The 72,089-nt window shown below is 45.1% G+C and overlaps 4 protein-coding genes across 4 annotated transcripts in view; 1 reads left to right on the top strand and 3 right to left on the bottom strand.

Moving 5' to 3' along the window:
• The window catches only part of LOC8069515, a 4,161-nt gene extending 3,995 nt beyond the window's left edge, over positions 1 to 166 (top strand). Inside the window, exon 4 of the mRNA XM_002440570.2 lies at positions 1 to 166. This exon is cut by the window's left edge and continues 924 nt beyond it. The gene's annotated coding sequence lies outside the window, so the exon portion shown is untranslated.
• LOC8075998 (villin-1) lies at positions 13,572 to 19,194 on the bottom strand. The gene is made up of 21 exons (XM_021448035.1): positions 19,140 to 19,194; positions 18,646 to 18,790; positions 18,101 to 18,200; positions 17,926 to 17,994; positions 17,576 to 17,812; positions 17,311 to 17,488; positions 17,091 to 17,226; positions 16,833 to 16,995; positions 16,597 to 16,747; positions 16,419 to 16,504; positions 16,198 to 16,353; positions 15,955 to 16,023; positions 15,798 to 15,866; positions 15,518 to 15,655; positions 15,266 to 15,394; positions 15,002 to 15,149; positions 14,900 to 14,910; positions 14,660 to 14,800; positions 14,436 to 14,567; positions 14,252 to 14,314; positions 13,572 to 14,102 (listed from the first exon to the last, which is right to left on the bottom strand). The coding sequence occupies exons 1-21, from the start codon at positions 19,192 to 19,194 to the stop codon at positions 13,800 to 13,802; spliced, it is 2,679 nt and encodes an 892-aa protein (XP_021303710.1). The 3' UTR covers positions 13,572 to 13,799.
• On the bottom strand, positions 49,077 to 63,059 carry LOC8069514 (E3 ubiquitin-protein ligase SINA-like 11). Its single transcript, XM_002439257.2, has 6 exons — positions 62,807 to 63,059; positions 51,806 to 51,938; positions 51,639 to 51,704; positions 51,193 to 51,463; positions 50,341 to 51,081; positions 49,077 to 49,316 (listed from the first exon to the last, which is right to left on the bottom strand). The coding sequence occupies exons 1-6, from the start codon at positions 63,057 to 63,059 to the stop codon at positions 49,245 to 49,247; spliced, it is 1,536 nt and encodes a 511-aa protein (XP_002439302.2). The 3' UTR covers positions 49,077 to 49,244.
• Positions 68,318 to 68,931, bottom strand: LOC110430257 (putative E3 ubiquitin-protein ligase SINA-like 6). Its single transcript, XM_021447594.1, has 2 exons — positions 68,848 to 68,931; positions 68,318 to 68,764 (listed from the first exon to the last, which is right to left on the bottom strand). Exons 1-2 carry the CDS (start codon positions 68,929 to 68,931, stop codon positions 68,318 to 68,320), a joined length of 531 nt encoding a protein of 176 aa, XP_021303269.1.

Here is a 72,089-nt window from a genome sequence, read left to right as displayed (position 1 = left end):
GCTTTTGGATGTTGTGGCTGCGTGTGTCGATCTCTGTGTATGGATGGACTGTGCAGCGCGAGAGGAAATCAAGCATATGTACCGTGTGTCTGTGTGTTCATTTCCACGTACGTGTATCATTGCAATAATTGGATGAAATAAACAGCAATAAGCTTCTTCACTAGTATATAGTTGAATATATATGCATGCATCCACTCTCGTCTACATGGACATGAAGATGAACATGGACATGGCAGCATGCAGGCCACGTTGCTGAACAGTTGGAGTGCTTGGAAGAATGTATCGAAATTGTGAAGCATGTCCATGTGCACCCTTGTACTTCTCTGTTGTTTGTGACTGCTTCCCTCAGCTCACGTACTGTTCTGTTCAGCAGATCTTCACTGGACTAAATTTAACTATAGCTAAGCCATGGTAGCAGGTAGCTCACACCATCTCACATGCGTGGACAATTTATTTATATTGTTATTATAACTAGCAAAAATGCCAGTGCGTTGCTACGGGAGAAAAAAAAGCTATCAAATTTATCTCTCTCTCTCTCTCTCTCTCTCTCTATATATATATATATATATATATATATATATATAAAATTCAGGCTCTTTTTTGGTCCATCCATTTTTTTTGTCTGTCTCCCTCTAACTACCGAACAATGAAGAGTTTTTTTTATCTGGACTTATATATATAACTCATGCTCATACGAGTTAGAATAACTTGCGTCTAAACTACAGTAAACCGTTTTATTTGGAATGGGCCATGTAAACAGCATTTTATAAACCTGAAGCATTGTGAACCCATGCACTCTCCTCACTCGACAGGTAGGCTGCTCCCTACTTCCCTCATACTGAAAGTACGTCGCAGCAGATCCAGTACACCAAACAGAGAGAATTGAACATAAACATCATCAAACATTTAAAAAAAACTTGCAGGCCATTGACAAGACTAAAATGTTGAATACCACTCGTAGCGACAAACCATGTCATAACATAATTATTATCCTACCAGAGAAAAAACAAGAGCAACAGAGCTGGTGGAAGATGGGAAACAAACATCACTGTCTCTATATGCCCCTACTTTCTTTCTCTAGTGCTACAAGCCATACATGGATTTTTAGACTGAAATATAACTAAAAATATTTAAAACTGCACAGTATAGAATTTCACGAGGTATCGTTCGACCCAAAGCACGTGCAGCCCTTGATGTTTATTAGAAGCCAGCAGCCAGACCAGTTCATGGAGTTCTCAACATGTGTACATTCTCCCAAAAAAAAGCTAGCTTGATTATTTTTCTCTGTCCAATAACCTGCATTCTCTTCCCCACCATGTAGTTTCGAAAACCAACACTATAATCCTAGCCAGCTGCACAGTTCTCACATAGGAAAGCAAATTCAACACGGCAAGCTAGCTTGTAATCAGGCCTTGTTTAGTTCACCTCGAAATCCAAAATTTTTTTAAGATTTCCTGTCACTTCGAATCTTGCGGCATATGCATGAAACATTAAATATAGACGAAAATAAAAACTAATCACACAGTTTGACTGTAAATCGCGAGACGAATCTTTTGACCCTAGTTAGTCTATGATTGGACAATATTTACCACAAACAAACGAAAGTGCTACAGTAGCGAAATCCAAAATTTTTTCACATCCGAACAAGGCCTCAGTTCAAATCTCAAAAGCAAAGCAAAATCTCAAGGCCACTAACCTCGGGGCTGGGACCGGCGGCGTGTCGGAGCCACAGAGCAGAGCAGGGGAGCCGGGGGAATCCGTAAGAGCCACGGGCGTCTTCCTCCTCTCCGGCCTCCGGGATAGGGCGCGCCTCCCGAGCGTGGGCTCAGGTTCCGCTCCAAGAAAGTCAGCCGGAACTTGGCCCTCCTCACTGACGCGGCTCGGTGTCAACTCCTCTCCTGCCTGGATGTCCGAGTGAGACCTAGACCCTTCCATGTTGCGAGGTTGCTGTTTTGCGTACGTTAACTTCTAGAAAGGGCGGATAGAGTTACAGGGCATACAGGCCTTGTTTAGTTTCCAAAATTTTTCAAGATTCCCCGTCACATCGAATCTTACGGCATATGCATGGAGCATTAAATATACATGAAAATAAAAACTATTTGCACAGTTCATCTGTAAACCGCGAGATGAATCTTTTGAGTCTAGTTACTCTATGATTGGACAATGTTTGTCAAATAAAAACGAAAGTGCTACAGTGCCGTTTTTCAGAAGTTTTTGCGAACTGAACAAGGCCTAAAATTTTCATGTTTACATATTAGGTAAAGATATGCACATGCCTCCTCTCCATATTTTATATATGGGCAGACCAGAATGCCCATGCATCTCATGGCCTGCTTTTGTATTGAGCCCAAGAGCCCAGCGTGCCAAAGCCTTGCCTAAGTATGGCCCAGATAGAGCCACCGTCTACTAAAATACGGAGGGGTTGTTGAAAAATCAATTTCTGCAGCATCGCAACAGGCTAGGAGCTCTGATGGTCTTGAAAAATCAATTTCTGCAGCATCATATCGCAACAGGCTAGGAGCTCTGATTGTCTTGAAATCTTTATTAGCTTTTGGCTGCTACTGTCTACCGCGCACTCATTTCATTGTGAACAAGTGCTCTTGGGTTGCGTCCGTTAAAGTTTACTGCCCGTCACATCGAATGTTTAGACACATACATGAAATACTAAATATAAATTATTTACGAAACTAAAAACATAGCTAGAGAGTAATTTATGAGACGAATATTTTGAGTTCTATGATTGGACAGTAATTATCAAATAAAACATAAAATGCTACAATATATGTTAAACTTTAACAACCCTAACCAAACACCCCTTTAGGCAAGCCAAGTAGCTGAATAGTTTAAGAGCTTGGGAAGTAGTATATTTCAATAATGTCAAGCATATCTATGTATGTGGACTCTAGATGTGGACTCTAGATTGTAGTCTTGTACTCTTTGAAACTGTGCTCACAATTCAGCTGATCAGTGAATTAGCCAGGGTAAGGGGCCGTTTGGTAGCGCTCCCAGACCGGCTCCGGTAGCTGTTTTACGGCTCCAACTACCAAACGGGTCCAATAATATGACATCAGCTCCATGAAAAAAGTCCCGTAGATTACGGTAAGAGAGAACGAAGATGGAAGATGGAGCTGAAAAATCGAGCTTCCCTTGGCTCCCTGTCAGATGCGTGGGCCCTGGGCAAGTTTGCCCTCAGCGTGAAAGCGCGAGCACGGGGCGCGGGTGTGGCTGTCCATGGAGCTACGAAGAGCGGAGAGGAGATGCGACGGCATGAGGAAGTGGATGCAGGTTGCGGATGGGAGCGACAATCGAGAAGAGATTGTTAAGGATATTTTATCCGGGGTGATCTCATCTCCTCGGATCCTCTTACGGGAGATCTATGCTAACTACGACGTCCCCCACGACCGCCTACGGGATATCACCCACGACTACGCACGTACCCGTGGAGACCGGTTCCACCTCCGTGATATCACCCACGACTCATCGTGGGCTCGAGTTTACTTGGGGCGAGAGTTTCCTCTCCCCCCGACTTGTATAAATACCCGTGATCAATGAATAAAGAAACACCCCGAGTTCATTCTATTCCTCTCTGTTCTCGTACTTTGGCATTCCACTTGTAACACGTTATCAGCACATCGCTCTCCCCTACCCCAGAGGGAAATAGCTCGGTTGGATAGAACATCGTCGAGGGATCGACCTTCGCCCAGGGCATCACCCCAAGGTAGAATCATGCCTTTCCCTCGCCGTAATCCTGCCTCAATGGCTTCTCTCATCCTACAAGTCGTCTGGATGGCGATGAACCATGCCCGGACATTGGGCACACACTTCGGCAACAACCGCCTTCAGGCGGAACTACTGGAGGACATCCGGGAACTCCTTGGAGAGGCTCGCGGCTATCGCTTTCGGGGCGAACGCCGTGATCTCGACAGGAACCCCGAGCGTTTTCCTGTACGACGTCGTTTCGGGGGACACCGACGTGCAAACGTAGCCCCTCCGTCACGGCGTTCGGTGGTGTCGTCCACGGCTTCGCCCGCGGCGCCATCCGCGGCTCCGCCCGCGGCACCACCGTCGAGGGCACCAACTCCACCGGCGCCTCCAGCGCCGGTCCTCGCCTTGCCGGCTCCACCCCGGCCTCGGTGCCCACTCCACGGCGACGGCCCGTGCCCACCACCGCCACCATCTATGGTGGCCAGCCAATGGCTGTCACTGGGCATAGAGCCGCAGTCGCCGATTCGGTACCCGACGCCGACACCGTCTTCCGAGTGTGCTGCGCACAGTCCGCCTCCGCGCCGTCCGTCTCCACCGACCATAGCGGCGCGGATGTCGGCGCCAACTCGTCTGTCGGCGTACTTCGTCGACCCGGCGCTCGCTGCTCCACCGCCGCCGCCACCAACTCCGCCCCCGCGTCTCCGCCGCACGTGGATCAACGTCCCCCACGGGCCTTCGGCTCGGGGACGCGCTCACCTGGCTTGAGCTCTTCCACGGGGGAGGGGGAGGAGGAGGTCGAGCTGTCGCTGCTCGGCATGGTCGCCCTCGTGTGGCCTTGCCGCGGTCCTCCTACGAGCGGCACCACGGCAAGGAGGCGTCGGCCGTCTCGCGACCCTGCTCGGCCCCGTAGCGTGGCACGACGACCGGTCCCGAGCGGCGGCTCCGCGCGACGCCTGCCTGCTCGGCCTCGGCACGGCGGCTTGGCGGCGCGGCCCTCGCTCGCCCGCGCGCGTGGCACGGCCCCCTGCCCGCGCCGCTGCGCGGCTTCACCGCCCCGAGCGAAGGCTCCGCGCGACGCCCGCCTTGGCTTACCGCAGCTCCAGGGCGCGGGCGCGGCACGACGGCGCGCCCACGCTCGGCCTCGCGCAGTCGGCCCCACACCTGCGCCACGACCACGGCCAGCCACTCCACTGCAGTCGGCCCCACACGGGCGCGCGGACCGACGCGGCCCCACGGGCCCCACGTGCTGGGGCGCCCCCCCTGCTCTCGGCGGCGGCTTGGGGCAGAGCCCCTGGTGGCTGGCGGCGGCGGCTTGGGAAGCTGGGGCAAACCCTAACCCCTGGCTTATATATGGCCCACTCCCCCCTCCTCCAATTGGGCCAAATTGGTGGCCCAGGCCCAGGTTAGGGCCTGCGAGCTTTCAGCCTGGGCCAGTTATTATTGGCTTTTCATTTTTAAGCATTAGCTAATTTTATTTATTTATTTACATAGCATTTTTCATTCCCTAAAATTACATCAGCTTTTTAGTCTAATTTTCTTGTAAATTTAGACACTGATGTATACATTGCATTGTAAATATTTTTACATTCCGCAATTATATTATGAATGAAAAATTCGTTACATGTCGAACGTGTTTTGTCTTTACAATTCCCTATCACATGTACATATGTAAATATTTTTATGGTCAATTTTTCTCCCTATTTGGAATACTATTTTTCACTAGATGTCACCTTACTTTATTATTATTTTGGCGACCACAAGGTAGTACTCATACTACTGCGGGATTTATTCCTCAAAGTGCTCTTCCAAATTTAATAATAAACATACAAGGACTACATCCCAAAGTGAAAAATATAAAATGGTCTACACCTCCATGGTGACTACCTATGTTCCACAAAATGAGAAATCAAAATTCCATAAAACATATGCAAGTTTACCTTGCTACACATAAACAAGTCTACCTTGTTATTTACATATGCAATTTTACATTGCTTTACATACGTAATTTTACATTGCTTTACATACGCAATTTTACGTTGTCTTACATACGCAATTTTACATTGCTTTACATATGCAATTTTACATTGTTTTTATATACGCAATTTACATTGTTATATAAATATGCAATTACATTCTTGTTAATTTTACAACCCTAAAATTAATTAAATTTATGCAAACAAACATGTAGGCAATGGCCACCAAAGAGTCCGATGCCCAAGTTTCTTCTAAGAAGGAATTTGCCGAGCTAGCTCTTGATGGACACAACTTCCCTACATGGGCGATGGATCTCAAAGTGAGTCTATCGTTATGCGGAATGTATAGGGCAATTGACACTCCCAAACAGGGAGATGCTCCATTGTCTGAACCATCTAAGTACCATGCCTTATACATAATAAGGAACCACATCCATTCAGATCTCAAAGCTGAATATCTGATGGAAGAGGACCCACGGGCTCTCTGGCTTGCTTTTGCAACAGCGGTATGAGCAACAAAAGGCAGTTATTCTCCCGGAGGCCACTCATGAGTGGAACCACCTCCGCATTCAAGATTTCAAATCTGTGAATGAATATAACCATGCCATGCACAAACTCAGTTCCAAACTGAGGTTTTGTGAAAAGGAGCCATCTGATGCGGAGAAAATTGAAAAGACCTTGTCTACCATGCTTCCCGCTCAAATGATCCTCCAACAGCAATACTGTGAGAGGGGATTCATAGTCTATTCTGATCTCATTAAAACATTACTTCAGGCTGAGAGGCACAATGAGCTCCTCATATGGAACTCCAATCAAGGCCCTGTCGGTGCCAAGCCCTTGCCCGAAGTACATGCAAATGCTCAGAAACAGACACCAAAGGATGCCAACAAAAATGGCAATCCTAGATCCTCCAAAGGCAAAAACAAGCGCAAGGGACCCCGTAAGCCTCGAGGTGCTAAGGGCAAAGGCAACAACTCTAAGTCAAAATACAAGTACTCAACTTGTACAAAGTGTGGTTGCTACAACCACCCGACTAAGAAATGTCGCACCCCTAAGCAACTTGTGGAACTGTACTTGCATTCCGTGGGACGAGGACGCTCCAACCAAGGACGCTCCAACCAAGGTGGACAACCGTCTGAAGCACACTTCAACGATCTGGCAGCCCCAGGATGTTCCAACCCCGCCCCAGCGGGACCGAGCAACACAATGGCGCCTCTTCCACCTGATGGCATGGCAAATGACTCCACCAACAACATGATCATCGAATACAATTCTGATGATCTGTTCGGCGACTACAACTAGATTGATAGTCATTTGAGATTTTAATTTCATCATTCGCCTTCGGGATTGTAATAATTGACAATTTGTTTTTGCTGCACTCTGTTTGATGTTCATTGACTTATGCACAATTCAACATCAATAAATGTTTATATTTCATATATATTCATGTTGAGAATTTCATTCTCTTTTATATTCTCTATTTTTCATAGATTGTACGGGAGTCAATCCGATGGATGAGGAATGTGCCTAGTGGACAGTGGCACCACTAACTCTATACTCAGGGAAATAAAATATTTCCAAACTCTCACAAAGAGCAAAGGAAATGTTTTAACAATCGCTGGACGCGATGCCGTAATAGCAGGCTCTGGAAGAGCCATTATTACGCTCCCTATGGGTACAACAATTACAATCGAGGATGCACTTTTGTATCCTGATTCAACTCGTACCTTATTGAGTTATAGAGATATCCGCAAAAATGGGTATCATATCGAAACCCATCACCAAAATAATGAGGAGTTCCTCCTCATTACAAAGGATAACGGATATGGCAGAGATACTCTCGAAAGAATTCCCTCAACTTCGTCTGGATTGTACTATTCATACATAAAACCCGTACAACATGTTGCGTACAAAGTAATTTTTCAGAATGTCAATGCATTCCAAACTTGGCATGATCGCCTTGGTCACCCTGGCATAGGGATGTTGAGAAAAATTACTAGCAATTCTGTTGGTCACTCGCTAACCAATGCAAAATTTCTCCAATCCTCAGATTATACTTGCACTGCATGTGCAACAGGGAAATTAATTTTGAGGCCCTCTTTCCTCAAAATCAAAGTTGAACCACTCAACTTCCTTGAACGCATTCAAGGGGACATATGTGGCCCGATAAATCCTTTATCGGGACCGTTCAGGTACTTCATGGTTCTAATAGACGCATCCACACGATGGTCTCATATGTCTCTGCTATCGACACGAAACCATGCTTTTGCCAAAATAATTGCGCAAGTTATCAAACTCAAAGCGCAACATCCTGAACATCTAATAAAATCCATTAGGATGGATAACGCTGCTGAATTTTCCTCTCGAGCCTTCAATGACTATTGTATGGCCTTAGGAATACAAGTACAACATTCTGTCCCATATGTCCACACACAAAATGGGTTAGCCGAGTCTCTCATCAAGAGAATCAAGCTCATTGCTAGACCGCTATTGCAGAATTGCAATCTACCAACCTCATGTTGGGGTCATGCAGTCTTACACGCTGCTGAACTGATTCAATTGCGACCAACTGCATACCATGCAACGTCCCCGTTGCAACTAGTACATGGAAATCCCCCAAGCATTTCCCATCTGTGAAAGTTCGGTTGCGCTACATACGTACCGATCTCACCACCGAAGTGTACAACAATGGGCCCCATAGAAAATTGGGGATCTATGTGGGATACAAATCTCCGTCGATCATAAAGTATCTAGAGCCCACCACAGGGGACCTCTTTACGGCCCGGTACGCTGATTGTATCTTCAATGAAGATCATTTTCCGGCATTAGGGGGAGACTTACCACATCACAAACAATGCCAGGAAATCAATTGGGATGCTCCAGACATACCAAACTCAGATCCACGTACTTCAGAATCTGAACTTCAAGTTCAGAAAATCATAAATTTGCAACACATTGCAAACAACGTGCCAGACACATTTACTGATTATAAGGGTGTTACAAAATCCTATAATCCAGCGAGAAATGTACCGGAAAGAGTAGAGGTACCAAACAAAACTACTCAACTCCCTAGTAAGAGGGGGGAGAAGTACGGCTATCTCCACGGATACAGCTTCTAGCAAGCAAAGGAAACGGAAGACAAAATCTTCTGATCTAGTAAATGCAGCTCAACCTCATGTTGAGAAACACCCAGTGGAGGTTCAACCTTCACATCCCACATCAACAGTGCACTCAATTACTGATGCTGGGACATCGGAATACCCTGATGCGACCATCTTGGGAAATGATAATGCATCGGAAAGGGTCCATGAAATTTCCATCAACTATGCAGAAACTGGGGAGTCATTTGATAGAAAGACTACAATTGTCGACTCATATTTCTCCGCAATGATTGCCGAAATCCTTGAAAATGATCCAGATCCTAAGACCATGGCAGAGTGCAAAACGCGCTCGGACTGGAACCAATGGAAGGATGCAATCCAAGCAGAAATATCCTCGCTCACAAAAAGACAGGTATTCTCACAAGTAATACCTACACCTCCACAAGTATTCCCTGTGGGATTCAAGTAGGTTTTCGTCCGAAAGCGGAACGAGAACAATGAGGTGGTGAGACACAAAGCGAGGCTTGTAGCACAAGGGTTCACGCAGAGACCCGGCATTGACTTCAATGAAACATACTCTCCAGTCATGGGTGGAATAACATTCCGATACTTAATCTCTCTGGCTGTACAAAATCGTCTATCTATGCAGTTGATGGACGTAGTGACTGCATATCTCCATGGGTCACTCGATTCGGACATATACATGAAGGTTCCTGACGGAATCCCAATACCGAATCAAAACGCAAATCGCAACATGTATTGTGTAAAGCTACAGAAATCACTCTATGGCTTAAAGCAGTCGGGAAGAATGTGGTATAACCGACTCAGCGAGTACCTTCTGCAGAAGGGCTACTCCAACAGTGATGATTGCCCATGTGTCTTCATCAAGAAATCCCAAACGGGATTCTGCATCATATCGGTGTATGTTGATGATTTAAATATCATCGGCCACAAACAAGATATTGATGAGGCATGCAAACATCTTAAGACGGAGTTCGAGTTGAAGGATTTGGGTAAAACCAAATTCTGCTTAGTCCTACAGCTTGAGCATCTTTCAACTGGAATCTTTGTGCATCAATCTGCATATGTCCAAAAAGTATTGGAGAGATTCAATATGGACAAAGCATATCCTTCCAAAACCCCTATGGTTGTTCGGTCTTTGGGACTAAACACTGATCCATTCAGACCACAAGATGAGGGGGAGGAAATCCTAGGACCTCATGTCCCATACCTTAGTGCCGTTGGAGCACTGATGTACCTTGCCAATAGCACCAGGCCTGACATCGCTTTCGCAGTGAATTTGCTAGCAAGGCACAGTGCCGCTCCTACCAAGAGACATTGGACAGGAGTAAAACAGATCCTCAGATATGTTAATGGCACAAGGGATCTCGGATTATTCTTCCAAAGAGGAACAAATTCTGAGATGATAGGATACACCGATGCTGGATATCAATCAGACCCCCATAATGGCAGATCACAAACCGGTTTCATATTCTTACAAAACGGAACCGCCATATCATGGACATCATCCAAGCAAACCTTGACAACAACGTCCACGAATCATTCTGAAATAGTCGCACTATATGAGGCCTCACGTGAATGCGTTTGGCTTCGCAGAATGATCAACCACATACAGCAGTCGTGTGGTCTTAAAGCTATCATAGCTCCAACCATTATCTATGAAGATAATGCTGCTTGTGTTACACAGATGGAGACAGGCTATATCAAGAGCAATATCAACAAACACATCTCTCCAAAGTTGTTCTATCCTCATGAATTACAACAAAAAGAAGAGATTGATATCTTGAAAACCAAATCATGCGACAATCTCACTAATCTATTCACTAAGTCCCTACCAGCTTCCTCATTTGAAAAATGTGTCAAAGGAATTGGTATGCGACGACTTAGAGATTTGCAAAGTTCAGGAGGAGAAATCTCCTAGACATTGGCCTGTCTACACCATCATATTATACTCTTTTCTCTCTATGAGTTTTTCCTCACAAGGTTTCTCATAAGGAGTTTTTAATGAGATAATATTAACACAAGAGTGTCGTATTCCTTGTTTTCCCCACAGGGGTTTTTAAAGGGGTATCAAAGACACATATTGTCCTCTAAACTACAACATGAGTTTTTCTCCTGCAAAGGTTTTCTCATATTAGTTTACAATGAGGCAATCATTAAGTGCTATAACTTTCTCCTTCTTTTCCCAAGCGGTTTTAAGGAGTTTTACTATAGCACATATACACACGTATTTTTCCTCGTTTTTATCCTACAGGAATTTTTGGAGGAGCAATATGATTCATTGATCTCAACAAGTGATTCGATCAAGGGGGAGTGTTACGGATATTTTATCTGGGGTGATCTCATCTCCTCGGATCCTCTTACGGGAGATCTATCCTAACTACGACGTCCCCCACGACCGCCTACGGGATATCACCCACGACTACGCACGTACCCGTGGAGACCGGTTCCACCTCCGTGATATCACCCACGACTCATCGTGGGCTCGAGTTTACTTGGGGCGAGAGTTTCCTCTCCCCCCCGACTTGTATAAATACCCGTGATCAATGAATAAAGAAACACCCCGAGTTCATTCTATTCCTCTCTGTTCTCGTACTTTGGCATTCCACTTGTAACAGAGATATCTGTGTGCGGTGAGATGGTGCGGTGGTGTAGAGAGAGAAAAAATAAATAAAGAAAAATAGAAGGAGAGAAAAAAAGAAAAAAGTGTATTTTAGACCTTTCATATCTTTTCATTAGAATAAGGAGCTGTTTTATCAAACGGTCTAAAAACAGCTTTAGCTCTTCAAGTGAATCTGCTCTGCAGGTGAAACTATATATACAACCGAAGCTGTTGTTTTCGCTCGAGTCGGAGCTCTACCAAACAGGATCTTACACCACTTCGCATACATCGACACATTTTTTATCTTTGTTCTAGAAGAAATGAGACCGATCACACCTAAGCCATGGACAGGAGCACTACCATGTACCTTTTTATATAATTGTTTGCATATGCTTAACCTAGCATATGCCAAAGTGCCTTTTAATTGGAACCCAAGTTGGGACAACACTACTACAGTCAGACACAACAGGGGCGACTAAATAAGCTCTGTAATGGTGGCTGGCATAGCCGCCCTTATGCAAACGCTCTTATAGTGGATTCCACTGTAAGGCGGTTCAACATCAGCCGCCCTTATAGTGGTCCACTATAAGGGCGACTGGTGTTCTCAGCTGCTCTTACTAGTGACCGCTGTAAGGGCGGCTGGTGTTTCCAGCCGTTCTTACTATGAGCCGCTCTTATATTGAAGAAATATGCTATTTTTTCTTCTCCAGCGCAATCCCCCAATACTTCTCCTTGTGGCCACTAATATTTCCTTCATCTTCACTCAAAGAAAGGGGAGATACAACTCTCCCAGTACCATGGGGACCATCCGAACTACCATTTTTCATTCATATTTTCTTTTACAGTCCTATGTGACTCACCTTTTATACCGGTATTAGGGGAGATATATTAGGGTATTGCTGCAGCATCTCCCCCAATAAATCTAGAAAGTGATATTGGGCTACCCAATACTATCTTATTGGAAGAGTTATATTGGGAGACTGATAGAGATGCTCTTCAGTGATCTAAAAATACCAGTTTTTCCGTATTTCTCTCTGCTATCTTCCCTACGAAGCTATTTTATACCATTTAATAAAAATAACTTTAGCTTCACTGGTGAAGCTATTTTGTGGAACAAAAGAAAAATGGGTCATTAGTGATCTCTTTTTTTCTTAAAACGGGTCAGCACGGAGAAGTGAAGGAGCCAATCATGATTTGGTAGTAGCATATCAATCATTTTTAATCCACCAGGAAAAATCATGTAGTATTTTTTTCATTACAAGCACTTATACAGTACATATTAGCAAGTTCAAAGCTTACCAAAACACTGCACAAAAAGACACACACAAAAAAAAAGGAGACAACACCCTACTAGAGAAGAGATGACAAACAGGGCCCCGGCCCAGTTAGTCAGATGGTCGGCCCAGTGGAGAAAATGAATTTGGCCCGGTTTAGGAGAGAACAACAGAGGAGATATAAAATGAGTTGGGCTCACCCAGAATAGATTTGAGTTCCATACATGTTTGATTTTGTTAAAAGAAAATGCTCGATCGAAACCTACCGAAATTGAAATTAGAATTTTGCACTGTAAAACACTAAAAGTGTTATTATTAGTTGAGCATGACTACGACATACGAAATTGTATAACCGATACCAGACATTTGTTTCGGAAAAAATATTTTCTATAACTAAACGGTTAGCTATTAACTACATGTTGGAAACTTTTAGAAATATGAGAAATCTAGTCCCAAAAAACATGCAATTTTGTAATTGTTATGTTAAATTGGATTAAGTTTAACTAAATTTATATTTATATAAAAATAATATTTATCGTACTAAATATGTACTAGTATTAGATTTGTCATGAAACATATTTTTATAATATACTCCCTCCATCCCAAATTGTAAGTCGTTTGACTTTTTTTACCGCTAGTTTGACCACTCGACTTATTTAAAAAAATTATGCAAATATATTCAAATTTAAGTCATTCTTGAAGAACTTTTATTAATAAACCAATACACAGCAAAAAATTAATATTTTGTACAAAACTGTGAATAAGACGAGTGGTCAAACTTAATATTAGAAAAATCGATGGATTGAGTACTTATTTGGCGTTGTTATTACTAATATTCTTATCTATACATTTGTTCAAAGTTCAGATTGAGAATGAATCTAGAATTGTAGGAGGGTTTTTTTTTTTTTGGAACGACGGTAGTACTTATTAGATTCAGTCGTGCACGACAGGAGAATTCTGTATTTTGGGGTATCACAGCCTGACAGGTAAATTCCTTAAACAAAATACGTACGCACACCGGTGATTAGTACAACTCTACTGTCTCTACATTACATGGTTTCAATCGAGCACGGTTACACATGCATACACGTCGTCTTCCGTCATTCCGTGCAGCTCTCCTCTCTCACCGTCGTCGAGCTGTCGTCCCCGTGGAGACGACGTGCACGGCCTCCGATGCGTGCACCGAGGCAGGGAAGAGCCGCCGTGCCACCGCGGTGGGCGTGGACGACGTCGAGCGGCTTTTGGGAGATGGCGATGACATTGGCGGTGCGGCAGCTGGTGAGCGCTCCCTGCCAAACCTCCCGGCAGACGCGGAGCCAAAGGCCCTCCTCGCCGTCGGCTGCTGGTGTTGGTGCTCCGGCGTGGTCGGCTCCGACGATACCCCGGGCCTCCTCGATGGCGGCCTGCGCATGCTTCTGTCCGGTGTCTGCGTCACAGGCAACCGAAAACAGAGTCTCAAACTCTCAATACCATGACAATAATGTAGGGATTTTATACATGTAGGAATTTTGTCGACCAACGGTTGAATGAAGTGGCAGCATTCAGAAAAAGTAAAAAAAAAAAAAAAAAAAAAACCTCTAGTTTTGGAGAGACTCCTTTCAGGACGGCCAGCTTCCTCTCAAATGAGTTGCCAACCATCTGCATGTACAACAGAAACCAGACTTGTCAACCGGTGACTTTGTTTATATGCATTGATGAATTGGACAGATGCAGTTTATGAGATCTTGAATTATCCACCATATCTGTGCTTAGAACTTACAGATGATTGCTTGGAATTGTCCCAGTTGTTGAAGAAATTGGTGAAAAATACAGGCTCGTCCCCTTCTGTGACTGTATACACCGTCGTTTCAATCGATCTTCCACTGTGAAAAATGCCATCCTGAAGGAACATCTGCATGTATGTAGAAAGAAACAGAAAAGTTGGGTTTCAAAGGGCATTGTCCCTGAATCAATAACAAATCATAGTTCTGAATCACTAGTGACCTTGCCAATATTCAGGGCTTGCTCCTTGGATGTAATGTCTGAGTGTAGCCCAACCCAAACGTAGATTTCTTCATCGCAGTCCAGAATCAATGTCGCTTCAGTTGCCAGGTCATCCTGACAGAAGCTGAATACCTCCTTGACCTTAAAGAGATGAACCGAAACAGGTTTTATTTGGCATTTGATTCAGATCCTGCAAGTTACTAGTTAGTTTGTCACTGGAAGGAGTAAGGTAGCACTCACCTTGAGCAAACCTGCAAAGAGATCATCCTTTGGGCTTAGAGACACATTCTATGCAACGATATAACAATATTATCTAAAGTTCAGTGTAAAATGTCTGCATACCTTGTTCAAATCTACAAGCATACAGATGTGGATCTGCTGGCCAACCCTTCACGCGCTTTTCTTTCGAGTACTCTGATCGTCCTCCCAAAGCTATCCAGAAGTGATCCGGCTCAGAGCCTTCTCTGACTAGCAAGGACTGTTTCATTGGCTGCAAAAACAGTGCTACAATAGTTCAGAATAGAATATATATGCTACATAAGACTCAATATTCATCACCGATTCACTGAGAAGAAAAGAAGGATTTGCATGCCGTATTCTCCTTACACACAACTTGTTCATCATCAAGTCAAGAATATTATGATCGTTTGGTGAAGAGAGGCTTCCTAACCAGGTAAGGAACAAACCATTGTCTTCCAAAATATAACAGTGCGAGGAATTAAGTGAACTTGCAGCCTGCATTTTAGTTAAGTAATCCATGCACAAGAAAAGATTTTAGAGCAGCATCAAAGTAATGTATGTATGATTCATACTACTGAAGCAGACTGTGCGTATGGTCCTTATTTTTACCAAACTCACCAGATCAACTTGAATGGCTTGCACACAATCATGTTTAAGGCCTTGAACACGGAACAGGGCGACTCCTTCCTTCTGATGATATCCATTTCTAGGATTTTTCTGTAGAACAGAACTCTTATATGCAGCACTCCTGCCCCCCTGGAAAGAAAAAACAAATTCAAGTAGTAATATCCAAGTTTTGCACTGACTCAAAGCATTAATTTCCATGTTATTCATTTGCTTCGCTCCTATTTTTATAATTAATATTCAAGGAAAACACTTATGAACGTGCATTGCGTACCTTGAATATGATTAGTGACTTGAACACCGAGAAAAACAATTCTGGTTCTCTGCCCTCGAAAACTTTTGCCTGAGATATATTTTGCAAATGAAGTGATAACAGAGCAAGTGTAGAGATGTGTGCATTATTTTAGGGGTGAAAGGCTGAATTAACCGACCACAACTGGATGCCCTTTGACTGAATCAGCCATGCTAGACATTAACGATGTTGCCAACATGCTATCGTCCTGCAGATAAATGAACAGGCTAAGTTAAGTAACATGCAAAACAGTGAAATTGCACATGTATGTGTAAACAGAGACAAGCAATAGATCTGGATCTTAATAGTTGTGGACCATGTTTGTAACAGCATCTTCTCTGAATATCAATAGGTTCCATGCACAGAATTACAAATAACGTACCTTTACACTATTCTTACCAGACCAAGCAAAGAAAAGATGGTAATCTTTTCCATCTTCAACATAGCTGTACCGTATGATATAACAGTCTCCAGTGTACAACTGCTCCTGGTCCTCAGTGCTAAGGAGGTTTGTACAGCCATGGTCCACCAACCACACCTGCAATGAATTCATTCGTTTTTAACATGCTACATACATATCAACACCTAGGTAGGTAACATTACCTTCAGACTGCCATTACAACTGATGAGCTGCTGAGGTTTATCCTCTGGAATTTCTGTGACATCATAACCCTGATGCTTGAAAATAGCTGTACCATGATTTAGCATCAGACTCTATCAAGACTTTTACAATGTTCTAGATAAAAACAATTGATGGACAAAATCACCATGGTCCTCACACCTGCCACTTTCTCTCGGCCAGCCTCATATAACTTTAGTTCAACATTCCTGGGCCAATGCTGAAAGTGCAGCTTAAAGTCAACAGTTTCATGACCTTCTGTCATTATAAATGTGCGAACATTGAATGACCTGCCCTGGGAGTGCATATAATCCTAGAGAAATGAAAAGATATATTATTTTCAAACTCTTGTAGTAATAAAAGAAAGAAAGGAATATAATGAGGTTCCAACTGCTTACTTCTAAGACAGTAACAGATGACTTCCTCTCCGAAACTAGTGTTGTCATCCCCATCCATAAGAATATTTCAGTGCTACAGTCCAGCATGTAACTTCTGTCTGAGTTCAGCATTTCTCTATCCAACAAATGTGCCTCCAATGGAACAAGGTTTCTCTTATTGATCCTGCAGGCAGGAAAGCATACCAAACAGCATACCAAACATCTCACGACATGCAACTTCAGGCCAGTTCAGTTTGAACTAAGCAGGGGATCAGTTACCAAAAAAGTTTCTTGGATGGTGCAGTCAGTGGCTCTTCCTTGACTGTGTCAGGTAAATCACGAGGAATAGGTGCATAGCCTCCAAACAGGTTCCAGAACTCACCAGCATCAGAATCACCAACAAGCTTTCCATCCTCTACAACCAGTGACAATGTAAATAAAATTGGAGATAGCATCTTTCAAGCCATTATTTTGAAAGATCAACTGTCTATAGCTGTACCTATTGCCGCGATCTCACATCTGCCCAAGTGTCGGTTCTCCTTCAGATGCTTAACAACATCCAACGCTTTCGCCCTTGTTTGCAAACTAGAATTACAGCCACTGAAAAGGAAGATCTTCGACGGCGTGTCCACTATAAAAACCGATTTGTGATCCAGAGAGGACCGCGTAAATGGAATCTGAGACAGGATTAGAAACACAGCAGGTTTGTCTTGCATCAGCTTTTCAGCAAACTAATGAAAATCTTGAGATAGTAGCCCTCTTACTTGTGTGACGCGAGCAATGTGCTCTCCTTGGCATCTAAACATCGTGGTCGCGTTGGATCTATCACCAGATCCTTTCAGGTGTGAAAAGAAGCAGCCTTGTACTGGGATGACACACGGTTTGAAGTATGACAAGAACTTGTCAGATTCTTCACCCTGTGTTTCCCTGTACTGGACCGTGCTGGAGCCCAGTGCCGCGTCCAACTCAACAGCCTTGTCTGAGGCCATGAGGCAATCGTCCTAGGTGAGTCCATAACCACAACGCAGTGCAGAGGACACAAAAAAGTCATCCATAAGCAAAATGAGGCACAGCAAACCAAAAGCTTTGACTTTGGTGCATCAAGAGCACACACCTCTTTGGCCTCCTCCCCAACCCAGTAATGCACATTGTGTCGACGAGCCCCGGATTTCAGCTCGGTTGTCTGAGAAAATGCACAACATGTCAACTCAAGCTGCGAAAATTGGCAACGAGCTACACGATTTCACACCGGGAGAGGCCCGATTTGGCGCAGAGATAGGAGTACATACATTCAGTATGATGTAGGTGCTGCCGGTGTAGAACTTGCCGTGCTGGGGTTTTGCAACCGGGACCAGACTGCTCCCAACAATGCACCAAATGTCCAGCCCTCTGGAATTTTACAGAGCAGGGGTGAAATAGAGAAAAGTAAATTGGCCAGATTAAATGGTACATTCAGGTTTCAGTTTGAGCATCATGGAAGCCATTTCCCTCCTAGCATCCCAGATTCACTTTCAGAATCATAAGGATCCATATTTTTCATATCATAACAAAAAGAGTGAGATCATGCTTGGAGTAGTCTTGTTATTTTTCATAGCAAGCAACTTTGCAGGTAAATAATTGGTTCCTAAGCAAAAAAGTCTGCATCCCTTATACTATATAAAGGAAAAAAGGGAATAAATAAAGGCAGCAGGAGTAGGATGCGCGAGGCATATTCAAATGCAGGCCCGAATCTAGATTCTTGTCCTAGCTAGCAGAGAACAATACTCCAACCGAACAGGACAGTAAAAGAACAAAACGGAAAGGACAAGAGAGGATGAGAGGGGAGGGGACGCACGGCTTGTCGCCGACGCCGAGGAACGCATCGTCGACGCCCTTCATGGTCGCGGTCGCCGCTGAGTCGGCCGGGCCGGCGGCCGCCGCCGCCGGAACGCTCGCAGATGCAGGGAAGCAGAAGCAAGCAGGCAATGGAAGTGGGAGTTCTCACTCGCTGCTGAAGCTAGTGCTGCTCAGCTGTCAGCTCAGCTCGGCGAGCTTTTGTTTGTTTATTGCTGATTAAAAAAAAAATGGCGAGCTAACCGAGAAAGAGAAAGGCGAGCAAGCGGCTGGTAAATGCTGGTGGCAGTGGCAGAGCAGCACAACACTTCACTGCGCACAGAGGAGAGAGGAGGACGACGAGAAAGGCAACAGCGAGACAGAACGGGGGGGGGCTCCACCACCCAACGAGCTCACCTCGCCCTTGCTTTGCATTCAAGTCTGCGGCGGGCAACTTTTAATACCGTGTGCCCTTTGACTCGTGTCCACGACGAGCCAACCGATGTGGCGCCGTACCCTTCTGTGTCTGTACGACACCCGCCGACGACGTCCTATTGAGGGAAGGTCTCATGTTGCCATCGCCAATTCGCCATGCACCTACCAAATGTTTGGTTACAAGCGGTGTCAAAAGTTTACGGAGATTTTTTTATATTTTACTGTAATATATATATATATGTATATAATATATTCTATGTAGTTACGAATAAGTTTATCTCGATAAATAATCTTATTCATTTTCTTGAGTAATGAGTTTATAGTGGAACACTCTTCAATATTGGTATTTGCTACATGCTGATAGATATTATCCAATATTGCCTTTGCTACGAGACACCATGTAATACTTATAACAATCGGCTGCTAGACACTTAGCGACGGAGGAGGGAGGACTTGGTAGGGAAAGGTATAGCAGCACCATACCTCGATTTCCTACGCATACCCTATCCTAAATTACCATCCAAATCCCCTCTCTTGAGTCGTTATCCAGTCACCATTATCGTTAACCCTCCATAGATGATAAATGCTGAGCTTTTCTTTTAAAAAAAATAAAACTTCCATTGCAACTAAATAGGTTACATATAAATTACAGAGATGGGATCATATTACCCCAATTGAATCTTTCTATCACGTTCTTGATATTACATGTTGGTGAATGAGCAAGTCCCTGACAAGAGAAAAGGCGCATAAAGTCGGATCCTTGCACATCTTGCCCTTTTTGCCAAAGCATCAACTATTTTATTTTTTTGTCTACCAATCTTGATAAGCTTTTTGCTTGCTTGACGTTCTGGACTTTAGCAATAAAAGGTCGTAGCGACCAATGTCCCGGATGGGTACGTGGCGATCCAGTAAGCACGACAGAAGCCACCGCTTGATTGTCAGTTAACAAAGCTGCATTTCGAAAGTCGAGTGCAGTAGCTAGCTTGGCACTAAAAAGGAGGGCGTGAGCTTCAGCCTCCAAGGGTTCCAAGACATGCGCAATCGCTGCCTAAAAAAAGAAGCATGGGAAATTGAAGGACCGGAAATGGCGACCAGAGGAGGGTGAATGGGAGCCTCAAATTTCTTTCGAAATATTTAGCCACTATCCCAAAATCACCGCCAAACACAAGAATGTTTCAAAACTGAAATACTCAAGCCAACTAGTGACAAGAGTATCTAGAAAAATTCTTTGGAACGACAAGAAGCTAACGCAACAGACAGAACACGAATCGGAGTACAAACGATCAAACTACTAGCGAAACAGGAAATCATGGTTGGAAAAATTGGACAAAAAATTTTCCAAAAAAAATTCGCTCAGCTGCACAAGCATGTTACTTCGGCACAGCTACACATGACCAACCCTCCTAGCACCAATCACAGAGAAGAAAATAAATTCACCACCGTGAATAGCAAACAAGTAGAAGAAGTAAATTAAATCTTCAAATCAAGGATTAACCAAGGATTGCCTGAAGCTTTTTAGGAAAGCAAATAAAAGCTTTTGACCAAATGCAAACTAACAAAAATAAAATCACAGGCTGCTGCAATTTGCACAGAAGCTAGCAGCGATCTGCTCTGTTGACCAAAAAGCTCCTGCTACTACTGGATTGTATGCTCTTGCACCTGAATCAGAAACAAATAAGTACGGATGAAAACTGAATGAGCAATCTTGGAAACGGTGGACTGCAACTAGGAGATCTGACTCAAGAATCGTCTAGAGAACAAACACAGAGACAGGGACATCTGCTGCTGTAGCTCTGCGCCACTTGCAATTTGCTCGATAGGAGAAGCTGCCAAGCTGCTGGGCACGAGCGAACTGGAACAGGGAAGCGGATGGCGGGCGTCCACAAAGACCTGCTGCAAGTGCTGCTCAATGGAGCGTGCACGGCGCCTAAGCGCACGGTGCTGATAGCACTGCTGCTAGGATTTATTCGCTCATGTCCCCCATGCTGCCACAGAACCAACAGGAGCCCGACAAACGCAAGATCAGAACAGAAAAGAACCCAAAAAAAAACGAACGAGAAACCGATCAAATCATCATGGATCGTTCCCAGATTTTGCACAGACCAAATTCAACAGGCCACCAAACTATTCCCGGAAAAGCAATGTCTGAGATCGATCTAAACTCCAGAAAAAGTAGATCACAGCTAGGCACGAAAATAGGAGAAAATGAAGAACATAGCCACTGCTCAAATCTTCACGTCCAGAGGACAACAAGAGGTTAGGGCCTCCATTCCCAACTCGAAAAATCTCAGATCATACACGAAATCACAGTTTGTGGACCTCTCTACTAAAGAACTAAAGAGGAAGAAAACCTACTGATGAAGAACAGGAGGGAGAGAGCGGTGGAAAAGAGATGAGGGAGATGAGGGACTCCCATGTTTATTTATCAGGCATATTACACAACCCTCAAATGCCCCTAGATATTTTTGAGCGAACTAGCTAGCCCCAGAGGCATTCTAGTCCAACTCGACATGACCTAAATCCGACGGCCACCGCGCCTTCTCACCGGTAGCCTCGCTCCGAAGCGATCTCACCGATGCCGCCACGTGCCATCCGTCCGCCTCGGGACCTCCGTCCGGGTTTTGAGGCCCAAACCCGCGAAACCCACCGCGAGTAGCGTAGCCCGTACGCGTCCCCCGCCGTGTACACTTGCGCTTATTGATGTCCCAAGTGTCAACCACCGCAGCTGGCCACCTAGTCGTCTGGTCCGTCAGTCCAAGCCTCACGTCCGCCCTTCACCGCAACCGGTCCGTCAGCACGGCACGCCCTACTTGACCTTCACTCGACCGCTGCCACCGCATCCAGACTCCACACCTGCACATCACGAAGCCAAGAGATACCGTTTCGACACATAACCCTGTGCCAGGATATCAGTAGAACCACCGAACCAACAACCCACCAAAATATTGGCATGTTGACAATCGCTCATCACACAACAAGGGTGCTCCACAATGGTTATGTAAAAACCATGTGTGCGCAATCTCCCCCTTGATGAGTGCAACAACACCAACACAAAGCCAGAGAAAACCAACTCAAGTGTAAGCTCGAAACGGGTCACTCACATTGAGTAAAGCAAAGCCAACAACTTGGTCCCCAAATACATGGGCAACAGCTCGACACAACCAAGTAAAACACAGCTAGCCCTCAAGAAGAGGCAAACAGGTCCAACACCGCTAGCAAAGCTTGAAAAGCCAGAAAACAACTAGACCCTCCAAAAGAGGCAAAGGCTCAACACATCTAGCAAAAGCAACTCAAATGCAACTCCCCCTGAGCAAATGCAATCTCTCTCAAATGAATGTATGTCTCTCTTTTCGTGTGTAACTTTCTCCCCCTTGTTGACACATGCACTTATCAAGATTTGTCCAAGGAGTGCAACTCCCCCTCAAAACATGCTATGAATGCAAAGAATGCACATATATAAAAGCTTCAGGGGTATAGCAATCAGATTGAAAAGATGCTCTAGGTGGTGTTGTCATGTGTGTATAGCAATAAGTACAAGTGCTAGCAAATGCTCAAACTGATCAAGTGAAACGAAATATGACATTTAAGCATTTTTTATCAATTTTAAGCAATTGTAAGAAGAAGTTCACCACTGAAAGTAGCACATAGCAGGTATAAGCAGGAAATCAACCTAGTGCTAACAAGTGTATACAAGGTGAACTATCCCAAGCAGCGTTCATACATCATGTCAAAGACTAACTTTAGACTTGTGTTTTCATCAAATTTCATTTTATCGGAGTTTGCAGCATATCACAAGGTTTAGTCAAAAAAACATGTGTGGGTGCGAGAGGTTATCTGTACCATCAAACCAACTTATCGACCATGCCAAGCCTATGTCATAGACAATCGCAAGCTTAAGACAATGATCTCGGCATCCACTACAAGGCTCAAGTTCATCCATAAGTGCAATTGGAAGCAGTCTCGATACCTTGACGTAGGACAATACAGACCCATCTCGATCTTTTGTTTTCACTTAGCTTGATTTTCAATTTTTTAGCACAAGAATTTACAAGTTGTCCAAGCAAGTGTATAACTCAAAGCATGAGACATAGCAACCTAGCATATAAATGATAGCTCAAGTGATCTCAACACATCCTACACATGCTAGTTGCCAAAGACAATGGTGAACAATTTTCACGTTTCAACAGGTTTATGTCAAGTTCATAAGTTGTAAAACAGCTTAGCTCATAACATGCATCAAGTGATCAAAAAAGAGCCTAAGCGACAAGCACCATCATGTACATACAAGACATATCACAAAGAGCATAATCTCAATCTAACAACTATAATCATGAAGCTCAAAATGCTCTAATATACATGATGAGATGAAATGCAATGCAATATGGTACAAAAAAAATAAAATAAAAGCTAAACTAAAAGAAAACGAAACTAGAGTACAAAAACCAAAGTTCCCCTCAACTAAAAAGGGAAACAAACTCCAAGCTCCCCTCGCAAGCGAGCAAATTGGGCTTGGCCAAGGGGTTTGGTAAAGATGTCTGCAAGCTGATTTTGGGTATCAACATGGTGTAGGTCAATATCTCCTTTCTCATAGTGGTCACGCAGGAAGTGAAAGCGGACATCTATATGCTTGGTTTTTGAGTGGAGGACTGGGTTTTTAGCAACGCTTATGGCACTGGTGCTATCACAAAGCAGAGGCACTCGCCTAAACTCTAACCAAAAGTCTCTCAAAGTAGCTATCATCCAAAGCAACTGGGAGCAGCAAGCAGCAGCAGCAACATACTCGGCTTCTGTGGTGGATTGGGCAACTGAGGATTGCTTGCGAGAGGACCAAGACACAAGAGAAGTCCCAAGAAACTGGCAAGTCCCCGACGTGGACTTGCGCTCAACACGGCAGCCGGCATAATCCGCATCAGAATAGCCGCAAAGAGAAAGAGAGGAGGAAGCTGAAAATCAAAGACCAAACTCAGGTGTGAAACGAAGGTACCTCATGATCCACTTGACGGCTTGACGATGAGATGTGCGCGGCGAAGACTGAAAGCGCGCACACAAGCAGACCACGAACTGGATGTCCGGTCTTGTCGCCGTCAGGTACAGAAGCGACCCAATCATGCTTCGGTACTCCTTTTGGTCCACAGCTTCTCCTTCTTCATCTGCATCTAGGGCCATCGTGGTTGACATGGGCGTCGAGAGAGGCTTGGCCTCGCCCATATCGAATTTCTTGAGTACGTCCTTGGTGTACTTGCCTTGGTGCACAAACGTCCCTTCTCTAGTTTGCTTGATTTGCAAACCAAGAAAGAACGTCAACTCGCCCATCATGCTCATCTCAAATTCCCTGCTCATAGTTTCTGCAAACTTGCCAACAAGTGCATGAGAAGAGCCACCGAAAATGATATCATCCACGTATATCTGAACCAAAAGAGTGTCAGTGCCTTGCTTGAGGAGAAACAAAGTTTTATCAACCGAACCCATTTTAAAACCCTTTGCAAGCAAGAAGGTTTTCAAACGCTCATACGAGGCTCTCGGGGCTTGTTTTAGACCATACAAGGCTTTGTGGAGTTTAAAAACATGGTTAGGAAACTTAGGATTTTCAAAGCCAGGGGGTTGTCTCACATAGACCTCTTCCTCTATATACCCATTCAAGAAAGCACTCTTCACATCCATCTGATACAGCTTGAACCCTTTTGAAGCTGCAAAGGCTAAAAGGATCCTAATGGCTTCTAGACGGGCAATAGGAGCAAAGGTTTCCTCATAGTCTATCCCCTCTTTCTGACAGAAACCCTGAGCTACCAACCTAGCCTTGTTCCTCACTACCACCCCATCTTCACTCTGTTTGTTTTTGAAAACCCACTTGGAACCTATGGGATGGCAATCTGGTGGAAGTGGTACTAAAACCCAAACCTTGTTTCTCTCAAAATTTTCTAGCTCCTCATGCATAGCATTAACCCAATCGGAATTAGATAGTGCGTGTCCAACATCTCGAGGCTCAAAAGAAGCAACAAAAGCAGAATGAGCGAAGTGTGAGATGTGATATGACCTGGACCGCGTGACTCGCTGGTCAATTTCACCAATCATGGTCTGAGGTGGATGGCGACGCTGAATGTGTCGAGGTGCTTCCCTTGAAGAAGTCGCCTCCCCCTCAGCTGCAGCTGGGGCCTCCTCAGGGACAGCCGGTGTAGGCTGAGGAGGCTGCTCAATCGGACCCCAAGTAGTGGAAGAAGAAGGATCGGGGCCGTCAGCCGAAGTAGTCGTCGAAGACGCGAGAGGGGCAGCCAGTGGTGTCGGCTCGGGATCACCCCAATTGATATCTTCTGCATCATCATCAACAAAGATACTTTCACCAATCTCCTGATCACCTGCACATTCAAAGACAGGAGAAGAACAAGGCATAGTCTCATCGAATGTGACCTCACAGGTCTCCACGACTCGGTTAGTTTCAAGGTTAAGTACACGATATGCATGAGATTGAGAAGCATAACCAAGAAAAATATCGTCGGAGGACCTAGACTCAAATTTGTCTAAATTACCTTGCTTCAAGATGAAACACTTGCAACCAAACACCCTGAAGTGACTTACCTTGGGTAGTCTACCAAATCGCAACTCATAAGAAGTCTTTTTCAAGAAGGCTCGAAGAAAAATGCGATTGGAGACATGACAGGTGGTGTTGATCGCCTCGGCCCAATATCTCCTAGGAGTCCTATGCTCATCGAGCATCGTCCTGGCCATCTCAACAAGGGTCCGATTTTTGCGCTCAACAACACCATTTTGCTGGGGAACATAAGGAGAGGAAAACTGGTGCTCGAGACCCAAAGAAGCACAGAAGGTATCAAACTGAGTGTTTTTGAACTCTGTGCCATTGTCACTGCGTATAGCTCTCATGGCATTCTTAGGCAACTCAGTCTGTAACCGAAGAATCAAGTCTCGAACATGAGAAAAAGCCTCATCCTTACCCTCCATGAAAAACACCCAAGAGTAGCGATAAAAGTCATCCACAATCACTAGAACATACCACTTCCCTCCCTCTGACCGAACCCGAGCCTGACCAACTGTGTCCATATGAAGTAGCTCACCGGGTCCCTTGGTCATGACCTGAGTCACAGGAGGGTGAGAAGCGGCAACCATCTTCCCATGACGACAAGGGTGACAAACCAAATCCTTCTCAAATTTCAATTTGGGCAATCCTCGGATTAAGTCAAGTGAGCTCAACCTAGCTAGTAAGTCAAAGCTCAAATGACCAAGTCTCCTATGCCACTTCCAAAGATCAGAAGAGGATCCAACCACAAGACAACGAGAAGAGCCAAAAGAGTGAGAAAAATTAGCTCGAAAACACGACCAAAAGGGACAATCTGGCAAACAAGATTTCCCTGAGAATCAAGAACTCGAGACAAGCCGGTCTTAAAACGCACCTCAAAACCATCCTGAAGGAGTTGCGAAACCGAAAGCAAATTGAAATGCAAATTCAAAACCAAAGCAACATCCTTCAAGACAAAACTCTCATTGACCCGAATGGTCCCACGAGAAAGCACTTTACCTTTGCTATTATCCTCGAATGTGATGTACTCCTTACATTGCACGGGGTCGAGGCTGGAGAACCATTTTGAACTTCCGGTCATGTGGCGCGAACAACCGGAATCAACAAGCCACGTGTTCTCCAGGCCTCCGATCTGCATCAATAGAAAGACATGGGGTGAGCAAATGGCGCAACACTGGGGTTAGTAAACTGTGAAGGATACCAGTGTTGGGTCATTTGCCCTGGAAAAGTGTTAGGAAAAACACCAAGCATGCCATGTCCCATTTGAGGAAAGCGATCACCACGAAAGGGAAAACGTGGTCCGCTAGAGCTGTGGGACTGAGAAGCAAAGCCACCCCCACGAGGTTCAAAGTCATATTGATCATGACCTGAACCATGTCGGGCACGACCACCACGTGGTCTCGCAAGCTGAGGCCTAGCACCTTGAGGCATTGCACCTCTAGGCCTAGCACTGCGCCTCTGAACAGGTGGCACATGTACGCCATGGGGTGGGCGGTACATGTTTCGGTTGTTCAACTCGTACTCTCGCCGCTCATCTCTCTTCCTCCTAAAGCAAAACTCAACAAGGTGACCATCCCTATGGCAATACTCACAGTGATACCTTACCTCTCTCTTGGGTGGTTGTTGGTTCACTCTCTTGTGGGTATGGTTAACTCTTGGTGGCTTTTTGGCTTTAGGAAGGGGATCCTCAGAGATGTTTGGTAGAGTGTCAAGTGGGTTCCTGAGATGGTTAGGTTTTGGAATCCACACTTGTTTTTGAGGTGTGGATTTTGGAGGTTCTTCAAACACTCCATCTTTGACAGTGGGTTTGGAAGGCTCAGGTGGAGTGAATTTGATCAACTAGGGAGTAGTGGATGGTTTCTCATTTGGGCTCAAACCACTAAACTCACCAACCTTGCCATAAAGATTTTCACCCTTCCCACCTATAGCAAAGCCTACACCCGATGTGCAAGTTCCTCGCCTGAACTGGCTCATCATCATGCCCAACTGTGGCTCACTGCTAGACACCCAGCTCAAGATGGACCGAAGGTATGTGTTGTCTTCCTCGGATCTCATCTTATCCTGCCTGCAAGACTCAAGCTCTAGCACCAAACTCTCACAACGTGCACACTTAGCAATAGTGCTATCTAAACTGGCCTTCTCAAGAATAGAGATCTTGGCATTCTTCTCTGCCAGCTCAGATTGCAAGCCCGAGCAGGACTTGCACGCACCCAACAAGACAGGCCTAGCCTTCAGCTCACCATACTCATCAAACAAAGTAGCATACTTAGATTGCAATTCAGAGAAGTTAGACATATGAACAACACACTCATCGGACTCTACTTCATCTGACACAACCACAGCACACTCCTTAGCAACCTCAAGCACCTTAAGCGCCAACACTAGCTTGTCCTTAAACTCTTTCCTCTCACGGGCAGCACGCTTAAGCAATTTATCTTGACTAATCAAGGTGATATTCATGCTATCAAGCTCAGCGACAAGGTCATCGACAGAAGGAGGTACCTCGGAGGTGTCGTCGTCGAAGGAGACCTCGTCCTTGCTGGCCTTCACCTCTTCATCAATCGCCATGGTGCAGAAGCCTCCGTGAGTGGAGTCGGCGATGAAGCAAAGACCAGTCAGCTTCTCCTCCATCTTCCTCTCGGACTCATCGTCACTCGAGGGAGAAGAGGAGCGGTCATCGCCGGAGTCATTGTCGAGGTCGCTGAGGGAAGCAAGGAAGGCACGCTCTTGCGCCTTGGCTTTCTTGCGGTACATCTTCTTGAGCGCGTCCTTGTCGAAGCCCTTCTTTGACTTGTACTTCTTGGAGGTGTAGTCGCGCTTGTCCTTGCGCTTGCCGGAGTCGTACTTGTCGGAGGAGTGCTTGTTCTTCTTGGGGCAGTGGGCGACGAAGTGGTCGAGATCTCCACAGTTGTAGCAGCCCACCTTTTGATCACCGCCCCGGCGGTGGTTCAAGCGGTTGTTGTGGAACCGCGAGAACCGGCTGATGATCAACGCCAGCTCGTCATCCCCAAGGGTCTCCAACTGCTCCTCTGAAACAGACACCAAAGAAGACAAGGCAAACGACATCTGTGAAGGGTTAGCTGAAGAACTTGAACTGTTACCTAAGACTAAAGCCATAGTCGGTGCAGAGGGATTCTTGAGCTTGGCTTGAGTCTGGTAGTCGATCTCGGTGGACTTGAGCTTGCTGAACAGCTCGTCCACAGTGATGGTGTCGTAGTTCGAAGACTCGATGATGGCGGACACCTTCACATCCCATACCTTCCGATCTAGGGCATATAGAAGCTTGAGAGCCCTCTCATGATCGTCATAAGGTAGCTGTGCCTTGTTTGCTCGCATCTTGTTAATGATCGTCTGAAAACGAGAAAACATGGCATCGATGGACTCGCCATCAAGCTGAGTGAAGTTCTCGTACTCTCTTTTGTACGTCTCATAGAGTCTGGTTTTGACATGGGCTGTACCCTCGTGATAGCTCTGAAGCCTCACCCAGATCTCTCGAGCAGAAGCACAATCAGAGACACGCTCGAACTCAGGAAGCGAAAGACTCGAGAAAAGAACACGCTCGAACTCAGAAAGCGAAAGACTCGAGAAAAGAACAGATCTTGCTCTGCTATTTGCGTTGTGCCGATCTTTTTGATCTTGCGTGGTTCGAGCATGGGGTTCAAGCACAACGAAAGTAGCATCCTCGCAAATTTCCCAAACAAGCCAATCAATACCCTGGAGATGGCCAGACATGCGTATTTTTCAATAGGGATAGTTTGTTCCATCGAAGAACGGTGGTTTACCGCAACCACGCTCCATGTCGCCTTCGTGGATCACGGACCGATTAAGGTGGAATGATCCTTAACCGGCTCTGATACCAATTGAAGGACCGAAAACGGCGACCAGAGAGGGGGTGAATGAGAGCCTCAAATTTCTTTCGAAATATTTAGCCACTGTCCCAAAATCACCGCCAAACACAAGGATGTTTCAAAACTGAAATACTCAAGCCAACTAGTGACAAGAGTATCTAGAAAAATTCTTTGGAACGACAAGAAGCTAACGCAACAGACAGAACACGAATCGGAGTACAAACGATCAAACTACTAGCGAAACAGGAAATCATGGTTGGAAAAATTGGACAAAAAATTTTCCAAAAAAAAATTCGCTCAGCTGCACAAGCATGTTACTTCGGCACAGCTACACCTGACCAACCCTCCTAGCACCAATCACAGAGAAGAAAATAAATTCACCACCGTGAATAGCAAACAAGTAGAAGAAGTAAATTAAATCTTCAAATCAAGGATTAACCAAGGATTGCCTGAAGCTTTTTAGGAAAGCAAATAAAAGCTTTTGACCAAATGCAAACTAACAAAAATAAAATCACAGGCTGCTGCAATTTGCACAGAAGCTAGCAGCGATCTGCTCTGTTGACCAAAAAGCTCCTGCTACTACTGGATAGTATGCTCTTGCACCTGAATCAGAAACAAACAAGTACGGAGGAAAACTGAATGAGCAATCTTGGAAACGGTGGACTGCAACTAGGAGATCTGACTCAAGAATCGTCTAGAGAACAAACACAGAGACAGGGACATCTGCTGCTGTAGCTCTGCGCCACTTGCAATTTGCTCGATAGGAGAAGCTGCCAAGCTGCTGGGCACGAGCGAACTGGAACAGGGAAACGGATGGCAGGCGTCCACAAAGACCTGCTGCAAGTGCTGCTCAATGGAGCGTGCACGGTGCCTGAGCGCACGGTGCTGATAGCACTGCTGCTAGAATTTATTCGCTGATGTCCCCCATGCTGCCACAGAACCAACAGGAGCCCGACAAACGCAAGATCAGAACAGAAAAGAACCCAAAAAAAACGAACGAGAAACCGATCAAATCATCATGGATCGTTCCTAGATTTTGCACAGACCAAATTCAAGAGGCCACCAAACTATTTCCGGAAAAGCAATGTCTGAGATCGATCTAAACTCCAGAAAAAGTAGATCACAGCTAGGCACGAAAATAGGGGAAAATGAAGAACATAGCCACTGCTCAAATCTTCACGTCCAGAGGACAACAAGAGTTTAGGGCCTCCATTCCCAACTCAAAAAATCTCAGATCATACATGAAATCACATGAAGAACAGGATAACAGGAGGGAGAGAGCGGTGGAAAAGAGATGAGGAAGATGAGGGACTCCCCTGTTTATTTATCAGGCATATTACACAACCCTCAAATGCCCCTAGATATTTTTGAGCGAACTAGCTAGCCCCAGGGGCATTCTAGTCCAACTCGACATGACCTAAATCCGACGGCCACCGCGCCTTCTCACCGGTAGCCTCGCTCCGAAGCGATCTCACCGATGCCGCCACGTGCCATCCGTCCGCATCGGGACCTCCGCCCGGGTTTTGAGGCCCAAACCCGCGAAACCCACCGCGAGTAGCGTAGCCCGTACGCGTCCCCCGCCGTGTACACTTGCGCTTATTGATGTCCCAAGTGTCAGCCACCGCAGCTGGCCACCCGGTCGTCTGGTCCGTCAGTCCAAGCCTCACGTCCGCCCTTCACCGCAACCGGTCCGTCAGCACGGCACGCCCTACTTGACCTTCACCCGACCGCTGCCACCGCATCCAGACTCCACACCTGCACATCACGAAGCCAAGAGACACCGTTTCGACACATAACCCTGTGCCAGGATATCAGTAGAACCACCGAACCAACAACCCACCAAAATATTGGCATGTTGACAATCGCTCATCACACAACAAGGGTGCTGCACAATGGTTATGTAAAAACCATGTGTTCGCAGAAATACTTCTGACAGGTTAAGTGCGGATGAGAGCTCCAATTCTAGTTTGATTGCCTGCAACTAGATTTTGAGAGTCGATAGAAGCGTCACAAAAAACTTTAGGGCTGTCATGAACCTACAAGGTAGGAAACTGAGAAGCCTGTGCGCAACACTAGAAGTTGTAGTAGGATGCGGAACAAGCTGAGACATAGTATCATCTTGAAATGCAATATTGTAGGCCCCATCAATGGCCTTTGCCTCATGCCGCATTCTTTCAATTCACTAGTTTAAGTTATTAAACCTATGGACATGATGAGCTTTTGATAGATACCACATGATGAAGAATATTATACTTGTAGTAGCTTGAGATGGTCCTTGCTGCAATATGGTAGCAACCTAAGAGTGAAGTCCATGGCTAACCTCCTAGGTTAGGCCAATAGGTGAAGTGAACCATACCACCCGAGTGAAGCTGCAATCAAAGAAAAGATGTTTGTCATTTTCAGGCCTCCCATAATGGGAGCAGTTCTCGTCAATCATTGAAATAATCCTGTGGATCTTGCAAGCTGTCCCAAGGGCGAGTCTGAGAAGCCTCCACGCGAACGTATTGACACGAGGCTGAATTGTTTTATCTTCCAAATGTGTTTAAGAATCTGCAACACCTACATAGGAATGTTAGATGGTGGCCTTCTTGTTGCCTCTTCGATCGCTAGCTTTTTGTAGGCGCTCTTTATCGAGCATATGCCATTAGAAATTGGCTTTCAACACAAAAATATTAGGCTCATCACCCATCACGAGAGGAATATGTCAAAGAACCTGCAAAGTATGTTGACCAAAGAGTGCTATAATCTTATTTTTGTCTCATTTTTTAGAGTTAAGATCAGAAACCTTATCTAGGATTTGGTAATCAGATTGTTCTAGGTTTAAGCGATCATGCATCTCGTTCCAATCACCATGGTTGATACCAAATAGAGGTATTGCCATTAAAATTTGAATTGTGATATTTTGCACAAGGTGGTGTCTAATGCTTTGGATAGAATACCATAAAGTAGATGTCGGAAAATAGAAAGGAACAGTCCAAAAGAGCCATACGGAAAATATTTTTTGACCAAATATATAGAAAATATTTTTCTTTAATAATTTTGGCCATAGTTGAATTAGGATCATGGACTAGCCTCCATGTTGTATTGATGAGCATACCTTTGTTGACTAATTCCAATTTTCTGATTCCCAAACCACCTTCATTTTTTGGCTTGCAAATTGTCTCCCATGATCTGTAGTGGATGGGCTTGCTTTGTTGCTCTTTCTATACCCCTTGCCACCAAAAGGTCCTCATAATTGCTGTGAGCTTGGCTAAGAAATTCTTAGAGAACAAGATATTAGCTATATAATAAATAGTGAGAGTGAGCCTAGATTTAATTTTTTTATCATAGACTTTATTTTTCTCTATGGCTAATCAATGATGTCCTAGGTGTATAGCATTGTGGTTAAAATCAGCAACAGGAAAAATAGATTTAATATGAGCTCTAACAATGTGACTCACTGAAAGGTCCTAATGGCTAGAGGGGAGGGGGTGAATAGCCTATAAAAATTCTAGAACAACACTTAAACAAACTTGTTAGACAAATAAATGGTGAAGCGAGTGTTGCGCTAGCCTACTAAAAGAGCAAGTCTCCTACCAACAATTCTAGTCAATTAAGACCACTAAGCACTCAAGAGCTAAGTCTCTACTCTCTACACTAGTTTAGCTAGCCTAGAACAAAGAGCAACTAGAAAAGCTAAACTATGCAACTAGTTACAACTACCAAGCTAGGTACACAGAGTAATGCAAGAGAGAGGTAGAGTGCTATACCACAGCGTAGACAAATGATCCAATCAATCACAATATGAGTGAATACCATAAAATACCAATCACCTCGGAATCAATGATTGACACAATGATTTTTCACTGAGGTTCACTTGCTTGCCGGCAAGTTAGTCCACGTTGTAGCGATACACTCACTTGGAGGTTCACGAGCTAATTGGCATCACACGCCAAACTCTTACTAGGGTGCCGGACAACCAACACAAGATGAGGATCACACAAACCACGAGCAATTCATTAGAGTACCTTTTGGCTCTCCATCGGGGAAAGGTCAAGAACCCCTCACAATCACCACGATCAGTGCCAGAGACAACCACCAACCTCCACTCGATGATCCTCGCTGCACCAAGCCATCTAGGAGTCAGGAACTCCAAGTGTAACAAGCGAATCCCACAGCGAAACACAATCACCAAGTGCCTCTAGATGCAAACACACAAGCAATGCACTTGGATGCTCTCCGAATCTCACAAAGATGAGGAATCAATGATGCAAGTTAGTGGAAGTGTGTTGGCTAGGCTTACAAGGTTGCTACGTCAATGAAAATAGTTAAGACAGTGAGCCTAAGTCGGCCAACACCTATTTATAGACACCCCTAAACAAAAAGAGCCATTGACTCTCTCATTGCACAGGAATCAGGGGCATCAGACGCTCCGACGGTTAGCCATCGAATGCTGACACCCAACGTCCGATGCATATATGATAGCCACCGGTCCCTCTTTTGAATATCACGCGTCGATCTCTAATGGTCATAAAGTTAGTCGGCACCTTAGTTTAAAGGGGGCGTCAGGCGCTCTAACAAAAACCATCAAACGCCAACGCCGCACGTCGGACGCAACTCAAAGAGGTACCAAAACCGGTTTCTCGCCAACAGACGCGTCCAACGGGGTGCCATTTGGACGCAACTAGCATCCGATGCATACACTGCTTGTTTTCCTCACTCGTGACCCTACTGACATCACCATGCAACGGATGCTCAATAGTGTTCTAGCCACATCTGATGCTCAGATGCGTCGGAAACACCCAACATGCGTTGGACGTATAGCCCAGTGTCCAATGTGACATTGAGCAGTGTCCAATGCTCGTGACTTTGCCACCTCTTCAAATCCACCTCCAGCGCAATAGAAAATAGGTATTTCATTTCCACAAAACCACTGAATCCTGTCGAGCTTGCATATTTCCACTGTGCTAGACGTGGATTTGAAGGAATATGATTGGTAGAGAATGAAAAAGAGAGTGTAGTGATTGGATAAAAGAATTTATGTAGAAACTATCCATTAGGAGCATGGTTTCTATATATAGTGTCTATCAAATTAATAGGCATAGAATATATATATAGTTTTTAGCATTGGGATTGTCTTTATAACAATGACAGTGGAAACGTTGAGCTTTTAACGATAGTGGGAGGAAGAGGAATGTTGCGAGTGAAAAGTAAATGCGAGGAACAATGAGAGAGTAAAATGAACTTGATTTGTTTCTTTATTCCATTAATCTGTATTAATATAGGGTCAAGAAAGAGGAAACTCTTCCCCTAAGAAAGAATGAGCCCACGTACAGGTTCATGGGGGAACTCCTCGTAGTGGAGTCTATCTTCACGAGGAAGTATTCTCCGTTACGGCTGAGATAGGGATCCGAGGAAGAATCTAAGGGGAAGATGAGATCACCCTGGATCAAATGTCTTGTTGAGACCAATGAGTTGTATTGCTCCTCCAAAAATTCCTATAGGATAAAAAGAGAAAAATACGTGTGTGTATGTGCTATAGTAAAACTCCTTAAAACCGCTTGGGAAAAGAAGGAGAAAGTTATAACACTTAATGATTGCCTCATTGCAAACTAATATAAGAAAACCTTTTCAGGAGAAAACTCATGTTGTAGTCTAGAGGACAATATGTGTGTTTGATGCTCCTTTAATAACCCCTATGGAGAAAACAAGAAATATGACACTCTTGTGTTAATATTACCTCATTAAAAACTCCATATGAGAAACCTTGTGAGGAAAAACTCATGAAGAGAAAAGAGTATAATATGATGATGTAGACAAGCCAATGTCTAGTTGATTTCTCCCCCTGAACCTTGCAAATCCCTAAGTTGTCGCATACCAATTCCTTTGACGCATTTTTCAAATGATGAAGCTAGTAAGGACTCAATGAATAAATCAACGAGGTTGTCACGTGAGGTTTTCAAGATATCAATCTCTCCATTTTATTATAGTTCATGAGGATAGAACAACTTTGGAGAGATGTGTTTGTTGATATTACTCTTGATGTAGCCTGTCTCCATCTGTGTAACACAAGTCGCATCATCTTCGTAGATAATGGTTGGAGCTATGATAGCTTCAAGACCACAAGATTGTTGTATGTGGTTGATCATTCTATGAAGCTAAATGCATTCATGTGAGGCCTCATATAGTGCGACCATTTCAGAATGATTCATGGACATTGTTGCCTAAATCTGTTTGGATGATATCCAAGATATGGCGGTTCCATTGTGTAAGAACACGAAACCTGTTTGTGATCTGCCATTGTGGGGATCAGATTGATATCTAGCATCACTGTATCCTATCATATCAAAACATGCACATCTTTGGAAGAGTAGTCTAAGATCCCTTATGCCATTAACATATCTAAGTATCTATTTTACTCCTAACCAGTGTCTCTTGGTAAGAGCAACATTGTGCCTTGCTAGCAATTCACTGCAAAAGCGATGTCATGCCTAGTGCTATTTCCTTGTTCTTAAGCTTTTCATGTCATTACTTTTCATCTGTGCTTGCTGAGTTCGACATGAGCTTACCCTTTCTATAATCACTTTAAAGGTTGCTTAGACGGTCAAGATAGCAACATTGACTTTCCTGAGGATTTTCCTCATTCACTAGGGTGTTAGGCTCATTGTGTTTCTACCGTCGACCTTCTTGTGGCGAGGTGGTCTCCACTACATCGATGTCTTTAGTTATTTTACTTGTTTATTGAATTATTCAATTTATGTTTCTATCCGCCCTCTATTTAAAAAACTTGTAATAATGGTACTTTTATAATTATTTATCTTACACTTTGGAACACTATATTTTGTACCATTAATGATGTCATTGTATGTGTAAATCTAAGGTCCTGACACACATGTGATGTTTTGTACCATTAATGATGTCATTACATGTGTAAATCTGAGGTCTCGGCACACATGTGATATGCACCAGAGTGCTCTCTTATATCTAGGTGTGACAAAAGTGGTATCAGAGCCGTGTTGACCGTAGGATCACACAGCCTAGTTAGAAATGACCGTTTAGGATGTCCCTTTGGGTTACTTACATCACTTGATCCCTTATCTACTTTATTTGCTTAGCTCATATGAAGCTTTTTCTTGCAGTATCACTTATATTTATTATCAGCTTTTCATTTACTATCTCATATCACATTTATGATCGTCTTCATTTTCTACATTATTTCACACGTATTGTCTACTATCATTACCTTATTTTTGTAGTTATATTCTCATTTTTAGTTTCTGTCATCCATCTCATGTTTAGCTATCATACCTTGATCCCCTTATCATTTTACCATTATTATTTACTCATATACTATCCTTCATTATTACTTTATTTTGCTTTTATTTATCATGTTTTCATTAGCATCATTTATCCTGCAATATATTATTTTGCTATCATTATTTACCATCATACCGGACCATAAAAACCACAAAGTGTATTATACCTTCAATTTATTTGCTACTCATGTCCATCCACAGAAAATTTTATTTCATTTCTATTATGCATATATTATTATCTTCATTTGTTTTATCCACACATTCATCATTATCATGATCTATTAATCATTTCCTGCATGTCTGCGATCTTATGCATACCTTTAGATGACTCGCCGTTTGACCTACCACAAGAGTTGCATCCGTTTCTGCCCTACCCGTGCTGTGGAGTTCTCTATGACTAGCAGAGTTGATAACATTCACTTCTGCCATAGCAAGCATCTAGATGATGGCACCCATCTCTAGGGTGGGGTTTAGCATGGAGGTCAGGGAGCATACCAAGCCTTGGTGGTGCATAGCAGGGAGCCATATTGGAGACCTGGAGGAGAGGATCCTTTTGGTGAGGATGACTTTGTGGATGTCCCTCGACCTAGTGGACTAGGAGAACCTGGTGGACCTGGAGGACAACAGGGTCCATTTCAGGGTACATCTAATTCTGTAGATGTACCAAGGCAAGAGATCTGCTCGCAAGACCACTAGAGGAATTACGCTTGCAAGGTTGTGGAGGTCCATCAAGAGCAGGAGGCCGCCCTAGAGAAAGTATAATCTGAGTAGGCGTCTCATGCTCTAGTTGCATCACCTCCTACTATTGGGTGGACTAAAGAAGATTACACCAAGTTGGGAAGCAACTTTTCTATCTCCCACACTCGCCTCATGGGAGTGCTCCAGGCATACTACTCCGACATGCAGATTGTTGTGGAGTACTTTTGTGAGGAGAACAAGCACCCTTAGGAGCATAGCTATTGAATGACCAAAGTGCGCATCTCTATTTGGGATGTACAGAAGGAAGGCCATTAGGTGTATTTGGATTATTTCCACCGGGTCAGTTGCGCCACAAAGGATCACAGCATGGATGACGCGGCCTTTGAAGCTTACAAGGTCCTCCACGCACGACGCTTCAAGGATACGATGGATGATCAGTACAAGTATCTTCCTTTCTATCATGGTACATCTGGTTGGACCATGATGGAGCCAGAACATTATGAAGACCCAACTACCAAGGTGATGATCGACTTCACCAATGAGCCGCTAAAGCAGAATGAGCGCCTTGAAGATCAGTTGGAGGTGCAGAGGTGGCTTACTGTGCGAAGCCAGAAAATGTTGGATGCTACTAGGGAGAGCATCCAGATGCCAAGAATGTATGACAGGCTCCGCAAGGAAAATGAGTCATAGGTGCTGATGTCCCTCGTGTAATAAAAGCAGTAAGAAGCACAAGTCATGTCGAGTCGTTTTGTGTCTTGTGAAACTTAATTGATTAGTTGGTTGTAATTATGACAATGGTTGATTTGGATTTTGTTATGATCATTGGGGAAGTGTGGGCATGTCCACAAATCCCATGGTTGAGAACCTTAAGTTTCATTTATTGAATAAGATATAGTTGGGGCTTTATCTTGTTTATGCGGTTTTTGTATCCTAGAGCGGTCTGTGTTCTTTATCATATATATCATCATCTGTGCGTTCAAAAATTGTGAAACGTTTATGGGAAGAACTAGACTTCAGTATCTTTCTTATGCCTCTGGAATCACATTTTTATCAACTCTGGTTTGGGAGATCTAACCGCTGCAAATTGAGTCTGCTGCGCTGATTCGACTGGGGAATCCAGAACAGATTTGGTTGTGCCCTGTTTTTGATTAACTTAATAACAGAATCTAAAAAGTGTTCTACACAAAATTTGTAGAGAATTTTGTAGGCTTTCCAACATTTGTTTTGGAAAACAGATGATAGCCAGAGGAGGGAGAGGCAGAGGCAGGGGTTGTGGCAGAGGTGCCGCCATGGGACCAGTCTTTGTGGAGCAGCTTATGGGAATGCAGATGCAGTTGATGGAGACAATGATGCGGCACATTCAGAACCAGAACGCGAGTGCAGTGACCGCCGTCTGTCCACATGAGGGACAAGCATGCCGAATTTATGAAGGGATGTCCTCTTGTGTTCACTCATGCCTCTGATCCACTAGAAGCAGATGATTGGATACGAGTAGTGGAGGAGGAGTTGGCTATAGCACAATGCAATGATCTAGAGAATATGTTATATGCTTCTAGGCAACTATAGGGGGCAGCTCAAGATTGGTGGGAGTCATTTCAGTGATGGCGATGCGAAGCTTGACTCTGTAATGGTACGGTATATATACAGGCTTCTCAAAACTCGCAGCCAGGGAACCACGAAGGATCTGCATTCTTTTGGAAAAACTCAATGCCACCAAGGGTCCAAATGTTTACGTGGCTGCTGACTCAAGGCCGGACAATGCCGAACCAATCTACTGTATGAAAGAACAACGTGCCAACGGCTCTGTGTGAAGTATGTGAACAAGCGTATGAAAACCCGGAGCACATCATTAATGGTTGCTCATTTCTGGGCGAGGATCGGCATTACCATGGCTCCGGAATTCACAGTAACAGAGCTGTACAGGACAACCGGCTACAGCAGGAGTTTGGGACGTTCATAGCACTATCGTGTTGGCGGCTCTGGAAAACGAGGAATGCACTTGTTTTCAGAAATGAGCGAACATCCACCCAGCAGCTCCGGCTTGCTTGCATGAGAGAAGTGGAGCAATGGAGAGCCAGACTGTCGAGAAGGAATATGTGTGTAGCGGATCAATAGCGCACGATCTTCCGTTGACGCACTAGGACACTAAGCTGGCCCAGGAGTGGCCTGTAAACTCCATCTCTCAAAATGTAAACATCTTATAAACATTACCGTGGGCTGCGAAGGCCAAATGAATTCAGGTGGGGAAAACTACCCCCCCCCCCCCTCGCATTGACAGTAAAGAAAAAAGATGTGTCATCACTTGGGGTTTTAGATTTTAGGCACCTCGGTTTTTCTAGAAAATTTGCAATTTCCATCCTATTCCACTCAAATTTATCCTTTTTATTCTTTGTTTGCACGTGTTTTCCAATCCATCTTTAACTCTTCGATCATATTTTGGTTGTCAACACTTCCCCTTATGATCAATTGGTGCCAACTGAGGTTGGACTTTGAGAGTAACGAAATTATTAAGATTTGTGACCAATCTTTTTTGATCGGTTATCAGTTCTGCATGTCCATACAAAGTGAAACCATGGTTCAGAATCTTTGACCTGACCATTCATATGTACATTTGCATCAAGTCTCAAATCAGGTTTCCCAAGGACCTCTGACCTCATGCATGATTCATCATGCTGCTCCCACACAAAAGATATTAACCGATCAAGTTAATTATTGGTGGAAAAAATCCAATGGCCACTTTGATTAGGGGAACCACTGCAAACTGAAACCATGGTTCAGGACCTCGGTGAACAGAGGCTCTCTTAATCATCAAGATGCATGTGTGGGTAGCAGTATAGATTCATAGTTTCTCTCCTCTCTCTAATCTTGTCATGCCATTCTTTCTCTTCTTCCCTATGCACCGTTCTTCTCCGTACCACCCCTCTGCCATTGGCTTGGCCATTGGTTCCCTTGACAGCAACCTCACAGCCCACCTCCCACCATTCTCTTATAATCAATCTTCCCCCTTCTTACCATGTTGGCCTACCACTAATGCCCCGACTGCACCCTATTTATCAACAACCTTGCTAGAGAGCTCACCGCCTACCTCATGTCACCGTAGCCTCCACCCCATCCTTCCTTAATCCTAATTCGCTACCTATATCCTCTGCCGCTAGGCTCGCCGTCTCTCAACCCACCACCACCTTTGGGCCAACCGTTATCGGTCATCCCCTCCCCTTTCTAAGGTTTTTGGGGCCACCGGACATGGAGCTCACCTTAAAACCCAAAACCTAGTCCATGCCTCCATGGCCCCTAGCCAGCAGTGACCTCACTGCTGGTCGCAATGCCCACCCACCAACATAGCACGTTCTTTGCCCCCTCCTCTTAATCTCAACGGGAAACCATGCTCCACATCACATGCCTTGTCTCCCTTAATCCTTAATCTCATCCAGAAAGTGTAATGCAGGCACATCGAATTGTTGGAATGTGATCTCGGCTAATCCCAAGATTAATCACAAAATTAATATATTATTAATTTATGGTCCCACCTGCCATATATATCCAACAAATCAGATTGCCACGATCGGCGGTAGCCCTTAGATCGTCTAGGGTTTCGGCCCCCTGGCCCCCAGCGCACTATATAAGAGGAGACGCCCCTGGCACCTCTATGTCAATTCATTCAATCTATTCATACTCAAACCGATCACTAAGGCGCTGGAGGGTTCGGGAAGACCGTCACCCACGTTCATCCCTACGCAGGTAATCTCGGCGGCATCCGAAAGACTGCCGCTATTTTGGCGACTCACGTTCATCACCTCTAGAGGGTTCCACAACCCTCAGTTGGTGATACATCAAGATCTACATCTACATCAAGTCTCCAGCGATCAAGATGACATCATTGGACTCTGGTAGGTCTAGCACTAATCCTCTCAGTTTTCCGCAATATATAATTAATGGTCATGTAATGATCTAAGAATAAGATCCTGTGCATAAGTTGTTCATAATTTATTGTGTTTAGATCTATTATGAATACATGAATTGTCGCGGCATCCGGAAGACTGCCGCTATTTTGGCGACTCACATTCATCACCTCTAGAGGGTTCCACAACCCTCAGCTAGTGATACATCAAGATCTACATCTACATCAAGTCTCCAGCGATCAGGATGACATCATTAGACTCTGGTTGGTCTAGCACTAATCCTCTCAGTTTTTCGCAATATATAATTAGTGGTCATGTAATGATCTAAGAATAAGATCATGTGCATAAGTTGTTCATAATTTATTATGTGTTTAGATTTATCACGAATACATGCATTGTCTCTCTTAATCATAGTCAAAAAACATAGTGCAGGCGTATCGGATACTGATTTTGGGTCAACATCACGCACCCACGTGGGAATTACCTCCACGAATCGGGAAACCATATGTCGTGAATGTTTAGTTTGCATTAGTATAAATTAACACAAGTCTAATATAATAGAGAATTAATTATAACTAAAAGAAATTTCAAGTGGAAATCCTCCAATATGAATTCAAACTTAATGGTGATGAACAATAATCCATTATATAATTATCCATGCACACAAAGAACAAAGTAGCTAGCTAGCAGCAAGACTGTTCTGTAGACCAAACTGAGAAATTGAACCTAAATTAAAAAAAGGGATTGAAAAATTTTAGCACAAGACTATACCTATATGTGTGTGCACGATCCACTGGTGGTCAGTTGCCGCGGATGTAGTTGACCGTGACCCTGATATCTTCGTCATCTTCTCCTCCTGGAGAAGACCACCTGGGCACGAGCAACGGGAAGCAGCTGCTGGGACCAGGCATCCCATTGGAGAGGTCCGTGCACACGACGTCGAGCTGCGACGACTGTGCGTACTGGCGGCGATGGCAGCAGTCGGAGTCTAGGCGCCACCACCGGTACCACCGGTAGTAGGAGAGCCGGACTGTGACAGTGCCGGTGTGGCTAGGGTGGATGCAGAACGCAGTGATGGTGTTGCAGACCGGTGCCGCCTGCTCCACGTTCAGCACCAACGTGTACTGCTGCTCCGTCGTGGTCGTGGTGGTGCCACAATCATCGGCGCCGGCGGTGACGACGACGACGTTGAAGCCCTTGCGAAGGCTGACGACAAAGCCACTCATCCCGGTGGCGGTCCCGGCGCTGCAGGGCCAGCCGTGCACGGCGGCGAAGTGCTCCAGGAGCGTCGTCTGCACGGAGCCAGAGAAGCCGCAGCCCTCGCCGGGGCAGTGGCATGGCTTGTGCGCACACGTCCGGGCGTGGCCGTCGCGGTCATGGTACGCCATCCTCTCGGCGCAGCCGTGGGCGGCGTGCGGGCACGGGACGCGGATCGAGTCCACCACCTTCTCCATGGCGTTGCACCGGAAGTAGCCGCCGGGGATCGGGACGCGGCAGACATGGCAGTTGGTCGCCTGCCTGAGCTTGTCGTGGCACGGCGAGCACACCACGTGACCCACCGGGCACTGCATATGCAATCCACAGAAACTGATTATTTTGCTCGATTGATGAAATTGTTAATATCAATAACCTTATAAAAGTACAGACTTTGATCTACACAGATGACATTATATATGATAAAAAAGAATACAATTCCATACCTGAAAGATGGGAGACTTCAATGGGAGATAGCAGATGCTACAATCAAATGCAGAGGAATTCTCCACCGTCACGTTCTTGATCACAGAGGAGCTATCTGACGACGACGACGACGTTGGTGACGATTCTGGTGGTGCCGGCGCCGGCATGGACGCCGGCGCAGTGGAGATGGAGCGTCGATGAACGAGGGTGTGTGCACGTGCCACGACGCTGCTTAGAGGCCTGTCGTCGTCGCCGCTGTCTTCATCTTCCGGCGGCAGCTGCTCTTCGACTGCTCCTCCGGCCTCCGCGGCATCGTCGGCACCAGAGGACACATTGCCCCGTGATGGGTAACGATCGTCTTCGGTTCTGATTTGCTCCTCGTCCTCCTCCTCTTCGCCGTAGTCGTCGTCGTGGCTCCGGCCGTGGCTTCCGTCATCGACGACGACGTCGTCGGAATAATAATACCGCAGGGGGAGACGCGGCGGCGGCGGCCGGGAACGAGCCCGCTTCCTGCTGAGCGAGGACTCCCCTCTCTCCGCCACCGACGACCATGTCCGCCACCGCCGCTGACTGGAGTATAAGATGGGCCGCCGCACGTCGCCCATGGCAGAAAACCTACGTGTACCTTCTGTGTGTGCCGCGGCGGCGGCGGCGCTCCTCCTTCCAAGATAAAAACCTAAGCTAGGTAAGGTAGCCAGACGCCGAGACTGGATTAACGCGCCAACGTGTTCAATTAGGCCCCTGTTTATTTACACTAGCCGGCCCGGGCCTCGGATCGTGTTCGAGTCCTGCACTGCACCTGCTACAAAAATATGTATACGACTCCGAGTACAACGACCACTTTTTAGAAAAAGTCTGGCTACTACCATAGCCACCCGTGGTATCCTTAGAAATATGATTTTTTTGACTTTAATCAGCTTGTTCGCAAGCTTATCAGCTGAGAAATATGATTTTTTTGACTTTAATCAGCTCGTTCGTTTAAGCTTATCAGCTGAGTGTATCAGCCATTGAGTTATATTTTTCTCTCATTATTAAAGTTGAGCAACAGACTGCCCGGCCCGGTATGGCATGGGCCCGTGCACGACTTGATAGGGCACGGGCCCGTATGGCCCGTGCGCCACCGGGCCATGCCTCCACCGGCCACCGTGCCTATCTCACGTGGGCCGATTTTCAAAACGAGCTAGCCTGAAGAGCACGAGGCCCAGTAGTCCATAACTCGCTATATGAAAAATACCAGATTTAATACAGAATTCAACAAAGCATAAGTAAATCACATTCAAGTCACAGAACTTGATACTTCATAATTCACATAACATAATATACTTCACAAATCATATTTCACATGCTAAAAATCATAAGTTTCACAGGTCACACAACTTGATACTTTAAGTTTCACAAGTTCCCTGATACCAGGCTCACACCATGCCTGTTATTAAAAGCGGACCGGGCCGTGTCGCTCAGTGGTCCGAGAGGTTGGCCCAAGCACGGCCTGCTACGTGCTTCGGGCCGACACAGACACGGTTGGGATCCGGGCTGTGCCGTGCTCGGACTGGGCCAAATCACCGTGCTTTAGGCTGTGTCTTTGGCCCGCGTGCTGCATGCTCAACTTTACTCATAATAAATCAGCCAACGGTACTTTTCTATCATGCTTATCAGCCAAACGAAATATGAGCAGGGTGAGCAGTGTACACATATTACTTCTTCCATTCGAAATTATAAGTTATTCTAAGAATCATGACAGAAAGAGTTGAGAATGACCTGGCACGCTGAAGGGAAATTACAATCTTGAACTGTTGGACCTTGCAGCAGAAGATGGAGTTGAATGATCCAAACACTCACTGTAGTGCTCAATAAGATATTGTTGACCAAGCCAAGGCTGGTGTCCAATTCAAGTTAGGAAGTGGCTTCATGCCTTTAGCCTTTGGGAACTGAATGTGAGCACCTATAAAAATCACTTCATATAGCAGTGGGTACGTACCATACCTTTTCATCTACCGATGCTTACAAGAAGGATCTTTGTCCATTATGAATATTTACATCGCTCATAATAAACAAAGCCTTACATATAAGAAATTAAATTCATAGCCTTCTCTTGGTGGCCGTATTTGGGATCATGGTTTATTGATGAACAAGAAACACACAAATAATTCAGAAAATAGAAATAGAAACAATCACTATAGGATACCCATGCTTTGACAAGTGTTTGTGGCACTCAGCAAAGGCCCAAATATACTCGGCAAAGTCTTTGCCGAGTGCCACACTCAGCAAAGACCACACGACAAAATTTAGCCAGCAAAGAGATCTTTGCCGAGTGCTATTTTTCGGACACTCGGCAAAGATAAAAACGAAAAAAAATCCAAAAAAAGGGAATTTTTTTGAGGGAGGCCCTCCTGGCCAAGTTCTATTTGTTGCATCTTTGCGGCCCATGGGATTTGAACCTGTGACTTCTTGTGTCTCCACTCTTAACCATTGCACCACACTATGACTTATATTTATATTGCATTTTGGTTCCTCAAATATTATACCAAATTATGTGTAAATTGATTATTTGAGGTCCTAAATGATTTCAAAATTAAAAAATTGTCAATTACAAAGTTTCATAAATTTTTGGGATCTACAATTTTCATTTAGGGAGTTTCTCCATCCGAGGTCGTTTACAAAATTTGAATTTTAAATTTGAGAAATTCAAACGTAGTTTTTGCATGACAAGATGATTCCAAAATAAAAAGTTGTCAACATAAAGTTTCATAATTCATAACTTTTTGAGATCTACAAAGTTTATTTAGGGAGTTATTCCATCCGAGGTTGTTTAAAAATATTCAAATTTTAAAATTTTCAATTTAAAACGCGGTTTTGTATGATAAGATGAACTCAAATGAAAAAGTTGTCAAATATAAAATTTCATAACTCCTCAAGATCTACGGAGTTTATTTTGATTATTTTGTCATTTGTTCATCCGACATTGCGATTCTAAATATTTTTCTAAAATCTTATATATCTCTCTTATAGTTTTATAAACTATAAGAGATATATGTAAAATTTGTAAACAAATTTATTTTGGCTTTGTCAAATGAAGAAATAATCAAAATAAATATTGTAGATCTTGAGAAGTTGTACAACTTTGTAGTTAAAAACTTTTTCATTTGAATTCGATTAGGGCTTCAAAATTCAATTTGAAATTTTTTTTTCCGAGTGTTTTTTTTGACACTCGGCAAAGAAGCTCTTTGCCTTCTTTGCCGAGTGTCAAAGAAAAACACTTGGCAAAAAGGCTTATTTGCCGAGTGTTAAAACAAACACTCAGCAAAAATGTGGATTTCGGTAGTGAATTAATATAATGCAGAGGTAAAGCACATGAATAACAAGAAAGGTACGGAAGTTGCAAGAATTTGACACAAAGTTCTGGATGGCCTAATGTTTGGCTGTCGTCCAACGAAGTAATGTGAGCAAATACGAAAATGTTAAAAGAGAGTAATCAAAATTATCCAAAAGCAGGCTTTAATTAACTGAAAAAGCATCCGCAGTTCCGCACACACAAAATGTTGTTTGATCTAGTTGATGCTGATACAGACTTTGACCTTGATATAATCCTTGTCGTCGTCTCCAAGAACGGCATTGGGCACAATGAACTGGAAGCAGCTGTCAGGGATGGGCAGGCCATTGGAGAGGTCCGTGGACACTACTTTGAATTCCGACGCCTGGTAGTGGTAGTGGCTACGGCACAAGTTTTCGTTTTCGTCACCGGATCCAAAATGCGAGAAGGCAAGCTTGCATTTCGTCGTCCATAGCGGCTGATCGACACCGTTGGCATGAGGATGGATGCACATCACCGAGATGGCACGGCCAAGCCGTTCCTGCGTCACGTTCAGCAGGAACAGCCGGCACGGGACGACGACGCTGCCGGTGGTTGCCGGTTGCTCACCATCATCGCGGTCGTGGTCTTGGTCGGCGAGGAGGATGACGAAGTTGAAGCCGACGCGGAGGCTGATGCTGAACGCTTTCCCGGCGCGGACCTTGCTGCCGCTGGTGCACGGCCAGCTGTGTGCGCCGGCGAAGTGGTCCAGTAGCGCGGCCGTGGAGCCGATGAATCCGCATGACTCGCCGGCGGGGCAGTGGCACGGCGCGTGCGGGCACACCTGGCGGTGGGCGGTGGCTTTCCTTGCCATGGTAGGGAGGCGTAGCGTCGCAGCCGTGAGCGGCGTACGGGCAGGGAACGCGGATGCAGTCCAGGAGGTGCTCCATGGCGTGGCACCGGCGGTAGCCGCCGCGTGCGGCGACGACGCCACAGACATGGCACTTGTTGCCGCTCGGCGTGGCCTCCAGCTTGACGCGACAGTCGGAGCAGACCACATGCCCCACCTCGCACTGCGTTTTAATTTCCAGCGAACTTGTTTCAAGAAATGTTGCATACGAATCGAACACAAAAAATATATAGAAATGTGAGCGTGTGTGTACCTGGAAGATGGGAGGCCTGAGCGCGAGGAAGCAGACGCCGCAGCCCAGGGCGTCGGCATCGCACACCGTCACGTTCGCCACTGGGGTCCTCGTCCTAACACGCACGGCGTCCGGCGGCGCCGGTGCCGCCGCCATTGCCGGTGCCTGTTCGTGCGAGCCGCCTTCTTCTTCTTCCTGTTCGTGAACGCTGTCGTCGCTGCCCAAATCCTCGTCTTCGTCGTCCTCCTCCATGTCCTCGGCATCCACATCCACTTCGTCCTCAGAGTGCGATTCCGAATCCTCGACGTTGTCCTCCATTTCCAGCTCGTCGTCGTCCTCATCCGTCACGTACTCGGCCGCCTCGAATTCCACCGTCCTCCTCATAGCTAGTGCTCGGTGGCCACACGAATCTTGTTCGTGCTAGCTTGCCGAGACCTAGGCTCTTGTGAACTCTCCGCTCCCCATATATATGTCCTCTTTGTCCAGAGTTTTCACCAACAAAGCCTTGCGAGTCTCTTCGATTTCCGATACATTTAATTTACTCCGAGCAGCGGAACAGGCTGGTTGCTCGGTTCCAAGAAGTACGCTTCCTTTCATTGGTCGATCAAAGAAAAACGTATGGGTTACCAGTGTGAGACCACCATTTTCTTTTCTTTTTTCTTTTGACGAATCGGTAGATTTTTCTTGATTCAAATTATTATTTTTCCTCTTCAGTTCCTGCGGTATTTGAAAATAGCTATTAACAAGTACAACCATTCTAAAAATCACCTCTATAAAAATCACCTCTATAAGAGCAACTCCAGCAGACCGGCAGGGGCACCCAAATCAGGACCCCTACTTTTCATTTGGATGTTTTCCTCTATTTTTATTGGCTTAATATTTTGCTTCATCTCCAGCAGTAGCCCCAAAACAAAGGCCTCCAAATCCATCTGAGCAGACAATGACATGGAGGACTTGCTTGTCATTGGGTCAAACCTTCTCTCCCCATTCCCCCCACTACCGGATTCAGGTACTTTGCCTAGTGTCGAAGACACTCGGCAAAGGCTTTGCCGAGTGTAGCACTCGACACAGCCAAGATGGCAAAAAAATGTCGGCAAAGAAAACTTTGCCGAGTGTTTTTCATCGAACGCTCGGCAAAATATTTTCCGAGTGCTGTTGTGACCCTCGGCCAAAAAAAACGACACGAACGGAGACCAAACGGCTAACAAAGACTTTACCGAGTGCTAACACGTCGAGACACTCGGCAAAGAAATTTATTTTTTTTTAGAAATTCTTTACCGAGTGTCCTTTCAAGGCACTAGGCAAAGAAAATAATTCTTTTTTTTGCAGAAATTGTTTGCCGAGTGCCTTAGATGGGGCACTAGGCAAAGAAATTATTTTTTTATTGCAGGAATTCTTTGTCGAGTGTATTTTCTCTTGCACTAGGCAAAGTCTACATCTTTGCCGAGTGTCTTTGCTCTTGCACTAGGCAAAGCCTACATCTTTACCGAGTGCCTTGGTTGCTGAACTCGGCAAAGCAACTTTCCAGGTCCATTTTTTTTTGTTTTTTATATTCCAATGAATCAAAATAATTTGTACATCACGCATATATAACAGATATCACACATATCACAGATATCACATTTGCGAGACATATATCACATATATCACACATCACATATAAGCAGAAGTGCAATAAGTGTATCGCCAAGTGAACCAAACAATCCAAGTGCATGACCAAGTTAACCAAATATTCTAAGTCCAAGCCAGTAATGCAAATCTAAGTCTCCAAGTACATAAGCACCAACACAATAAGCATGAACCATTCACTGCCAAGCTGGCCACCCCGGCTGATGTGGTGGCTGATGAGGCATATTATTTGAAGCCGCCGATTGATTCTGCAAAAAAAAAAGAGAAGGTTACTTGCCTGTGTGAGATTGCATGGTTTTTGTGTTGTATTGTACAAAAATACACCAAATTTTAATATGTTGTACCACATGTTGTATGGGAAGAGAAGAAAAAAGTTAGATGAGTTGGCAAAGATCTTTTTGCCGAGAGTCAGAACCATGGCACTAGGCGAAGTGGTCTTTGCCGAGTGCTCTTAGCGGACACTCGGCAAAGATGTAACGGTGGGTGATGGATAGATAACGGTGTTATCCCTTTGCTGAGTGTTTCTAGTTTGCCTAGTGCTTTTGGTGGGCACTAGGCGAAGAATACCTCTTTACGAGTGTCGTGCGATAGGCACTAGGCAAAGGACCTCTTTGCCTAGTGTTTTTATTTCGCCGAGTGTTTCAGGGTATGCTCTCGGCAAATGGTCTCTTTGCCGAGTGCCCGATGCCTGGCACTAGGCAAAGCATCCGGCTCTCGGCAAAGGCCGGGATTCCGGTAGTGCCCCCCACCCCACCCCATCCACATGGAGGAGCACAGGCAACGGCCCGTGGCCCGTGCAGGGGTGGAGCGACGGCGGGGCTCACTCATGTGGCGGCGGCTGGATCCTGTCGGCGTGGCGGCACGGCGGAAGATCCCAGACGGGCTTGCACGCATGGCGGCGAGCTAGAGCTTGCAATCGTGCTCGCGGGGTCGGATGTCGGAGCTCGACTTCTCACTCGTCCACGTGACAACTAGCCGCTGGCCAGAGCTCCACGCCCGGACCTCGCCGGCAACCACCTTTAACTTGCAGTAGTAGTAAAATGTACAAGAATAACATGGAGGTGCAAAAGTTGCTAGTATTTGACGTGCATGGTGAGTACGGCCTAATGTTAATTTGTTCGTCCTCCTCCAAGCAGGACGGAAGCAATGCAGGCCATTTTTAGGACTAAACAGTAAAGCATATACTATATGCTTTGTCCACGTTACAGCACGCTTGTGATCAATCTTTGACGTGCACACACAAAGCGGTTTGATCTAGTTGATGATACGTACTTTAATCTGGATAGAATTCCTGTCGTCCCCATCCCCAAGAACGGCGTTGGGCACGAAGAACTGGAAGCATCCTTCAGGGTTGGGCAGCCCATTGGAGAGGTCCGTGCACAGCACTTTGAACACCGACGATTGATAGTAGCTATGGCACAAGCTCCTGTCGCCGTAGAGCGAGAATACCAGCTCACATTGCGTCAATGACAGCTCTTGAGCACCATTGGCAGCAGTGGTGGTGGATGCGTGAGGATGGATGCAGAGCACAGAGATGGCACGACCAAGCCGTTCCCGCGTCACGTTCATCAGGAACAGGCGCGGGACGGGGAACGCTTGTTCACCATCGCTGCGGCCATTGTCCTGAAGCAGAAAGAAGTTGAATCCAACATGCAAACGGATGCTGAATGTCTCCCTGGCCCTGACCTTGGTGGTGCACGGCCAGTTGTGTGCACCGGCGAAGTGGTCCAGGAGCGCGGCCGTGGAGCCGACGAAGCCACACGACTCGCCAGGGCAGTGGCAGGGCGCGTGCCGGCACACCTGGCGATGGCTTTCCTGGCCATGGTAGGGAGGCATTGTGTCACAGCCATGAGCCGAATATGAGCAAGGGACGCGGATGCAGTCCAAGAGCTGCTCCATGGCGTGGCACCGGCGGTAGCCGTGCGTGGCGACGCCGCAGACATGGCACACGCCGTTCCCCGTGGCCTCCAGCTTGTCGCGGCAGGCCGAGCACACCACATGCCCCACCTCGCACTGCGTCATTCGCAAAAGTGGTTTAGGTAGGGGTCAGTCAGGGATTTGTGATTCCTTCTGTGTTTCAAGAAATGCTAAGCTGATTGAGATTGCTATGTGTGGCCGGGGTACCTGGAAAATGGGAGGCCTGAGCGCGAGGAAGCACACGCCGCAGTCCAGGGCGTCGGCGTCGCCCACCGTCACGTTCGCCACTGCGGTCCTCGTCCTAGCACGCACGTCGGGTGCCGCCGCCGCCGCCGCCGCTGATGCCGGTTCATGGGAGCCTTCTTCGTCGTCCTCCAGGAAGTCGTCAACGTTGCTTTCAATCCGGCAGGTGCCGCCGCCGTTGTCCTGGCTCTTCTTCTTCCTCTTGCTCGACATCAAATCGTCGGCAAGAAAAAAACTACTTCCCACAATCGACGGAATGAATAGAATTATAGAAACATACCACAATGCGCTCACCATATATTGTCCCTGAATAGGACCGTAAAACTGACGGCACTACAACGCCCGTTGGCGATACCAGCGGTGGTAGCGGCGGCAAGGGCCGCGGCCGCGCGAGCAGGACGCGAATATACCTGTAGAGTTGACGACGAGAAGATACTGTTCGCGCCGCCATACCTCCTTTCCTTTTCCGACCCGATCTACACCGTGAAATCTGTGAATCAGAATCATCATTGTCACCTTGGCTTTGCTCCGGCCTCCCCGAGTTGGCCGGCCACAGCCCGGAGTGGCGGAGTCTTACCGTCGGGCGCCGGCCACCAGGAGCCCCGACACCGACAGACCTGTGCCGCCGGCCGCCGGCCGCCGACGAATGCGGATGGGGGCGTGCGGTGCGGGCGTGCACGAGCGTAGCCTAGTGGGCCTTGCGGGCCGGCCTGGGAAGATAGGAAAGGGAGGACGGATTTGGTATCCTTAGGCTGTCTCCAATAGGAGACCCATTTGGAACCCAAACCCAAAATGGATCTCCAACACAATATCTATAGCCTCCGACAGAGTACCCAAACAGAATACCCATTTTGGGTATCAGCAGAGACATAACCCAAATTTGGGTATCCTCTCTCTTCGAGACCCATTTACAGAGAGTGTTGTCTTTTAGGTCTTATTGTTGGAGAAGACTAAAAATAAGTATGAAACCTTTTACCTGTAGCGCTACCCAAAGGACAAATGAGTCTTGTATTTTGGGTGACGATTGTTGGAGATAGTCTTAGGCCAACTCCAACCAATCTCTCAAGGTCTTGTTTAGTTTTAAAAAAAGAGGCTATTGCGTTCTTACCCTTATTTAAAAGTCTAATTGTGATTTTACCTTTGTTTTTCTCGCCATTGCGATTTTACCTTTGCTCTGTGAAAACGAAGCTTCAGTTTACCCTTACTCCGTGAATAGCAGGGTAACGGTGTTAAATTGGCTCAGTAAGGACAAGTTTGCCCTTGCGAAAATGTCCCTACTTTTTCGAGTACATTGTGATTTTACCCCTACTTTTAACTCTATTAGTCTTTTTTGCAATAAAATAAATAATAAAACAAAAAAACCCCTCACAGAAAGACCAAAAGATAATAAAATGTAGAAACTCTGTTGTACTAGCAGTAAGATTTGTTTTTGTAGTGACCGGTAATTATTGACGCTGGAGGATTGACGTGGCGTGTTAGGAATTGAGGCAAGCTAGCAGACCTATGGTGAGTTGAGTTCTTGCTGGATCCTTGTTTGAACCCACTTTAGTTGCATCGGTACACTACTACACGGTGCATGTCTAGCTAGCTAGTAGTTGAACGCAAGCGATTTCCTCATGGAACAGGATCTTGCTCAGCATAAAATGTGCGGTGCGGATGTGACGCACCATGGGTACCAAAATACCAATGTACACCTTGCTGGTGCTGGGGACGGTAGCAACAGGGCAGACGAAGAGGGACTGAGGGGGTGGCCTCTCAGGGCCCTGCCCGCACGGCGCTAGGAGCTACAGCCTCTCTCGTTGTCCAGACCCGACACACTAGGGTTTTTGTCCTAGAACAGGAGTACGGGAGTACGCGAGGAACGGAGGGTTTCATTTATAGAACAGGAGAAAGGAATCAATAGAGGAGAGAATGGGAAAAGGGTATTATTATCTTTTGGTCTTTCTGTGAGGGGTTTTTTTGTTTTTTATTTATTTTATTGCAAAAAAGACTAATAGAGTTAAAAGTAGGGGTAAAATCACAATGTACTCGAAAAAGTAGGGGCATTTTCGCAAGGGCAAACTTGTCCTTACTGAGCCAATTTAACACCGTTACCCTGCTGTTCACGGAGTAAGGGTAAACTGAAGCTTCGTTTTCACAGAGCAAGGGTAAAATCGCAATGGCGAGAAAAACAAGGGTAAAATCACAATTAGACTTCTAAATAAGGGTAAGAACGCAATAGCCCCTTTAAAAAATTGTGTAAAAAAATTTAGATTCTCCGTCACATCGAATCTTGCGGCATATGCATAAAGTATTAAATATAAATATAAATAAAACTAATTACACAGTTTACCTGTAATTTGTGAGACGAATCTTTTGAGCCTAGCTAGTCCATAATTGGACAATATTTATCAAATACAAACAGTACCCAATATCTCAAAATTTTGCCAACTGAACAAGGCCCAAATTTTGCCCCCTATTCTTTCAAATGAGAGTCTCTCATCCATATTTCATCCTCTACTTCTCGGAATACTCTAACCGATCCTTAAATTTTTTTCTACTTTTACACTGTATTGTCATGGATCTCATTTATCGGTCCTACTTGTCAACTTTAGAGCATCTCCAAGGGTTATGCATTTTTAGTTTTGCATTTGATGGAGTTTGCAAAGTTCCAAATAAAAATGGCAATGATAAAAAGGTGTGATCTCCAACGATTTTACATTTTCACTTGGCATTTGAGGGAATTTTGGGCCCACATTTTTTTCTCTGGAAGGTTTTTTTCTTGGCGCGCGATTTTCTTCGTCGCCGGTAATTCTTCGCGTGTGGCGTGCCTTCGTATCGCGGCATTCCTCGCTCAGCCGTCGTCGCCCCATCCAGGTGCTTGTGCCGCGTCGTTTGATCCTCACCCGTCATGAACCTCGCCCCGTCCTAAACCTCGTCCGTCCTGAACCTCGCCCCATCCTGATCCTCTGCGGCAAAGCTTCACGACAAAACTTGGCGGCGCTCGCGCATGGAGGAGTCGCGCGGGTGGAAGGAACGCAGCCCGAGTCACGCGGGCGTGGGGACGATCACGATTTGCAAAGCCTGTGGGGCTTGGCATATATGCCAAGTCTAGACCTCTAAATGTCAAGTTATGCAAATTGCAAAATCTAAATGCAAAACCATTGGATATCACATTTTAAGTTTTTTTGCAAATTAGTAAATGCAAACTCTAAATGCATAACTCTTGGAGATGCTCTTATAAAAGAGAGAAAGAAAGATGAGGGAGAGGATGAGGGACTCCTACATGTGGAGGTTCCGAAGAGAGAAATGAGAGTTCCTCATCCATCAAGGCTTCAATAGGGGTTCAGTTGGAGAGGTTTTTGATGCGTTTGAGCTCTCAAAATAGGATGAAAGCTTAAGTAGGAGTTTGGTTGAAGTTGCCATTATGGGCTTTTGGCAAGCTTCACCGGCTCCCAAAAAAGCAGTTCTGCTACACAAATTACTAAATAAACGTTCCTGTTTCATGAAATTCAGATTCAGATATAAAAGAAAATATAGATCTTGAGCAAGATCCATAGATTTTATGAAACCCCTTAGGGGAAGTGCTCTAAAAATGCTAGTTTTGCATCTACTTGTAAAGTTTAGAAAAATTATCTACCACTACCATTGATTACACATGCTATGTACTACTCCCTATGTCCTTAAATATTTGTCATTTGTGTTTTTTGAGAAATAACTTTAACTAAATATATCTAAGCATGGACTAACTAGTTTTAAAAGATTTATCTCGTAAATTACAGATAAACTGTACAAGTAGTTATTTTTTAATCTATATTTAATACCATGCGTTCAAAAATTCGATGTGATAGAGAATCTTAAATTTTTTTGAAAACTAAACAAGGCCTTATTCATATGACCTGTCTGCCACTACTGCACACACTCGTGACTATACATAAGATGCTATTTTTTATAACAACATTTTGAATCTTATATTGAATATTTTGGCTACTAGATAAACTCAAATAATAAAAAACTTCAACTAGATAGAAAGTTTCAAATCTTATCATGCACTACAACTTTGGTATAAGATATGCCTCCATAAAAGTTTATTGGAAAAAAATAAAAATTTTGAATTTTAAAATATGTGAATTTAAAAAAAATATTTTACACAATAAAAAATTCAAATAAAAACTTATCAACATCAAACATATAGATTAGGTCATCCACTACAACGTCGATATTAACTATGTGAATATTCATGATCATTTAGAAATTTTAAATATTGAATTTCAAAATTTATGAACTTATAAAGCACATATTTGAGAATGTAAACAACATCAACTAAAAAAATTAACTATAAAGTTGTATTTTTTTGATAGCTGTTGACGGTCCTTAATGCTCACATTTAACCATCAACTAATCATGAAAAATGATCTAAATGGAACCAACACCTAGACTTAGGGTTTTATCTGACAGAATTCCATGAGTTTTGGTGTTTGTATATTTCTGCAGGGGGTTATCAGGAAATAAGGAAGAAAGGCCCACACGTCGGGTTTACATAGAGATATTAACGTGTCGCGCAATTTTCTATCATCTAGAAGACTCCAGAAGCCACGGGAACGAACGAGAAGGAAATCGGGCTCGGAGGCAGGGCGCCCGCCCAACTCTCCTGGGCGCCCGCCTAGCTACAGTGCCCAATCAGGACACGTTTCGCGGATTATGCTCCATCGACCTAAAGGATCAACAATAACCGTTCAATCAATGTCGGTTTGATCCGACGGCCCAGATTCACTTGAAGGGACTATAAAACCAGACCCCCTGGCCCCCTGGAGATCATACCTCTTCTACAGAATCAAAACTAGGGTTTCAATTCTTCATCCAAGTAGAGAGGATCCCTCTAGTTCTTCTAGTTCTACCTCTAGTTCATCTAGATCTAGTTCTAGTTCATCTAGTTCTAGTTCTAGTTCCTCTAGTTCTAGTTCTAGTTAGTTCTAGTTGTAATTTAGAAAATAGGGAGAGAGAAGAGGAGAGCGGAGGAGGAGCCGGATCTGTCGGATCTTCCTCAACATTATACTTTTGCAGCATCTGGTTCGTTTTTCATCGTTCTCCAGGTTCTTCAATTCATAATTCCTGAGTTCTCTAATTACTTTTATTTACATTCAAGTTATTTATTAGATTCCCGCTTGCATCAAGTGCTCTAATCTTTGAAACATTAGAGTAGTAATTAATAGATTAGACGTGGTGTTTAGTCTTGCAATTACCTGGAATTGCACCCAATCCTGCGGATTGTTGTGGTAGCCTTAGGGTAGTGACAGCCCTAACGGTCGACGTATTCCACCTCGTTCGGATCGGTGTTTGTAGGACCGTAGTCGGAGCTTCCTAGCCCCCTTCTCATCTCTTTCTGTGGTTAGTGTTCTGATGTCCCGAAATAGATAATCTTGAAGTAATTCTTGATTCTTAGATCAACTAAAGAACTCTCAGGAAACTTCCTCTCTTCCCACCAAAAATAATTATATAGTTATCCTTGGGCGATCTTGGATCTTAATTAGTACACTCACGTTCTCTGTGGAAAATCGATACTCTGGAATACTCCCGGGTGAAAGCTACATCGGTATCCGTGCGCTTGCGGATTTTTCTGTTTGCGTTTAAAATACCCAACAATAGCCTTGTTGACCGGCATGTATTAATAAAGAAGAAGCATCATACAAACAAAGTAGACTAAAAACCATCCACATAATAGGAGCAACAACACAACAACCACCACACACAAAAAACTGCCACAAAGCCACCAAAACGGATAAAAGCACCTTGCAAGCTGCAACAAACAAGCAAAGAGCTTGGGTATGGGCATGGTTCCAATGACGATAGATGCCTCCAAAGAGAAAAACGACATCCATGGATGTAGTCAAACACCAACCGGGGAACCAAGGTTTTTCAACCTACACCCTGGGGGTTAGGAGAGCTCATGACAATACATCTAGTGAGAACCATAGCACCGAAGGTGTCACCATTGCCGACATTGGTGGAAAGTCGAGCAGCCAATACCCAAGCGCAAAGTGGAAAGCACCACGTCTTGTTCCTGCATTAATGCAAAGGAGCTCCACCATCACCAAACCTCGCCATCCACCAAGCTAGATTCAAGGCAATGGCATGAGCATCCCTCCGTAGGCCGCCATCCACTGGTTATCGTAGCGGCGTTAACCTGGACATAGGCATGCATGGCTAGTCACCATCGCACTGGTCCAAACTGATCACTGCCAGTGCCAGCCAATACAAACCAGCCCACTGTAGATCGCCTACAAAGGAAAAGTCGCGACACAACCATATGCTCACAATGGACGCAATAGCTGAACTATCTGACATACTCCAAGGTTGGTAGTAATTAGTTGTCGCCGCCACCATACCCACCCAGCTCTCCAAGATCAAGAGATACGGCAGCCATACCGAACAAGTCAACAAAAAGTGTTGCCAGCCACCATGGCCACGACCTTGGTGGTGTTTCTTAGCGTTATCACTAGGATTAGTGTTTCATAGCAATGGCAACAGAACACATGCATGCAGAAATACTCTGCAAGCGTACAGGTATATATCATTGTAGCATTTTACATGGAAGTAGTTATTTATATTTTTCCAAAGGAAGGCATGGTGCAAAAGTCTCTAGTAGGGTCATGGACACGATAACATGATTGCATAGTAGATCAAAGCTATAGCAGGGGTAAGCCAAGATAAATATTGGATAGTGTGACTATTGATGAAGTTATTCTTCATCATAAATCGTCAACATAATGTGTGAAAAGGATCACCAATAAGAACTTAGGGGTTTTTACTAATAATTTCTACAAGTTTTGGTGAACCTATATTTTTAATAGGGTTATTCCAAAAAAACAGAAAGAAGGATCAAAATGTCAAATAATACCAAACTTAACCACCACGAAATCTACCCCATAAAGTTCCAAAGGGCACCAGAAGACACCACACCACGGTGGACAACGAGGGGCTGCTAGGTGGGGCCAGCCAGCCCACCACGATGCCACTCAGCCTCTCAGGGTCCTACGTGTCAGCCATCTTCCAGAAGCTTCCTCCACCGCCTCTTAGGATTGCATCTACGCCGTCCTTCAAGTTAGTTTGATCAAAGGGCTTACATTTCACTCTCAGGGCTATATAACCAAGCTCTGTCCTCGTGAAGGAGCATCTGCCATAAGTCAAGAGTAGAAAAAAATTAGGGTTTCTAGAGATGAGAGAGAAAGAGAGCTCTAGTTCTTCAATTTTTTAGTATGGGCTTTCTAGCAAGTTCAAGTAGAGTTTGGGCTAGTGCTCACGATTTCAAATATGTCGTCTGGAGACAGGTATTTTGCCATTATATCCCTTAATTTTTATGACTTTATGCTACTTCAATATTATATTGCTATTTATTATGTTCCTAGTTTGCTCTAGTTACTGCTTGATATAGTTATGATGAATGTTGACGGTTGATAACGTCAATTTTTATTAGGACTTTAAACATGAAGGAGAACATGAATGCACACTAGTATAGGGTTTAAACTAACAATTTCTACGAGTTTTGCATATTCTGTGTTTTCCAGGGTTTATTTTACAGAGAGCTAAAAAGAGGGATTCTAGTGCATATTTACCACGAAACTCATCCGCGCCGGAAAATATCATGAGAAGACTCGGGAAGGGTCTAGAAGACACCCGAAGAAACGAGAGTCGTGGAGGAGGAAAAGTGGGGCCGGCCGACCCCACCCTAGGGCCGGTCGGCACCCTGTTTCGCCCGAAGCCCACCGCCTTCTGGAGTCTTCCTCCCGCGCATCCTTGGAAGCTAAGCAAAGTATCCCTCCGTCGATTTTAAGTCGGTTTGATCCGATGGTGCACACAAGATGAAGACACGGATCGCTGACGTGGTGGTTCCTTGCCCCCTACTCCACCTCGCCCTATATAATGACGCCCAAGGCCCCCCCAAGAGGCATTCTACACCCCGGCGCTTCATATTCTCTACATAATTAGGGTTAGGGTCCCTCTAGTTGATCCAGTTCTAGTTCATCTAGATCTAGTTCATCTAGATGTAGCAATTAAGAGAGACTAGTTCTTCTAGATCTAGTCTTGTTTAGAGATTAGAGAGATTAAGTACAGGAGTAGAGATTCTGAAGGAGTTCCGGCCTGTCGGTGCTTCTTTGTGGCTGTATTCTTCTAGATTCAGTTCTCTCACCCGGAGCTGCGTTCTGAGGTACTTTTGTACTTACCCTTTCTGGTTTAAGTAAGCATCTTGTTCTTATTTGTTCTTTGGTTCACAACTTATGTTGAGTGCTTTGATCTTGGTCGTAACTTGGTTGAAGTAGTATTTCGTAATGTAGGCGTGGTGCCTAGGCTAGGTTTTTGTGGATGTCCCCTAATCAGCCGGACAGTGGTAGTTCGCGTAGGTGACAGCTGCATTGATTCCTCGATAGTCCACTTCCTATTGATAGGATTGATAGGCTTATAGGTGCCTGATAGGGGATTACTCTGATTCTTTGCCTATTCGGGTTACTTGCCCGATAAGATGGTATTATACAAAGTTTACCGGAGTCGGAACCAGAGTGCATTAGTTATTTCCTTTTTCTTGATATGATCTAGCCTAATTATAGGGTTAAGTCTATATACTATGTCATCATCACAACTGTTCCCTGTGGATACGATATTTAAAACCTCCGGGTAAAATGTGACACTGGTATGATATCTGTGCGCTTACGGATAATCCTACATAAATCTATTTAAATGGAGTGCAGTTAATTTATATCAATAATTAATGATGAACATATGTTCACAAAGCGCTTAATTTAGTTCTTGAGAGAGTTAAGTGGTCGCCCGTACATAAGCATGGTGCTTAGATATTGTTTGCCATGGATGCACTCTATATGTCAGGTCATGTGGTAGATCCACCTACCGTCATGGTGGAGCCTGTTGCTGCCGCATCCCCCGCATCAAGGCTGGATCCGCCTGCATCGAGGCTAGATCCACCTATGCTGGGGCCAAATTTTCCTATGCCGAGGATAGATCCACCCATGCCATCGCTAAATCCGCTCATGCTAAGGATGGATCCGCCCACGTCGATGCCAGATCTGCAAGCGGCGCTGCTAGATCTGCTCGAGGGAGAGAGATGCACTGCTAGAGAGGGAGAGGGGTGCAGCACCAGCCTCCTTGTGTGATGGTCGAGCTCATGAGGGAGATAGAGAGAAGAGGGAGGTGCACGCGGCCTGTGCCATCTATGGTGGAGAAGGTGGAGCCGCTACCAGGATGGGTGTCGGGTGGGGGCTACCCAAGGGGAGAGGGAGATGTGAGAGAGAGGAAGGGACAAGTGAGGGCCAACGGTCAGGTGCCGCTATGGGAAGGAGCGAGTGGGGGCCCAGGCGTCAGGTGCTGCCGTCGGAAGAGGTGAGTGAGGGGTCGATGTATTGGATAAGTGAATGAAACCCTACCTCGTTGTATATATATGACGAGCATGATATCGAGCCGTGACGGGCTGCCTAAGCTGAGAGTTGGGCCTGAATTTTAGGAGGCAGGCCTTATAGTGTGCTCGCCTTTAAAATAAATTTATGGAAGCGGGCTCCTTAAGATGATCGCCTCCAAAAATTAGCCATTTTTGGAGGAGGTTGTCTTAATATGCCAGCCCCCATAAATCTTTTTTAGAGGCAAGCTTTTCTAACCGCCTTCATAAATAAAAATGGCCGCATCCGTTAATCGCTTAGTATTTTTATTTATAAAGGCGGTTAGGACTTCGTGAATAAAAGCGTGTGTACAAAAGCGTACAAATGGCGGTTAGGACCACCTCCGTTAATTACTGAGGAGGGCATGGTGGACAAAAGCGTGTGTTCTTGACTAGGGCTCCTCGCCCTTGGCGCTTTTGGTTCCTTTGTCCTAGTGTCGCTAGGCCCTTCTTTGTCATATAGGAGGGGGCTGACAGTGGCTCAACCACCCCCTGACGTCCTAGCTTTAGTCTGGTACTTGACTGTGACGAGGCCTTTCCCGGGTTAGCCTTCTCCTGGCTTCCTTGGCACATAAGTATCCTTCCCCCGCCCTAGGGAGCTGATGAGCAGGCCCAAAGCCGCTAGCTCCATGGCCTTGGGGAGTCCTTTTGTGCTGATGCATCACGCCATGGACATGGCCATGCCGAGGGAGTTACCAATAGAGCCTCATGGTTATGGAATGAAAATAGTGGTGTAGTGCTCCTATGCCTATTATAGTCCTAGGCACCTGATAGATTCTGGAGCAGGCTTATGTTCTTTGCTTAGGACGTCAGTTGGCCCCGAGCCAAGAATGGGGCAACCATGTGGTCAATGGCTAATCCTAGGCTCTTCTTGGGTCGAGAATCTTCGTGTTGTGGTTGAACCCCTAGGTCTGTGAGTGATGGTCACTCAGTTTGGTCAAGCTCGTCCCTCTGACTTCATGGCCTTCCTAGGGGATAGCCATTCTGTAGCAATTGAGCCATGCCTTCTTCGCCAGAGGGTACGCTCGATGGGTATAGACCCTGAGCCTCCAGCTGACTGGGGTTTACTCGGACTATTGCATCCTCATCTTGTGATGACTTTGCATACCCCTATGTTAGACTCTCATGACCGGTCAAGAAAATTAGTGACCCCCAAAGATATTCAATATTGTGGTATCTAGTGTTCACTATTGATGAGGGAGCGCAAGCATATATATCATTCCTCACTAACTATCCACTTATCTTTACTAATAGTCATGTCATTCCACTAGCTACCAATATCTTAATACAAGCTATTCAATATTTATATAATCTTCATTTTATTCTAAATTCTTCACAATCCCAGCTACAATGCACAGAGTATCTTCTACTTATACATACATGGGTCTCTTGGACGTAAGCAACTAATAACACATTAACACACATATAAATGGTCCTGTTTGGTATCCTTTTTTTTGCAATCGTTGCAGCATTGCACCAATTCAGTAGCAAGCACCAAGTAAAACATAGCAGTGTGGCAACTTCTGGTTTGATTGTTTCCCAAGTTAAACAGTAAAAACCGGTACCAAAACTTTAAGGACATGGGGCATGGTTTTTTGTTAAATGTACCGAGAGCAGCCCAAGCTTCAGCCAGTTTGAACGGCTCAATCATCAGAGGCCTCAATTTTAATTAGAGATCCAGGGAGTAGCATATGCCATGACAAAAAAAGTGCAATTTCCGTTCCATTGCATTTCGCTCCTAAAACTTCATCCCTCTCACTGAACTCACCGATGACATCGAATGGGTTGCAGCTAAATGGAAGCTTTTCAATTCCATCTCTTCACACATCACTTCAATGCTTAAGCTAGTACTCGTTCTACCTTTGTCAGATACATGGTTTTTATTGTATATCTAATCATAATTTATATCTGGGTTCATAAAAAAAGCTATGAATCTCTGAAAAACAAAACAACTTACAATTTGAAATAGAGAGGGTAGTTCACACCACTACGTTATGGAAGCTAGTAGTTCACCACTTCAATGAAAAAGTTACCACGGAAATGAACAACACATCGATCTAAATAAAGCGCACAGAGCAAATCTTGGATGCTAAAATTAGCATATGTAAACAGCACCTAGCCTTATGTGGATGATCCCTATGCTAGTTTATGATGAACCGATGGAATTAATCCTAGCAAAGACATGAACTGTAGCTTTCTTAGATCCAGCAACATACTTGGGAATGAAGAACTGGAAGGAGGCGTTGGGATCTGGCAGCCCTTTTGAGGGACACGCGCATTCAACTTTGAACGTAGATGACTGGTTATGATCCAACTTTTGGAACAAGAGTTTGAGGTTGCATGTCGTCTTCCTCCTCGCCGGTGCCAAGGCGACCGCAGAGATGGCGCGGCCGAACGGTGTAGTCGCCATGTTCAGTAGGAGCAGGTACTTGTTAGTGTAAACCTGTCACTGATGGTGTGGGACACATACTCGGGGAGCTAATGACATGGACAAGGTGGGAGAAAGCAGATGTTTGAAAGCCTGGCGGGAACGGGAGTGCGTGGAGCGCGTGGTGACCGTGACCACGGTTCGGCAGTTTCCTGAAGACTGTGTTTCAGTCCATCTTGTATCGTGTTTAGCAGTTACTTTCATGTGTGAGTCGCGTGAGTTAGGAGTTGGTATAGACTCCCCGATGTAAGAGGACTCACTCAGAGCCTCCAGTACTTTGTATCTGTGTATGTACTCGTGGAGAACAAGAGCGAAAAGAGGCGCTGTCACCCTGTTGCCCTGGTGGCGGTTGCCAAGCGTTCTTCCTGTTCTTGCGCTTTGCTTTCGATCTCTGCTCGATTGTCAGGCTAGCCACCATCATACTCGTGTGTTTGTGATCAATTATTGCCAACATTTGGTATCGGAGCCGGTCAAACACACGAGATCCACCAAAGTTTCTTCATGGCGCTGGCGGTTGCTGATGGGGGTCGAGGGAGCGGCGACGGTGGACACCGGCAGGTGTTCCCGACGCTGACGGCGACCAACTACACCAGCTAGAGTATCTGGGTGCAGGCGATCATGGAGGAGCAGGGGTGGTGGGAGGTGGTGGAACCGCCGGCGGGGAGCTCGGTGGGAGCTCAGACGGAGTCACAGGCCAGGAAGGATAAGAAGGTGCGGGCGCATCTCTTCCAGTGCCTGTCGGACGAGCTGTTGATGCAAGTAGCAAAGAAGAAGACGGGGAAGGAAGTTTGGGACTCTCTGAAGGCGTGGTTTGTGGGCGCAGAGCGTGTCAAGGAAGCTTGGCTGCAGACTCTCAAGGCGGAGTTTAATGCGCTGGATATGAAGGAGGAGGAGACTGTCGATGAGTTCGCTGGAAAACTGACAGCCATGTCGGTCAAGTACGGGAACCTAGGCGGGACATTGGAGGATGCAGCTATGGTGAAGAAGCTGTTCGACACCGTGCCTGACAAATACATCCATGTCATAGCTGGGATCGAACAGTTTTATGATCTCAAGACACTGCCTTTTGATGAGGCAGTTGGCCGATTGAGGGCGTTCGAGGAGCAAACGAGGCGGGGAGCTGGGAGTTCGCGATCTGGCGAGAAGCAGGCTCTGCTCACTCAGGCTGAGTGGGAGGCACGCCAGAAGAAATCGAGCGGTGAGAGCTCTGGAGGCGGGAGGTCTTCAGGCGGTGGCGGCCGGGGAAGTCGAGGTCGAGGGCGTGGCGGCCGGGGAGGTCGTGGTGGGCGCGGTGAAGCAGGAAAAGAAAACACCGAGAAGCGTGACAAAAGTCACATCAAGTGTTTTTGGTGCCATGGGTATGGGCACTATGCTAACCGGTGTCCTGGCGAGAAGAAGAAGGAAGAGGAGGCACACCATGCAAGGATGGAGCCAACAGTGCTGCTCGCGGAAACTGTGGAGCAGGGACTGCTCGAGCATGCACCATGCCAAGATTTGCACACAGAAGTTGTCTTGAAGGAGAAGAAGGTGATGCCAGAGCTGTACTTCGTCGGCGAGGGTGAAGTCAACAATGATGTCTGGTACCTGGACAATGGTCCCAGTAATCACATGACTGGAGATCGCCACAAGTTCAGAGATATGGACCAAACCGTGACCGGCAAGGTACAATTTGGTGATGGTTCATCAGTAGAGATTTTGGGAAAGGGTACAATACTGTTTCAAGGTAGAATAGGTGATCAGTGGGTTCTTAGAGATGTTTATTACATTCCTAAGTTAAGAAGCAATTTGATCAGTTTAGGTCAACTGATAGAAATTGGGCACCGGGTAGTAATGGATGATAAGGTTATTGAGGTGTCAGAGAAAAACCCATGGAGATTGATCATGAAAGTTCAGAGAAGAGGAAACAGATTGTACAAAATTGAGTTAGTCACAGTAGAGCCAACCTATTTTTTGAGTCATGCTAGTGAGGATGCTTGGTTGTGGCATGGTCAGCTAGGACATGTCAATTTTCATGCATTAAAGCAAGTTGTAGAGAAAGATATGGTTGGGGGTGTGCCACTGATTCAACATCCAGATCAGGTCTGTCAGTCTTGTCTGGCAGCAAAGCAAACTAGAAAACCTTTTCCAAGGTCATTGTTGTGGAAAGCAGATGAACCACTTCAACTTGTACATGTAGATCTTTGTGGGCCCATTACTCCATCCACATTGGCAAACAATAAGTATTTCATGCTTCTTGTGGATGATTGCACTAGATGGACTACAGTGTACATGTTGCAGTCAAAGGACCAGGCAGTGGATGCTTTCATCAAGTTCAGAGCTGAAGTGGAGAAAAGCTCTGGTTATGTGATCAAGGTCCTTAGATCAGATAGAGGTGGAGAATTTCTGTCAAAACATTTTTAGAATGTGTGTGTGGAAGCTAGGATCAAGCATCAGTTCACTGCTCCATATACTCCACAGCAAAATGGAGTGGTTGAGAGGAAGAACAGATCAATGATGGAGATGGCAAGGTCCTTGCTGAAGAGCATGGAGATCCCTGGAATTTTTTGGGCAAAGGCAGTGAGACACTCAGTCTATCTGCTGAACAGGTTGCCAACAAAATCCATGGGGTACAGAACACCATATGAAGGATGGAATGGCAGAAAACCTCATCTGGGACATCTGAGGGTTTTTGGTTGCAAAGGTCATGTGAAGATAATGGGAACACATCTAAAGAAACTTGATGATAGGAGTGTGCCCTTGGTCTATTTTGGAGTGGAGGAAGGCAGCAAAGCTCACATGATGTACAATCCTAAAACCAACAGAATTGTAGTCAGCAGGGATGTTGTGTTTGAGGAATCTGTAAAATGGAGCTGGGAGCCTGCAGGAAGTTTCAGTTTTGCTGCAAATAGAGTTGAGGAGTATGGTCAATTCTTCTCTGGTGATTATGGAAGTCTTGATGTTGAAGTTGGTGATGCACAGGGCACTCAGGATGTCAATGTGATAGGGGGAGTAGCCACTAGTGGTGAACAGTCAACTGGTGGAGGCAGTTCAGATCTGGGAGGTCAGGATGTCCAGTCTGAACAAAATCCGGCAACAGGTTCAGAACCAGTGACCACAGAATTCACCTCAGTTGTCAGGTGCTTGGTATGATAGTATGGATGTCGATGACAACCTAGATATTGACAGTGGTCCAGTCAGGTTCAGAAGCTTGAGTGATGTTTATGATGATTCATATGAAGTAGAGCTGATGGATGAGAATGTGGAAGCACTGTTAATTGAAATGGAGGAAACAGCAAGTTACAAAGAAGCTGCTGACAGTCAAGACTGGGTTGATGCAATGGACAGGGAAATGCAGTCCATACAGAAAAACAAGACTTGGGAGCTGGTCAAGTTGCCAGGTGGGAAGAAACCCATTGGTTTAAAATGGGTGTTCAAACTGAAAAGGAATTCATATGGAGATGTGGTAAAACACAAAGCAAGGTTAGTTGCAAAAGGATATGTGCAAAGGCATGGAGTTGACTATGATGAAGTTTTTGCTCCTGTAGCCAGGTTGGACACAGTGAGAGTGTTACTTGCACTAGCAGCTAATCAGGGTTGGAAAGTTCATCATCTTGATGTGAAATCAGCCTTTCTTCATGGTGAGTTGGAGGAGGAAGTCTATGTTTCACAACCGGAGGGATATGTTGTGAAAGGGAAAGAGCAGTTTGTACTCAAGTTGAGCAAAGCTCTATATGAACTTAAGCAAGCACCAAGGGCTTGGAATGTCAGATTAGACAAGAGCCTGAGAAAACTGAATTTTAGAAGATGTATGAGTGAACAAGCAGTGTATACAAGAGGGCATGGGAAAAATGCAGTACTCTTGGGAGTTTATGTTGATGACTTGATAATTACAGGAGGAAATCTAGATAATATCAAGCTTTTCAAAGAACAGATGATTAGTGAATTTGAGATGACAGATCTTGGTCTTCTTTCTTACTATCTTGGTATAGAGGTGGATCAGAAAGAAGATTATATCACTGTGAAACAGTCTACATATGCTAGGAAGGTTTTGGGGCAATTTGGAATGGGTGAATGTAATGCAAGCAAGTTTCCAATGGAGCCCAGAAACAAACTGAATACAGACAATGGAGGTAAGCAAGTTGATGCAACAGAATACAGAAAGATGATTGGTTGTCTTAGGTATCTGTTACATACAAGACCAGACCTGTCATATTCAGTGGGTCTAGCAAGCAGATTTATGGAGAAGCCAACAGTGATGCATGCTGGGGCAGTGAAACAGATCATGAGGTACCTGAAGGGCACTACTGAGTTTGGGCTGGTGTATGTCCAAGGTGGTGGCACAGGTGTGTTAGTGGGGTACACTGATAGTGATCATGGAGCTGATCAGGTTGAGAGAACAAGTACTGGTGGGATGGCTTTCTACTTGGGAGAAAATTTGATCAGCTGGTGTTCTCAGAAGCAGAAAACAGTGGCTTTGTCATCTTGTGAAGCAGAGTTTATGGCTGCAACATCTGCAGCAAGGCAAGCTCTGTGGTTAAGGAATATGTTGAGTGAAATCACTGAAGAGAAGCCAAGTGCAGTAACTCTTTATGTAGACAATAACTCTGCTAGAGCTCTGATGAACAATCCTGTGTTTCATGGAAGGAGTAAACACATTGATATCAAATATCATTTCATCAGACAGTGTGTAGAGAGAGGTCAGATTACAGTGAAAAGGGTTAGCACTGATGAGCAGAAGGCTGATGCACTGACCAAGGCATTGCCGGTGGGGAAGCTGGTGGTGATGAGACACCTATTGGGTGTCAGAGACCTTGGTGTTGCTATCTGACAGGTTTAAGGGGGAGAATGTTAGTGTAAACCTGTCACTGATGGTGTGGGACACATACTCAGGGAGCTAATGACGTGGACAAGGCGGGAGAAAGCAGATGTTTGAAAGCCTGGCGGGAACGGGAGTGCGTGGAGCGCGTGGTGACCGTGACCACGGTTCGGCAGTTTCCTGAAGACTGTGTTTCAGTCCATCTTGTATTGTGTTTAGCAGTTACTTTCATGTGTGAGTCGCATGAGTTAGGAGTTGGTATAGACTCCCCGATGTAAGAGGACTCACTCAGAGCCTCCAGTACTTTGTATCTGTGTATGTACTCGTGGAGAACGAGAGCGAAAAGGGGCGTTGTCACCCTGTTGCCCTGGTGGCGGTTGCCAAGCGTTCTTCCTGTTCTTGCGCTTTGCTTTCGATCTCTGCTCGATTGTTAGGCTAGCCACCATCATACTCGTGTGTTTGTGATCAATTCTTGCCAACAGTACTTGCACTGCTGCGGACGGCGCGCGGTGAGGAAGTTGAAGCCATCACGGAGGTTGACGTCGAAGGTATAGCCGGGACGGTCCTCGGCAGTGCACGGCCAGCTGTGCGCCGCCGTGAGGTGCTCGACGAGCGTCGTTACAGAGCCGACGAAGCTACAGCCGTCGCCGGCGGGGCAGTGGCACGGCGCATGCGGGCACTGCCGGAGGTGCTCCTCGCCGGCGTGATACACGGGCGTCGCATCGCAGCCGTAGGCCGCATGCGGACACGGGCTGCGGATGGAGTCCACCACCCGCTCCAAGACGTGGCACCGTTGGTAGCCGCCGGGCATGGCGACACCACACAGGTGACACTTTCGGGCATCCTTGAGCTCGTCGGAGCACGACGAGCACAACGCATATCCCACGGCGCACTGCACAAACCGGTCGGACAACAAATTGAAGCAGAGGGCGAATTAAACGGGTCGACAAATCAACGGCGGCGACGCAGGTATACCTGGAAGATGGGTGGCTTCAGCGGGAGAAAGCAGACGCCGCAGTTTAGCACGTCCTCGTCCACCACCGTGAGATCATGGACCATCGCCGGAGCTGACGACGAAGAGACCTTCTGGACGCCACCCACTACCACAAAACTGAATACCCTTGAGGGTCAAAAGCCCTCAAGGAAACCCCTAAAACCGCCAAGAAAATCAATATTGGCGGCTAGCACTCAAGGAATGGCCGCCAAGGATAGAGAGACAAGGAAATACTATTTTCTTGAGTGCCGGCCGCCACAAATCAATTCCTTGAGGGTTAAACCGTCAAGAAAATAAATCAGTGGTCAGATTTTTAACATCGTCAAGAAAATGTAACGACACCCAAGGATATAGGTTTCCTTGAGTGCCAATGACACTCAAGAAAATGTAAAAACACCCAAATGTAAAAACACCCAAGGATATAGGTTTCCTTGAGTGCCGATGGCACCCAAGAAAATGTAAAAACACCCAAGAATAGATGTTTTCTTGAGTGCTGATGACCCTCAAGGATATGCATGGAAAAAAGAGAAATAATATCATATTAGTTGTAATTGAGAATCGAACTCAAGACTTGATACTCTATGTGAAACTAACTTACCACTACACCACGAAGTCTTTTGTGACTAAGTGAATGTTTCTTTCTTTTTCTTTTCAGTTTAGTGGATCTTGTAATGAATATTTGAGAACCTAAATGATTTCAAATGAAAAAAGTTTGAATTATAAAGTTTTATATCTCATCGAGTACTATAACTTTGGTTTAGATTGTATCTCTATCTGAGGTCATTTGAAAGATTCAAAAAATTTAAAGTTTAAAGTTCTAATAATCTAAAACATATTTTATGAACCTCAAATAATTTCAAATAAAAATTTCATCAACTAAGAAGTTGTATATCTCTTCGGGTTCTATAACTTTGATATAAACTTTGCCTCCATACGGTATTATGTTACATTTTAGCTTTAAAATAAGCAGGCATCTCAAGCTAAGTGCTAGTATATGCATTCTCTAATGCATAACAACACAAAATTATAACTTTTATTAGATTAATTTACTAACAAAAGTTATATATCATTTTCCAAACATGTCAATGGAGCGTTCATGTCTATAAAATGCAATGTCTAATTAACAAGAATGCAATGAGTTCACTATATCGGTGGTTAAGAGAAATATGACTATAAATTGTTTTTTCCTTGGCAGCTACAATAATTTACTTGAGGGTTTACACCCAAAGAAACTAGAACTTCCTTGGCGGTTTCTAGTTACACCCAAAGAAATGTGAATTACCTTTGGTGGTTTATAATAACACTCAAGGAAATATAGAATTACCTTGGCGGTTTCAACTAGCACTCAAGGAAATATAGATTTAACTTAGCGGTTTGGTTTAGCACTCAAAAATATGCATTTTCTTGGAAGTTTTATACAACCCTCAAAGTAATTGTATATTCTTGGGGGTCTGAAGGAAATTGCTGGCCCTCGAGGGACCGCTTCGAAGAAGCTCCGGTCGTCCACCTGCACGAAGGCTCCGATCCTCATGCGCCCACGAGACAGGGTCGCATCTGCTTTGGGTCTCGTCCTCCGGCCGGCACCGGAGCCGGAGCCGCTCACCGGACCTCCGTCTCCGTGACCCGGTGTATGCTCGTCTCAACTCCTTCTGTTCCGCTCTTCCGGCCATCTGCTTTGGATGCCGAGTGGAAAGCAAGGTTTTCTTTTTTTGGTAGAAAAGTTTTTTCGGCACCTACAGATAAGAAATTTTAGACATTTTGGAAATTTTAGACTAAATTTTAATAAATTTAAATTGATTTTTTTAAAAAATTGGCGTCATCTTACTATAAAAACTTTCTAATCTATCACTTATCATAAATTTATATAATATCAACGAAATAATACAATATATCGTCGCGGTTGTACAACGGGCTGACGGTGGATGAGCTGCGTATTCTAATGCCATGAAATATGTGAGTGAGAAAATTAAATAATTTTGAAAAAAAATTAGGCTTTATTAAGACTAGGAGATATGGTAGATCATTTTATTATCGTTTAGAGTAATCTCGAAGCGAAACATGAATTTAATCAAAAAATTTGACTGATATAAAAAAAGTTTCAGACCTCAACGAAAAAAGCGAAATTTTAGAAATTTTGATGAAATTTTGCCAAAAAAAAACCCTGGTCACTGGAAAGAAGAAGGTACCAAGAGCATATGTAGTGGCGGCTCTACCTACTAGAACCATCTCTGCACAGGTAATGAACATCATGGATAGAGTTTGGGCTCTCAAACTCTTAGCCCCTAACATAAAATGTTTTGCTTGGAGACTAATTAGGAGGGCCATTGCTACGGGGGCTAGGGCAGGGAATTTGACAAATAAAATCAGCAAAAGTTGTGCTCACTGCAACCTAGTTGAAAACGACGCTCATTTATTTTTCCATTGCAACTTTGCAAGGGCAGTTTGGTTTTCTGCCAAAACTCCTTTGTGCACCTCTATGCTTCCTTCTGAACAGGATGGAGTGCAGGAAATTTTAGCGGCGATCATCAACAGGAACACTCCAGAATCTGTTTTGCTAAGAATAATGACTACTCTTTGGTTCATTTGGAAAGCTAGAAATGATTTTCGATTTGGCAGGAAAAAATAGTCTATTTTGCAGGTACATTATGCGATAGAAGCGGACATTGATGTTTTTGCTTCATGCAGTAAGTTTTCTGCATCATCAGAAAGTGTTTGCAGCGCGCCATATGCACAAAATTCTATTTCTGCAGGTCAACATATTGAGAATGAAGAACCACCGGAGCCTCTTCCATGTAATGAGTTCAGACTTGGCCTTATGGCCAATCAAGCTACTTGCAGGTATCCTATGCTACTCCGGGGTGTCAAATGCTACTCTGATGCATCCACTCTCCCGGACATGTTGGTCTCCGATCCAAGGAAAGCAGGGCTTGGGATTTTTGTCATAGATCCAAGAAACCAAGCCAGGTTCTTCATCAAAGCCAAGATCAGCAATATCACCTCAGTTCTAATGGTTGAGGCAGCTGGTCTCGCCTTGGCAGCCTCAATCATCTCCTTGCTTCAAACAAATGACATTTCATTCTTAACTGATAACCAGCAGCTTGTCAACTTCTTCAATGGCCAAGATCTCAACTCACCCCCTCTTTGGGAGATAAAGCCTTTCACTCAAAGGTTTTTAAATGAAGTATCCAATCAGAATATCCAAGTGCTGAAGATTGCAAGGGGT

The sequence above is a fragment of the Sorghum bicolor genome, chromosome 9 (assembly GCF_000003195.3).
Source record: "Sorghum bicolor cultivar BTx623 chromosome 9, Sorghum_bicolor_NCBIv3, whole genome shotgun sequence".
NCBI classification, from domain to species: Eukaryota; Viridiplantae; Streptophyta; class Magnoliopsida; order Poales; family Poaceae; genus Sorghum; species Sorghum bicolor.
Note: the sequence above shows the minus strand (reverse complement) of the source record. Positions and strands in the feature narration are given on the sequence as shown.

Bases quoted from the DNA above. Each gene is read 5' to 3' on its own strand.
- LOC8075998 (XM_021448035.1), bottom strand. From the start codon at position 19,194: ATGAGACCTTCCCTCAATAGGACGTCGTCGGCGGGTGTCGTACAGACA. The intron at 16,354-16,418 runs GTAATGTTACCT...AATTCATTGCAG, and splicing joins GTTGTAATGGCAGTCTGAAG to GTGTGGTTGGTGGACCATGG. The intron at 15,395-15,517 runs GTGAGTTTGGTA...ACTAAAATGCAG, and splicing joins AAGCCATTCAAGTTGATCTG to GCTGCAAGTTCACTTAATTC.
- LOC8069514 (XM_002439257.2), bottom strand. From the start codon at position 63,059: ATGGCGACTACACCGTTCGGCCGCGCCATCTCTGCGGTCGCCTTGGCA. The intron at 51,464-51,638 runs GTATATTCGCGT...TGTGGGAAGTAG, and splicing joins TCTCGTCGTCAACTCTACAG to TTTTTTTCTTGCCGACGATT. The intron at 49,317-50,340 runs GTACGTATCATC...TTTTTTTTGCAG, and splicing joins GGAATTCTATCCAGATTAAA to AATCAATCGGCGGCTTCAAA.
- LOC110430257 (XM_021447594.1), bottom strand. From the start codon at position 68,931: ATGGTCCATGATCTCACGGTGGTGGACGAGGACGTGCTAAACTGCGGC. The intron at 68,765-68,847 runs GTATACCTGCGT...CGGTTTGTGCAG, and splicing joins TGAAGCCACCCATCTTCCAG to TGCGCCGTGGGATATGCGTT.